Source organism: Cololabis saira, chromosome 24, assembly GCF_033807715.1.
Source record: "Cololabis saira isolate AMF1-May2022 chromosome 24, fColSai1.1, whole genome shotgun sequence".
Classification (NCBI taxonomy): Eukaryota; Metazoa; Chordata; class Actinopteri; order Beloniformes; family Belonidae; genus Cololabis; species Cololabis saira.
The window spans coordinates 12,657,083-12,729,171 of NC_084610.1; the positions used below are offsets into that span (position 1 = coordinate 12,657,083).

The window sequence follows — 72,089 nt, forward strand, 5'->3', positions numbered from 1 at the left end:
TTTCCTCCGTGCACGTGTGTTAAAAAGGCCCCGTTTAAACCCCAGTTACAGTGTTTTTAAATAAGAGCTGCGTCACTGAGCCGACACGACGCAGAAGCGGCTGACTCCGCTCTGCTCGGCGGCAGGAAGAAAGGGAGCTGCGTTTGAAGGGTTCGGCCTGTGTAAATGTCAACCGAGTTGCACAAAAGTTTCCTGTCCTTTTCCCTCTTTTTTGATGGACAGCTCTTCCAGTTCATGCTGAATGCAAATGTCATGCAAGTAATTTCAGACCAGAGGGAACCACACGGAACTTATCATTTATTTACTCAACTGTCTTCTTTATTTCTCATCCATTTCCTCCTGCCCCTCCGGTAAGTATCTCTACCTGTGCTGGAAAAGTTCAGCACCGGCTACATTTAGAGAAACAGGAATCTTTTGAGAGAACATCATTTTGAAAGGACAAGAGATAAGAGCAAAGGAAAAAAAATGATAGGCATCCCTGAGTCTCTCGGGTGATTTGTCCCTCCGTGGTCTGGTGCTTCGCGCTAACAATAGCTGAATGATAACAGACAAGGCGGCGTGATCAAAAGTATCAAGGCTGATCTTATTTAGAGGAGTCTGAGCAGATGGCACCTGTAGCAATTTAAAGCCCTTTTTTTAAAATCAGAAATGCTGCTTCATGCCCTATTTTTAGAAAACCTAAATAAAATGTTATTTAATTGAAAAGAGTAATGAAGTTTGGAAAGTAGGCTGACTCTAGATAAGGCCTGGCACTGAAAAACTCCTATGTTTTAGCTGATTTTAATTGAACTGTGTCGTGGCAAGTACCTTGGTAAGTGAAGGTTGCAAGGGTGGAAGTTATCCTGCACGTATCTGCTTCTGTTTTCTCAGTTTTTATCAGGACAGCATTCTGCTGGGTGGATAAAGACTGGCTAATCTTCTGCTTGTACTCAACCTGTGTTTACCAAAGCCACCTCTGCTGGGTTTCCTCTCCAAGGCAATCATCACCGCCGCAATCACAGTGACTGACGTGACAGGAAAAGGCTGCCATTGTACACCATTCAGACATAAGGCATGGTCACTGAATTTAAAGCATTTCTCTGTTGATCTCAAAGATAAAAGGAAAGACAACTAATACAAGCCATTTACTTTGGCTCCAAGTTGAATTTTGTTTGATGCCTCACTTTCTGCATTTCTGGGATTCATTTGGGAAGATGGGAGGGTCGTATTTAAAGCTAGTTTTTTCAAACCCTTTCATCTGGTAACTGTCGTGATGATTTAGTGAAATAGCCTCGTTCACAAAAGACTTTGAGGAATAGTCATTGCGTGAGTAAATAACCAATCTTCAAGAGCAATGTTTACAGTCTACAAAATCATGAAGTAGATCCAGCAATCTGTGGGAAGATTAAAGCGTATGTGTATGTTTAACCTTGAGACCTGCAATGTATGATCTTAGAGAATGAATGAAGAACTAACATTCATCAAACAACTGATATAACCACATGACCGAGGTATTACTGTACAAAACCTTTGTCAAACGCTACTGAGCAAAAAAAGAAGCCTGATGTTAACCATGTTCAGAAGGGGCATCGGTGTCTGTGGGCCCAGGGGCGTCTGGGAAGGATGTGCATTGTGGCCTGATGAAGGAGTATTTCAGATCAGAATGGGAGCCACGTACCCCAGATCAATGACAAGAACCACTAACGTCCAAAACCCAGGCTTTGCCATGGTGTCGGGTTCAATCGCTGCCTCTCAGCAAAGGCCAGTTCCACTTCTGTAACGGCTGCATCAATGCAGAAAGCAACATATGCCATCCTCAAGATGATAGTTATTTTTTTCAAGAAAGACAATGCAAAACCACGTTCTGCTAACGTTACAAAGGCATGGAGGAATAAGAGGTTACGGGTATCAAACTGCATTTCCCCAAAAGAGAATGGATGGAGTTTGGAATCCAAAAAGAAGATGACAACAATGGACTGCTGTGCAGCTTAAGACGTATTGTGTGTACAGGACTGTCTCAGAAAATTAGAATATTGTGATTTTCTGTAATGCAATTGCAAAAACTAAAATGTCATACATTCTGGATTCATTACAAATCAACTGAAATATTGCAAGCCTTTTATTATTTTAATATTGCTGATCATGGTTTACAGCTTAAGAAAGCTCAAATATCCTATCTCAAAAAATTTGAATATTCTGGGAATCTTAATCTTAAACTGTAAGCCATAATCAGCAATATTAAAATAATAAAAGGCTTGCAATATTTCAGTTGATTTGTAATGAATCCAGAATGTATGACATTTTTGTTTTTTTAAATTGCATTACAGAAAATAAAGAACTTTATCACAATATTCAAATTTTCCTGTATTGCTAATGACCATCACCATTTCTTCCTTTGCTCGAACTCGCATAACTTTACCTCTAAATCTTGGCTCTAAAAAGAGAAATAACTGCACAAGATTTCCCGTAGAAAGATGAACTCTGGCGCCAGCACTTGGAGCATTGACTTATTATTTCACAGTATGAATCATAAATGTTTGAAAAGATGGATCAACATGATACAGAATATATAATATTAACAGGCAGGATTAAAACACTATTTTTCGCCTCTCAAGCATAAAATGTACGTTTCAATCAAAGCAAAATAGTATAAAATACTCCATTTCGTTTCATAGACTTTCAAAACTTTCATTATGAAAAATTTAAGCTTCAACATCATGCAATGTTTATCGACCGTAATCGCGCACGCAGCTCCAGCCTGTAGTTTCTCACGATTGGCAGCTGGAGATGAACAGGTACTCTGACATTTGTGTTGGATGGACCTGTTTCTGATGAGTCTCCTCATGACAGGAGATACAGCGAGGAGTGAGAATATACCAACTCTGTGCCCTGGGAAGACTTTTTTTTCCTTTTTTATGAGGAAATATTTCTGATGCAGAGTGTGAGAGACAGACTGCAGCAGATGAACTATGCAGCACAGGAACTGTGGGTGGCCAAGACAAGAAGAAGGAGAAAAAAAAACAGACACAGATGCAGGGAGATCTTCCATTGTTTGAGAAGAGATTGTGACTGCAGATGAGCAGAAGTTGCCCTGTCGTCGGGATCTCGTCAGAGAGCAGGATTTTACTCTTGGCTCCCAGAGTGCTGGGTTTACTTCCATAACAATGACTCAAAATGACATCAGAAACGCTTACGCTAGAAGTTGGCAGGATGCAGCTCAGGATGGTCTGCAGGATCTCCTTGACTTCGGGTCTAAACACTGCCTAAAACCAGAGATTTTATCTAAAAAAAAAAAAGAACTGAGCTGGATAAACCCAGTGTGATGTTGGCCATAGACCCAGCTTAGCTCAGGTCATGGAAGTTAACCATTTTAGCTTGGCTGGCTTAGTTTATGCTCAACTATGATGGTAATTATATTTATTCATCCAAAATCTGTTCAAAAGTTCTCATTTTTTTAATTTACTATAAAAGCAACACCTGAAACGAGGACTAGCAGAGCTTCACTGGGACCCACCGTCCAATCACAGCCACCCGCCGGTGGCCTCCTGCTACACGTTGGCTAGTGGTGCGATTACTCAAATATGAAGTGCCCTGAAATGTTCTGGGGCTAAAGTTGCTCCACTGAAGGGACACAGCTGCTGCTTCAGGCTGCTTGGATGACCTAAAACCTGTCGCATAAGGCCCTTAGTGCACAGCAAGTCATATTACCTTGGAAATAAGGGATTGTGCTCCGTTACATCTTCAGCCACAGCTCAGAAATCAAGACAGTGTTAAACGATAAGTACTGTAGCTAGAGTGCTGAGTAGAGGGCTGCATTGGGACCCAAATCTCGCGGGAGCGGGCGGTTTGAACTTTGCTGCAGGCGGGAACACTGCGGGATCGGGATGTAGTCTAGCAACGAGATTGAAATCAATGAGGTGGAAAAGAACCTCAAAAGACAAAGCAAGGCAAGTCAGATATTTGGAGAAACTGCGTTTATTGTCTGTGCAGCATCTTGGAAGAGAGACGCAGGGATTGGGACCTCAGTCGGTCAGCAACATTCTCTTCCTCCACAGCAATAAGATGACCATTGATTAATTTGTTAAATTAATTTGTTTAATTTGTTAACTTTGTTAAGTTACGTTTATGTTATTTATTAGTGTTACTTGAGCCACTCACAGCCTACTCTCGTTGCCATTTGTTAATTAGGCTAGGTCCTAAAGAGGTGTGATGATGCCTTGCTGGTGTTATTGAATGTTTTCATTCTTATTTTTATTTTTTCCAAACAGAATGCCTGCGACAACTGGTTAATCATTTTAAAACAGCTGTTTTTCATGTTGTTTATCATATTAGATATTTTGCAAAGCAGTCTATTTGTATGTGCCGTGTGATGGTGCAAAGTTTTTGATAAAACTAAGTCTTATTTAAATGTATTGTGTTGTGTTACCTATATATAAAGCCCCCCCGCCCCCCAGTGGTCAGTTGAGGCACTGCAGTCTCCTTTACTTGCTGGATTCAGTCAGAACAGCAGGATGGCTGTAGGCCCCTTGCTGAGAACACACTTGTATAGAATATTTGTTTCCAATAACGCAGCATAAAACATGCCCTTGATAGTGGAGAAAACAGCTGTGAAGTTCATGGGTGATAATTGTGCATATAGTTACGCAGCCGTTATGCAAAATATTATGTAAAATCTCCTGTTTTAGCAGGGGAAAGTTCTTCAGAAGACTTCCACAAAAAAACACAAGAGTTGCCTCGGAAAGCCGAGAACTTTTAAATTATGCATAAGAAAAGCTATGACTTGGAAACTAACAAAAGCAGATACTTGCAAAATAACTGGATTTCCATTGCCAGATGAGAGATTGAACGCCCTCCAAATAAAATCCACTTTTTTTATTATTCAGACATATATTTGCAACCCACGTCAGACATGAGAATCGATGAAATATTGCCCTTAACCATTTCCAGGCTCTCTCCCAGCTCACGTTTCCCTGACTGCAGCATCATCGGACGGACACACATTGAATTGTTTTGACACGATGTCTGCTGTGTCCCCAATGATGTGTCGAGGTAACGTTGCACTCATTACTGAAGGAATACTGGGTGAAGGTTTTTAGGAAGTCAAGTCGGCGATGATTGTAATGAAAATGACACGGACATGGTCGGATGTCTTGGTGAGTTTCTCTTCCCTGCTCAGTTTGCCTCAAGCTTTTGATGGGTTGCAGAGCAAAAAAAAAAAGGGAAACCAGGATGTTTGCTTTGCAGCCCTGAGTACTTGGCTCAATATCTTAAGGCTTAAAAAACCGCACTAGGGAAATCTTCAGGGTTCTGTGCTTAAAAAACAAACATTAAAGGGAAAACTGACGATTGGACGGAAAACGGCTCTCAGACTCGGAATTAATTCAAGCCGAGCATCAGCGCAGACACAAGCGCTGTGGAGGAGCATTACAAGAAAATTACTGTACTTGTTACTTGGGCAAACAAAATTAGTTGGAGGAATAATTTAAAAAGCAGTGATGACACAGCTCATACTGTATTAACTGACAAAGAGAAACAAAAGGGCCTAAAATAAATACCGCTGTGGCATCACTGTTCACAGGATGCAGCAATTCCTTCCAGATGACTAAAAACACATGGAAAGGAGTTCTATGTTTAAGTTGCTGTGAGAAATGATGATGTTACAATCGTAAACATAGTTTTAACCACGAACTTGAAGCCTGAGTGATCGTTCTCTGACCTTCAGTTGGCTTAAACTTCAGTGGAATTTACTGTTGTGCGAAAGTGGATAAAACATTGTTCCCACTGATTTCCCATCTGCAACTCAGCAGTGGCAAGATCAGATGTTGCTACCAAGAAAAAGTACCTTATTGTGGGATCAAACAGATGGATAAAGAAGATATTAATAATCAAACATGGTGTGATATGTCTATACTCAGTCTGGTTCTCACTCCAGACCACACAAAAACAGAAGAGCCCTGCACCTTATCCTTAAGATTTTGTTGGCTTTTAAGTAGCTTTACTATTGACTAGCGAATAAAGACTGGCTCCAAAAAGCTTCAAGGCTTTTTCAGCTTTCATTTACAAGACAACCGAGTGCAGTTAAAGAGGATTCTATGAAACAGTAACGTACATCAAGGTTGCGTTGCCTGGACTTTCAAGGTAAATTCAGAATGAAAATTAGAAATGCGAAATACACCCCAGACCAAAGTCTGGAGCGTCGATTTGCTCCATTTTCAGCCTTCACTGGTCTAAACTATGCAAGATTAATTGCTCGTATTGCATGGATCCAATGTATGTTCTATGGAAAGCGAGGAGCCGTGATCGACACCTATGCAAAACATCTGGAGAAGGCCGTGTGTCCAGGCAAAGCGGCAAAAGGTTTATGCAAATAAAAGCATTCAACGAAAGAGTGTTATCCAATCAAAGTAGATATTGTGTTGTCTATATTATTGAATTTGATCAGAGAGTTTCTCCGGCCCATTGCTCTGGTGTCAGAACAGAGTATGCAAAAACTTTGTTGATGGTGGCCACGGGAGGTTCCTTCGTGATCTCCTGCCGATCTGGACGGCGAGCAGAGACTTAGAGGAAGGTGGCAGAGGTTGAAAGCAGAGTTGTTTTTCATTTGTTAGGGCTGTCTGGTTAAATATGCCTTTTTATTTATTTATGGATGACAACAAAACAGTGAAGTTGAAATAAAGCCAGATGTGGCCGTGACCTGCGGCGACAAAATAGAGGAAGTGAAGCGTCTGCACACAAAATGCTTTGTGTCATCGTGCATGTGACCTTGGGATGGTTCAGGCTAACTGATCCGTAACACAAAGTTTCACTGGGTTCCTGGCAAAACTTAAGAGCAAAAAGAAGGCATGTTAAGCTCTTGGCTTGACTTTCTACTGGCAAGACATTATTTCACCCAATCCCAGTTAATCCAAACGGGGAAAACCAAACAAGCCCAGTAACTGGTTGGAACATGTCCACGTCCCCTTTGCCACCACAAGCTTGATATTTTTGCTTTGCAATGATGCTAACTATCATTCCCTGACTGTTGTTCTGATCACATCTGTCTGCCCATCCTCTTTTCTAAAAGTCATTGCATTTTAAATGAATACCGTTGCATTAAAACAGCCAATCGAGTTGTACCTGTCGTCTCAACTCACTGACGCTTGACTAAAAAGCTATAGTGATGACAGGTGGCTTTTACAACCATAAACTCTTAAAACCCCATTTCTAATTATGCTTTATGTATAGTTTTATATAATAGGACCTGATGAGGCAAATAAAAACCACCCTGAGCTGTGGACAAGGTTGGAAATATGTTTATCAAGCAAACTTGATTCATTTTCTCTTTCAAGTCCGATGTAAACCAAATCTCAGGTTTCAAAACTTATTTAATTTTACAAAACCATACATTTTCATATATGAATAAGAAAAAAGAAAGAAAAAAATGGACTTTGTGGATGGATTTTAAATACAGAACTCTCACTCACTGTAATTAGAACTCTTAAAATAAAGGTATAAATTTATAAGCAATACATCAGCCAATTTCCTTTTTCAGCAATGACTCAATACTATATATCAGATTAAACGTCTACATTATAAACCATGTTTTTTCAAGGATGTAATTTTTCATTTTTATTCACGTCTGCCTCCTCAATTATCTGACCACTTCCTTTTAGAGGATCTATCTGAATTGGGTCATCAGTGGGGTCAAGCGGCTCTCTTGATTCTCCAGATGGGACTAAATTTACACTAATCCCGTGACTAACCCAGTTCGCCTTTGGGCAGAAGAGACGTGTTTGCCCCAAAGTGACGGAGACATTCCCGGCCCATCTGAAAGTGATCAGTCTGTAAAGCTGCGGAGAATTATAGTCAGGGCTTAGATGCAGATGAATCAGTGGCTTTCCCAAGGTTACTTGCAGCAATTTAATCAGTTAAACTCTTTGGCTTTTTAAGTCATCCCATAACAGCGGGAGTTGGAATGACGGTGATGGCTTTTGAGTGTCTGCTCCACAGGGAGGTTAGAGGTCAGGCTGAGCTACAGCTCAGTTGGAATTGGAAGCAGCAGAGTCATGTTCAAGGACACGAAGCAGCTTGAATTCCTGATATCTGCATGATGGAAAGTGGTTTCAGTGTGCACCGGATGCGTTATCTGTTTATAGCATCTCTACAACAGTGCATTCAGCCCTTGGGGCTTGGTGCTTCAGGCTAATTAATGCCTATCAATGCAATTATTATTTTTTTCTTCTAGTTTGGTAATAAATAGGAGGAGCTCTCTATAACTGTAACAGAGCTTTTCCAGCTGTGTGACAATTTTCCGACAATAAAGAGGGAAGTTGAGGAAGTACAAGAATGTCCCCTTAAAAATAAGATTTCTTTTCGATATGACTGCAAATGTTGGTGATTTAATAACGTTCCACTATGGGGTGTTATTTAAAAAGTCAACTTATGGGTTCGGTTAAAAGTATTCCCTGTGAGAGCAGTTGTGGGGAAGGGGTTATTTTAGCTGGGGGAGAAGAAAATAAAATAACTTAAAAAAAAAAAACACGGGTTGTAGCTTTTATTTTGAAAGGCCGGACAGGAAGTCGGTATGTATTTAAATGTCCTTGACATCGCTCTGATTCCCGGGTCCACCTACAGCATGCAAATGAGCGAGCAGCTCCGATACGCCTCAGATTGGTTACCAACACAGAGCGCGCGGAGCAGCGCCACAGCCTAAACCCCGAGCTCACATTCACTCCTCTCACTGGAGACTAAAAGACGACAATTAAAAAAAAATAAAATAAAATAAAAGCCTCGTTTTCATCACTCTTCTGTTTCATTCTGCTGCCTCCAACTTCAACTTGTTTCCAGAATAACTCAGGAGGAGGCTGAACTCACCATCATCCCGGGACTGTGAGCTCCCACCTTTTCCGTCGGAATAACTGCTTTCCTTTGCGTGGCAGCGGTGTGACACCCGAGAAAGAGCCCACTGGACCCAGCTGGACCCGTGGAGGACACGGAGGGTTCACACGGAGCCCGCTGCGAAGTTTCCCTGCGTGGTTTTAATGAGGCGGACCGTAGAGGCTCCGACCGCCGCTCTGCACGCGCTGCTGGCTGCAAGCCTTTACTGATGGACTGAGGACGATGTTTGGACTAAATTTGCTCTTTTTTCACCAGTTTCAGTAGGTAAGAGATACTTGTGCAAAAAACATGTATTTGCATGTGTCACAAAACGTTGTATTTAAAGGTGTTTCATCACTTTTAAATCAGCCTTATGGAGTCAAGACTGGTGCCGTTTTCAAACGCGGGCAGGTTCTAACTGGCTTAAGTATGTTGGAGTGTCATTTATTCTGGGTCTTTTCCCCTATAATATATATATATATATATATATATATATATATATATATATATATATATATATATATATAAAAAATGTGTGTGTGCATATATACACACACACACACATACAAACATATATGTAGCCTATGTGTGTGTATATATGTATGCACACACATACGCACACATACATATATGTGTGTGTGTGTGCGTGCATATATATATATATATATATATATATATATATATATATATATATATATATATATATAAATAAATGTGTAATTCAGGAAGCAAAAGACAACAGTATAATTATTTAAAGTACACATAAATGACATTTCGGCGTTATCCTCCACTAGCTTCGTTGCCTGGAGCACACCTGGCCACCTGGCACGCGTGGTTACTGTACCGTGCACGAGCCTACATGTTACTAAAACAGACCAAACCCCCCCCCCTCTCACACACACACACACACACACACACACACACACACACACACACACACACACACACACACACACACACACACACACACACACACACACACACACACACACACACACACCGAAATTGTCTTAAAGTGGCCTTTTATCCAGTAAAACCACGGTCACCGAGCTTCTGCTTTCGGTCCAAACCGTTATCTGGCGCATTGAATATTTTAATTATCATCATTGGTCACAGGTGTGTTTTAATGTGCGTTACGTCACGGCGTCTAATGGATGTCGGCCAATAGGAATGCGTTGGCTGCTGCTAAATATCATAAAGTGATATATGGCAGTGTTAATACGCCCGGCCATATTGTAAATCACAACTGATTTAATCAATGTTCAGAGCATTTGTGCCTAATTTAATCAGTTTGCACTTTGTCCTACGGGAGAGTTGTTTTTTTTTTCTTCTCTTGTTCAGTTACTGGTTGGGGTTATAGTTCTGTTTGACTGCAATTTAATGAGGAAAAAGCTGTCTAATTAGCTTTAGCTTGTGAAGTGCATAATTGTGTTTTTATTCGGGAGGTGGAGATGGAGCTTAGTTAGGTATCACAGGACTGCATATACAAATACAGGCTTGCTTGTGCATATTGATTAGGGGCCGATTTAACAGATTAAGCACAAATCAGGATGCTGCTCTTGTTTGGTAATCCATTGTTCAGGAGCGCGGGGATAATTATTTGCAGACTTGCATCAATGCCTTAATACCGATAATCAGCCATCTGCAGGAAACTGCTGGAGAAAAAAAAAACTAATGTTTGCTTGTAGATATTAGTTGTTGCAATGATGATCAGTCCCTTGCTGAACAAACGGCTGGCAGTGCATTGAAACACAATTATGTGTTTGACCAGGTGTTGTCCTAATGTGTAAAGAAGCCAAAGGAAATTGGCCTGACAGGTGCAGATTTGGAGCATCAGCTCCGGGCCAGAATAAGGGGTAAGGGAGTTGAAGTATCCTTTGCCTCTTGAGTGGGCGGATGTCATAATTATCATTTCTCCTGGATCACAGCAGAGGGCCGCGGGCGCTCTGCAGAGACGTGGGTGTAGCGGTGGTGTTGACTTTATAAGGCAAGCCACATCACTTTTAATACGGAGGGAAAAGGGGGACACGTCTCGCTGTAATTGGTGCCTGGGAGCTCGGAGAGACGGCTAGAGAGGGAATACACGCATAATCGAGACTGTGGAGGCACAGCGTGAGAACACGGTCGTCTAATCTGGCATCCCATGTCACAGAGAAGCGACACCAACCCCTCGCTGGATGCAACAAGTCTCACTGTGCAGCCCTTTCCATGTCCCTTTCATCAGGTCTGGACCCCCAGGTAAAAGCGGACAGACTCTATAGGTGAATGCTCACTTTGATGGGTTGGTGTATCAGTGGAGGGGAAAGCAATGCTGTTGGTATTCTGTGAAAACCATGTACAGAATAACTCTGTAAATTGAAGTAAATGACCAGGTCAGACTTGGCTTACCTGAAAAGCACCTCTTGTAAAATCCTTTCCATGTGGTTGTCAGACGAGATGTACTTCATTAGAAGTAACTCGCACCTGTTTGTCCCTGGGCTATTGTATCGATATTGTCCAGGAGTTTGTCTCTCAAAGACCTGGAAGAAAATAGCTTCTTTCACTAAAAGCCTCTGCTGCTCCAACCCTCTCTGTGAGGAGGAATACAGCAGGCAGGAGCTTCAGGCCAGAAGATCTCTTACTGGAGTCTGGTGAGTCAATAGAGTCCTCGCAGGGCTCCTCATTATGGTTTTTCACCTGGAGCACGGCTGCTTTTTTTCCACATGTAGGAACATTTAAAACCAAAACATTGATCATCTTCTTTGAAAGTTGTAACCAATCAATAACTGAAACTGACACAATACAAGGAAAAGATATTTAGGGCATGTTTTCTGTTTTTTTTTACTGAATGCTGGAAAATCTGCTGGTAGAAATAATAGTTTGTGGACTTCGATAAACCGTGCTCAGATAACGTAGGCAGCGAAGAAAATCGACTAAAAATATTGAACAAAAACTAAATGTAAAACAACAATGTGGTAGAAACTGTTCAATGAAAAGATTTTTTCAGCCTAATGTTTTATTTCTAAAAAAAACATGAAACTAAGTAAACTTTTGCATTGCATTGGCATTCATAAGCTTTAACTCAACCGTGATCTTCGTCGTCGTGACAACTGCCTTCATGGCAGCCATTTCCTCAAGCGCTGACCTTTTGATTAGACAATTTTCTGAACATGGATTCGGCACTTGGATGACGAGTAGTCTTTAATTGTCTCCAATTTTGTATTATTTTATCATTTGTTTTTTATCCCAACAATAAAACTGTTTGTTTTATTTGATCTTAACATACCTGGGCTCAGATATTCTCTACTTTCTGTTCATTTTTGCCTCCTCGTCTGTTTCCTACTGGGTTTTCTCTGCATTTGCAGATATGTTTACCTCGTTATTAATGCTAGATTATCTTTGTATGTCACAGAATAGACATTTAGTGACGCTGAATGAATCAGCAGCGTGCAGGACACACACACACGTAGTGTCCAGTTTTGAAAAGGGCCAATGCTGCTATAAGCTGTTTACCAACAGTTCATGATGTTTTTTGCCAGCTCTGCCTGCCAATAACAGAATTGTGGCCCAATTGGATTCATGTAGCTCAAAGGATTTGTTTTTTTTTTATTTTTTCATGTTAAAACATCCATTTAAATTTTATTTGAAGGAATATTGGATTACTTGAGTGAATCACCGTCTCGCTGTTGCAGTCTTGAGTTCTTACCATCTTCAAAAACTGCCCAAAGTAACTTTAGATTCCCCCTGCTGGTCGTCTCATTCAACATCTGCATAATATCATCATGATAAAGAGACTCAAGAAAGTTAAGAAGCAAGAGAAAGAGAGACCAGTGGACAGTGTTGTAAAAGCAATGTAACCTCCTTTCTTCTAAAGTCAAGAATTTGGTAAAAATGTTTGGTTGAACCTTATTATTTGAGTTGGTAACTAGTTTTGGCAACTGATACTTGTCATTCAGCTTTTCTTATGAGAGCAAAACTAGAATAAAGTCCCTCGTTTACACAGAAATGCAATATTAGTGGTATTTTATGCTAAATAGATGTAGGTAACATTGATAGTCTCATTTTAACACATCAAACTGATGAATTAGAATAGTTGTCCTTATCCCTGCTGATGTCTTTTTTTAATTTTAATTATTCTCATACCCCCCCGCCATCCACCTCCCGCCCAGTTTCCATATTAGACAAATTAGATTAGCAGGCTCGTGTAACATATGGCTGATATCTTAAGGGCCTGTTAGGGACAATAAACAGCTCACTGGCTTTGTTTGAAATGCAACACTCCCTTCTGTCGCACCGGTGTCACGTGTGATAAGCACACTTACTTCTCTTACGAGGCACGTGCCGCGTCGACTGTAAACGCCGCTAATCTTCAGTGGCTGTTAAATGATCCGGAGAATTTGAAGGTGCGTCAGTAATCCATGTCAACAACAAACAGGGACTTATGGATGATTTTGAAGTTGGTGCAAAAAGAAGAAAAAAGCCTTTTGAAAGCGCCCGTTTCCTGGCAGGTTTTAACGGGAGCCTCCAACTGGCTTCTTTAATTGCCCTCCGTGGTCTTCTTGCTTAATTGGCCTTGAAAGGCCTTGTTTGGCCGTACGAACGATGCAGGTCAGCTTATGCCTCCGTAGTTGTCACATCATCAGCTACTCAATTAACTCTGCCACAGTACTGAGCTTGGAAATGGAAAGTAAATAAAACAGTGTACGGGGAGAAACAAGATGAAGCCCATGTGCTCTAAAGCTGAAGACTGGGCGGCATCCTTGTAACTTACTAGTTAATTATAACTTTAGGGTCACCTTCAGCACCTTTTCTTCAAAAAAGAGCCGTAGCAATCTCCCATAACATCGTTTCCTATTCATCTGCTTGTATTCATGCATTGTTCACGTCCCCCAGTGAGCTGCTGCCCCCACCGGTCACACGCTGGATTTCCTTCGATTTGAATCAAAGTGCTCGGAGCGGCACACGGGCGGAGTTAAGGTCCTACTGGCTCTGCATCATAAAGCTACTTATACTGATCCCAGTTTGACACAGGAATGAATTATGGACGTGTCTGGTGAATAAATAGAGGTCAGAGTGCTGGGAGAATCTGAAAAGGAGGCATACATGATCCGACCGCTGATTTTCCTGCCGCGGTTAAAACTTGCCTGCACACGTTCCCCAAACAATAAGAGATGACTCCGTGCTAATCTTATCTATTCTTTTTTGTACCCCCACAAACATCCACAGGCTTACCGTATGACTAAATTGGGCAGCCACCCAAGAGAAAAAGAGAAAGAGTGTGGGGTTTCTGACAGATCAGTGAGATACTGAACAGATACAACAGCATATGGCAGGTGGAAAGTATTCTTAGTACGATTCCTGACTAATTGTCACTCAAACAACTACCACTCAGCTGTTTGTAATTATTACAACCACTGGCAGCTACATAATGATGATAGTTTATCCAGTTAGAGTCAGCAGGGTTATGTTGATGAACTTCAGGAAGATGCTCTTAATGAGCACAGCATGCACGCGGCACATAACCTCCATCACGCAGGCTTACACTGGCATCAACACCTTTTTGTCCTATTAATTTATTCGTTGTAAGTAAAGTTGCTTTCGTCAACAAAAATTATGACTAAATATCGTCGTCAACGAACCTTTATCACCTGAGGAAAACGAGACGAGACGCAACGAAAATGCTGGTCTTGTGACGATAACGATAATTAAATATATAATGTAATATCCTAGAGGAATAAAAATAAGACTAAAATGTTGATTACAAAATAAAAACTCTTCATTTTCGTTGACCGAAACGAGGCGAGACGAAATGTTGGGGATGGGGAGAAATGCTGCCACAAAATCACAGGAAAAAATGTTCTCAAAATTAAAACTCAAATGAGAGTTTTTTGTATCTGGAATGAAGGTATTCTTAAGGTAACAATAATATAATAATAAGATCACCTTGTTTGAATTGTTAAATGGGTTTGGCTAAATACAATCTTTGACTAAAACTAGACTAAAATGTCATCAGTTTTTGGCGCCTAAAACTAGACACAACTAAAAAGATTATGAAAGTGACTAAAACTAATAAAAACTAAAATGATAGCTTGACCCAAAGACTAGACTAAAACTAAGATTGAAACAGGCTGCCAAAAACAACACTAATTGTAAGTCTACTAATATAATAATTCAACCTTTCTAAAGAGTGAGAGATATTCATTTGAAAGGATAATGTGTACAAACACATGAGGTAAAACAAACAACATTGCATGTGCCTGCCTGTATGCATGACCTCAGATTGGGAGGTGCTGCCTCATATAATATATATCCAGTGAGTTTTAGTTAACAACAACAACTGTGCATGAGATATGTCACGTCCACAGCAGTCCACAAGCGTGCAACATGATGATGTCACTAAAATGGCATTCAAATCATTTAGTCAATAGAAATGGAGCATCTTTGTTGGTTTCACACAGCTGAATGAGGACAATTATGCACTCATGGTTACGATATATATCAAACTATCACACAACTGATAATTGCAACAAGACCAAGTGAGGTAAGACATTTTTCCTGATTTACATGAGCGGAAAAAAAGTCGGCTTTTGAAAACGCTTTAAATTAACAGCATTATGCACAAAGCCGACAAACACGCCCACCGCATGTCAAACAAAGTTAGCTTTGCATCCCGAGCTCCTTCAGCTGAACCCTGCCAAAATATCTGCAGAGCTGCTGTGAGACGTTTATACCGTTGAACACGTTGACTCCACGGTGAAATCAAAAAAGACTTGCTCAGCCATTGCATGAGCCGACTGTCAATCAATCATATTTTAAATAAATCTATTGCTTGATATAAACTCTCCTGTCGTGGTACAAAAGATTCACCCCTCTAAAAGTTGACATAGATGAAATCAAACAATTGAGACCAAAACATGATTTTTTAACCAGGCTGTAAATATGTTTATTTCTGCTGTGAAGTTGGACATCTTAATATAAGAGTCAGTGGAGGTTTATTAATTTTTGGAGCCAGCATCTATCGGTCAGTCGAAGAACTGCAACGAATTTGAGGAAGGAAGGGTTGGCAGCCACCCAATGGTGATCCATGTTTGGCTGCCTAGTGGAGCTCAGACAGATTTTCAGGCAGTCCTTGTTTTAGTTGTTGCAACATGTCAGGAAATATTAGCAAGCATGAGCTAGGCTAAAATGGCTGTTTGTCCTGTTCTTTTTTTTTTTAATACAGTCTGTGATCATGACACAGATGCCCGCCCCCTTTTTTTCTTTTTCTTCTTTGCATCGTACACGATGTCTCTGACCTCGTGGATGCAGCTGCCTCTGGTCTAAGCGTCCTTAATGAATACATCTCCAACTCTCCAGTCCTGCTGGTGACTCACTCCAGCACCGAAAAGTGTCACTGTTTCAAAGAGAAAAAGGGACAGCCGTGCAGGCGAGACACAAACGTACATCTGCTGGGTGCAGATGGGTCTCTTACAAAACATACCTAGATGCCACTTTACACTGGTGTAATCTGCCTGCTCATTTCTGGAGAACTAATTACTGCACATTAGTTAAACAGACCATTTGAAATGCAAGCCTGCTAAATCACACTTGCCAGGGGAGGTGAACCACCCCTCTCCCTCCGCCTTCTCCACGCAGCCCCTGTGCTGCTATTATTAGTTCTATCATGCATATGCTCTCTATCAGAAATTAAGGCCCACCAGCAGAGAGCGGTAAGTGAAGACGCTCGGCGACTGAAGCTGTGCCCGTGTTTGTCACATAGACACGAGCTTCCGTACACACAGGTAGTTAGCGTGTCTTTGCTTACGACCTGCCATGTGATCAGCTGCCAGAGCTACATGACGTGACAAGAAAAGCGCACGGCTGAAAACACTTTCAACAAGCCGCTGAAGCCGTTTCTTAAGATGCAATCCATGTAGCTGCCTGAAAAACATGTGGTAGGAGCCTCGCTGCGTTCATCAGCGAGTGCGTGTGCCTCCAACACCGCCAGAAGGATCTTGGTTTCCACATGGCAGGGCGGCAGGGCGACGGAGGAATAGTGCGCCCCCGGGCTCACACCGACTCCCCCAGGGGGAGAATATTGGCTTTATTTAATACTTAAAAGCGTCGCCTAACAATCATCGGATCTTCCAAAACATTTCTTTGTCTAACTTTGGAACATTACTTTTCAGGTTGGGCAACTTCAGGGAATTACTCCGTCAAGGATCATTTTGTCAACTTCCATTAATCACCATCACTGCAGGTCGCCCGGCAGCAAGCTAGGAATAAGGTTATAAAGACTCTGTGGCGACTGAGGAGCTTTTTAAAGCAGATTAAAAGCTACAATATTATCTACTATATATATATATATATATATATATATAAGATGTAGTCCTCATATGTCAAAAATGATGAGTTACTTTTATATATCTGGACAAATTTAGATGAAGAGTCGTATCTGTCAGATGCTGCTGTGGATAGCAAGTCTTTCTTACCCGAACATCAACTTGGCTTATGCTACACAGAAATGAATTAGACTCCTGCCTTATGGGCTTTTCGTGGCTCCGGCATACGTTACTCCCACTGACACTGACGAGCACAGAACATGACTTTTTGCTGGCTTCCTTTTCTAAAAATAACACACTAAACTTTTGACTGGTTGCTACACACGCCGTACAATACAGTCGGTGTGGCTTTGAACCGCACCGTGTGTACCGTCTCTGCTCTGGGTGCCAGTTCACTGCTAAACTGTGACAAATGTTCAGATGATAAAATGATGCAGTACTGCAGGGCTCTGAGCGTCGTGAAGCGTGCTGAATCGATGGGAAGCGGGGGTGTACGGGTTCCTCAGTACGGACACCGTACTTGGTGTGAGCCCCATGGTTTGCTATGTATCACAAATCCAACTGGCTCCAAGCGGTTTCAGAGCTAGACTGCCTCAAAAGTTCAAAAACGGAATAAATTAGACATTTGTTAAAGTTGTCAGGAGCAGATCTGATCATTAGCGAGAATTTGAAATTGCATGTATTGCTTACTCGAGCCGCATACATAAGTCGTGACAGCTAATCTAATGCATCAGGCCTCATTATGCCAGCTGCTAGCACCACTGATAGACAGCCAAGGCAGAAAATCAGATGAAATCAAAAGTAAAGGGGGGCTTGAGTTCACGGAGGCTGCGGCAGAAATGAGGTGGCCATCAGCAGAGAACTGCATCACCCAGATTCACAGAAGTCCACTGTCATGGAGTTAAGCCTGTTCTGCAGCCGTTGAATGTATGTATTCACGACTTGTTTGTGGGTCCCTGCTTGCTGTAATTATATAGAGGACATCTTATCGCTGTGACATGATATTATGCTCACGAAGAGGCACTGCACTCATGATGGGAGTCTCATGATATAATGGAGCACCTCTCTGCTCTGGAACAATACAGTTTCCAGCTGGCTCAAATGAAGTGTGAACTTGCTATTTATGGGTTTGTAAGTAGGCAAAGCCTTTAGCCGCGTTATCGCGGCTGCAGAACGGGCTCAGCGTGATAAATATTCCAACAACAGATTTCACTTGACTTCCCCACTGTGGTGTTGCCCTGCTCAGGTCTGTCTGTACTCGGTGTTAGACGATGAGTGCACCTCACATGCATGAGGGGAGCAATCATGGGGCTTAGGCAGATACCTAATTGAATTGTCCGAACAGGAAGAGATGCGCATTTGTATCCGTGCGAGGGAGAGCGGCAGCAGATGGGCACCGGAAGAATGTTTCATCTCCTGGGCCCCGTCACACCGAGTTCCATGCAACATTGATTGCCTGAAAAATGGATCAGTTCGAGAAGTCTATTTTGAAATATAGCAGACAGAGTGAGTAAGGCCATTGCCCTCCACAACTTCCCTCAGCTGCGTTATCATGCAGAAAATATCCGTTAAGTCCTTTACTTCATTTCATGTTGGTCCTGGAAGCCATCAGATCACATGACCACATGACCACCACAATTAAACTTAAATGCCATCCATCCATTATCTTATTGTTCTTCAGGATAACTGGGCACATGTACGCAATAAAAAGTGTTGTATAAACAATGCATATATAACAAGTTTGACAAATTCATAAGCAATTGGTGCGCACAACCACATCTCAATTTTCTACATATCTTTAATTAGAGTAATTATATACTCGCTTTGATACCTGGAAAACATTATAAATCCTACATGGAGGTTTGTTTCATCATTTCTACACATAGTTATGCAATCTGAGTCTTATCTGAACTATTTTCATGTACAGACGTGGAATCATTCTGGTGGAATTGTTAACATTAAATTCATATAAAGGCTTCCTTCCTTATATTTAAAACCACACAGCTGGCACCTTCTACTCGTCCATTTAGCCCATGCAGACACTGGTTATGTAAATGTCTCTCATGCGTTTGTTTCTGGGAGATGGTTCACGTGTAGGTGTCTCACTTGTTGTGCAGGCCCACTCGGAGAGCAGGAAGCCCCCCAAGGCCAAAACACGCAACTAATTACTCTGCTGTACTTGGTCTGATGCTGCGATCCCCTGCACAGCAATGTGAGGGAGGCATGCAGCGATTATTACGTTCACTTAGACCTTCTGCTGGAGCTGGTGCACTGGCGGCAAATATCCAATAATAGTTGTGTTGATTTATTAGTGTCAGTTTGTTTAGAGGAATGAAAATGTGTTACACCACAGTGTCTACCAACTGTGAAGACACGTTTAATCTGAAGCCCAGAGGGGTTATGTTCAGTACTTGTGGTGATTTTACCTGCATTAATAGTTGAATATTTTTATATATTAATGGAAAAGGAAGAGCAACTGAAAGCGTGAATTGTGTCCTGAGGTCAAATGGCAACTGAATGAAGCGAGCCTTCACTTTTTTCTTGGAACAAGCGCGCTTTTGTGATGGTTCCAGTGAAGCATCGATACAGCCTTCGCCAAGGTGCAGCAGCATCAATGACCGTCTTGTACAGAAAGTAATTACAATTTGTCAAGAAGGTTAGAACATCTTTCATTAAATGTGTTCTTCTCATCTTTTTTCACAAGAGTTGCTTAAAAGTTTTGAAAAAGAAAAAAAGATGGAGTTCAGTGAATCTGGCAGAGTTCGACGCGAATATTTGGATGTCCAGATATTTGTTCATTATGTTGACATCTGCTCTTGAATTTCGCCCCCCACCCAACTACAAGTTGCTCACCGCCATCTGTGAAAGTCGCCTGCGGTAATGTTTCCCTCATTTCGCCCTAATGTGTCCTGCTCGTCCAGGTTCTCCGTTTATCAGTTTATTTATGTCACACAAATAGTAGGGGGTGACCAAAGGACAGGGTCCCAGAAGAGCCTGGAAGGATTTTTCCTCCACATGTTGGCTGGACTGTAAGGTGACAAGTTCCCTCATCCAGGAAGAGCTTGAAGTATATGGAGCCAAATCAAGGCCAAAAGTTTTGCTAATTTGAAAATAAAATTTGAACCTGAAAATTCTTTTTTACAGTTTCAATTTTATTTTTTTTCAGTATCAGATCTTTTTTTCAGTTTCAAATCTTTTTATTTCAGTTTCAAATCTTTTTTTTTCAGTTTCACGTCTTTTTTTTTCAATTTCAAATTTTTTTTTCAGGTTCATACTTTTGGCCCCGATCTGGCGTGGGGGGCGTGGCATCGACTGAGAGGGGCGTGGCATCATGAGTGACAGCAGAACAGAGAAGGCGGGGGACCTTCCTCAGTCATGTTGCCTTCAGGAAAAATAAGTTGCAGAAGTTATCAGTAGAAGTATGATTCAACACTGTATATACACCATATTCACGTGATTGGCAGTGGAAAAAACTGATATTAGTGACACATTTCTGTTTAAAAAGCTGTTTTAGATCGTACTTGGTAGTATGTGGAAGTGGGAAATGTCAAACTTTAAAGTGTGGCTGTTGAACTGTACAGTCTGGCATAGTTTATTGCTTTTATACTGCGATTGGTGCCAAGTACGGTCTAAAACAGCTTTTTAAACAGAAATGTGTCACTAATATCAGTTTTTTCCACTGCCAATCATGTGAATATGGTGTATTGTTGAATCATACTTCTACTAACTTCTGCAACCTACGTTTCCTGAAGGCAACATGACTGAGGAACGTCCCCTGCCTTCTCTGTTCTGCTGTCACTCATGATGCCACGCCCCTCTCAGTTGATGCCACGCCCCCCACGCCAGATCGGGGCCAAAAGTCTGAACCTGAAAAAAAAATTTGAAACTGAAAAAAAAAGAAGTGAAACTTGAAAAAAAAGACGTGAAACTGAAAAAAAAAGATTTGAAACTGAAAAACAGATTTGAAACTGAAAAAAAGATTTGAAACTGAAATAAAAAGATTTGAAACTGAAAAAAAGATCTGATACTGAAAAAAATTAAATTGAAACTGTAAAAAAGAATTTTCAGGTTCAAATTTTATTTTCAAATTAGCAAAACTTTTGGCCTTGATTTGGCTCCATAGAAGTAAAGCTCCTGCTTCACCACAGTCAGAGGAGCCGCTGAAGCGGTTCGAATCCTTCTGGATGTCTCCTTGATGAGATGATTCAGGCATGACCAACATGCAGGAGAGATATGGTGGTATCCTCCCGGAGGAGCTAGAGGAGGTGGCTGGGGAGGTCTGGGACGTCAGCCCAAACCTGGATGAGCAGAAATTAATGAATGGATGGATGCATCACCGTTTATCATAATGAGTCACAAGCTATTGCTGATTTAAAGTTTTGGATTGATTTTAATTGGTTTCATATGGATTTTGAATTGGAATTAATGGGATTATAATGGGACTAGATTAGATTTGATTTAAGTGGACTACATTGAACTTGTTTACCTTGTAGGGCTGGGCGATATATCGAGATTTTAATATATATCGATATATTTTCAAACATGATATGGTACGAGACAATATCGTTTATATCGATTTAAAAAAAAAAATAAAAATGTTTACATTTTTTTTGGGGGGATTTTGATATAGCTTATTTTGTGACAAATTGACTTGAATTTTTTATTTGAGATTTGCACAAATGTTTTGTTATTTGCACAACTGGCAACCTCAGTGGAAAAGTCTGCCTGTTACTGTCTACATTGTATTAATTGCACAGTGTATTTTAATTTAATTGTTATGCAGGAAAGGGATATTTGTTTTATTTTATTCAAGAAGCATTTTTATTCTATATATGCAGGCAGTTTATTTTTATTTCATTTGTTTTATACATTTTGATATTGTGCAGACCTCTGTTAATAAATGTACCTGTGTGACATTTGGCACGAGGCTTTGATTTAAAACTGACTGTTCTTTTAAGGGTTTGCCTCAGAAAAAAAATGAAGCTAACAGAGATGCTATGCTATAATGCTTTGGGGGAAACCCCAATTAAGGCACAGAAAAAATATCGAGATATATATCGAGTATCGCCATTTAGCTAGAAAATATCGAGATATGACTATTGGTCCATATCGCCCAGCCCTATTACCTTGTATGTTTTGCCCTGAGTTACAGTGTTGTTGTGAATGACACCAAAAAAGTTTATTTAATTGGAGTTTAATTGGACTAAATTCAGTTCCACCACCTTAACGGCCTCTGAAGTGGTGTGGGAAACCCTGCATTTGTTACAGGGGTAGCTGTACATTTAACCTGCGTTCAGCCTCTAATCCATATTCCAAGACACGCTTGCTGCTGCGGGGCAGAGGCAACTACAAGCTCGTTTAAAACAAAACACGCCCACGTCTCATTGACTTTCACGAGGGAAGGAAGTATTTTCCTGAACTCCGTTCAAAAGAACATCACAGACGCATCACGAGCGAGAGGATTCATCTCTGTCAAACACAGGCTGCATCAGCTGAACCAATCTAGCTGGAATGAAGCCCTCCAGATGCTAATCAGATTCATTAATACGAAAGGCTGTCATCTTTCCTCCTCTGACCTCTTTGAAGAATTCTGTTAACAGTGAATATCAAGTTCAGCCTTAATCTGGAGAGGATGTTTGCACTCCCCCAGTCGTCCCTTGAGAGTGATCTAGCCTTTGATCCAGACTGATTTTAGTCAACTTAGAGTAATAGAGTGAGATGTGGTGCTGAGGCTGCTGATTAACATCACCTCTCAGTGTTCTCCTCGTCATTCAATACAAATTGCACTTATTGTGATGTTGCAATTATCCTTGTGATCTTGCTGAAACTGGCGCTTCCACTGGACAGTTGTGTCCTCCAGATGTCTGCTTCGCCGTTCACCGCTCGGAGAACAGTTTGGTTAATCAGATGTGTTTCTAAGCTTGGTCTAAACTCGTGTCCAGTCTCGTTGATTAACTATGATGAGAAGAGCATTGATCGCTCGTGCCGAGGTTGTATATCGCCACTATATAGAACGGCCGAAATAAATGTTGACTTGACATGGACTGGAATGATTTTTGCATTGCGTGATCCACAAAAACAAGGTCTGAAGTCAGATGAGTCAGCATGTGTAAGGGGGTAGAAACCTCAGCCATGAGTCATTTTTTTTTGTTTTATGTGGCATCTCATTGTGAGTCACTGGGAGATGCATTTATTTTCTCATTAGTAAAAAGAAATGCTCATTTCATATATATATATATATATATATATATATATATATATATATATATATATATATATATATATATATATATACATATATACATATATACAGTACACACTAGGGATGGGCGGTATGGACTAAAAAATGTATCACGATAATTTCTGGCATTTATCCCGATAATGATAAAAATGACGATAAAAAAAATACCAATTCAACTCCATCTTTTTAACTATAAATCTCTTTCTTTCTTTCTTTCTTTCTTTCTTTCTTTCTCTTTCTTTCTTTCTTTCTTTCTTTCTTTCTTTCTTTCTTTCTTTCTTTCTTTCTTTCTTTCTTTCTTTCTTTCTTTCTTTCTTTCTTTCTTTCTTTCTTTCTTTCTTTCTTTCTTTCAGGCTCATTTCCTTCCTTCCTTCCTTCCTTCCTTCCTTCCTCCCTCCCTCCCTCCCTCCCTCCCTCCCTTCTCCCCTTTCCTTCCTTCCTTCCTTCCTTCTTTTTTCCCTTCCTTCTCCCCTTTCCTTCCTTCCTTCCTTCTTTTTTCCCTTCCTTCCTTCTTTTTTCCCTTCCTTCTCCCCTTTCCTTCCTTCCTTCCTTCCTTCCTTCCTTCCTTCCTTCTTTTTTCCCTCCCTTCTCCCCTTTCCTTCCTTCCTTCCTTCCTTCCTTCCTTCTTTTTTCCCTTCCTTCTCCCCTTTCCTTCCTTCCTTCTTTTTTCCCTTCCTTCCTTCTTTTTCCCCTTCCTTCTCCCCTTTCCTTCCTTCCTTCCTTCTTTTTTCCCTTCCTTCTCCCCTTTCCTTCCTTCCTTTTTTACCTTCCTTCTCCCCTTTCCTTCCTTCCTTCCTTCCTTCCTTATTTTTTCCCTTCCTTCTCCCCTTTCCTTTCTTCCTTCCTTCCTTCCTTCCTTCCTTCTTTTTTCCCTTCTCCCCTTTCCTTCCTTCCTTCCTTCCTTCTTTTTTCCCTTCCTTCTCCCCTTTCCTTCCTTCCTTCCTTCCTTCCTTCCTTCCTTCCTTCCTTCCTTCCTTCCTTCCTTCCTTCCTTCCTTCCTTCCTTCCTTCCTTCCTTCCTTCCTTCCTTCCTTCCTTCCTTCCTTCCTTCCTTCCTTCCTTCCTTCCTTCCTTCCTTCCTTCACGTACGTTGTGCGTGGATTTAACGCAGAACCATAAATCAACTTTACACAAAAACGTCATCAACGGGAATTTATCGTTTTTACCGTGAGATGACAAATTCTTACCGTGGGGAATTTTTTTTTACGGTTTATCGTGAACGGTAAAATATCGCCCATTCCTAATACACACATACTCTGGATTCTGGACAAACGGGGACATGATACTACAGATACATCAATAGCAGTTTTCAAATGGAGATTTTTTTTTGTCTAAAAAACTACTGCAAGTTATCGAGTCATCTCTCATTAGGTTACTGGCTAGGCTCTCGATGCCCAGACATTTTTACAGAAGCAATGCAAGTAGCACAACTCGTGCAACCCACAGTTCATTCCAGCGGTGGATTATGTCACCCCGATCAAAGTCTATGGAGCCGGACGCAGAAGACGCACATGTCGCTGCCATGTAAATCCATCGTTACACTTTTGGTCTCGCACATGTACACTGTGCCTCTCGCTCCTTCACATGCATAAGGACTTGTTTAGTTCAATGCAACAAGGGTGAACCAGACTTGTTGGGTCGTGCACACGTGGGCTGCACTAGTTCTGTAAATGGGGGATATACTGTAATCCCTTTTCTGTCGGAAAGTAAACAAACGTGTCTAACCAATGAACTCGGCCGGCTCAAAAGTGAAACCAGAATGTTTTAAACATGCATCAGGGGTGAAATTCACCTCTCTGCCTGCATGTTTGAGGAACATAACCTAAAACAAGGACTGGCAGACTAGGGCTGTGTATCGATTCAAATGTCAAGAATCGATTTGATTCCGATTCTTAAGATTCAGAATCGATTATCAGGTTTTGATCCGATCCGATATTGATTTGGGTTAGTGTTATTAAAATGTTTTTGGAGCCGTTGCCTGAATTATATGACTGAGTTATGCAACATATTCATATTCAGTATTCTATTGAGATTCAACAGCAAGTATTGGCAGCTAATGATGACTGTAAGGACCAATCACCTCCCAGTATGCTGATATAAGTGCTTTCAGAAACATTGTGTGGGGCAGAATTATCAAACAGAGAAGCGTGCAGTGTCCCCAGCTTTTAGTGACCCCCCTTGGAGCATTTTCTCGACAGAAAAGTTAATTAATCCAAGAAAAAAAAAAAAAAAGTTTATGCACATTTTTAAGCCTTTCAGTTTTAAAAACCAGCGTTTATGCAGCAACTGCTCTTCGACACCATGTTCATTGTTTGATAGTTTCACACCACACCCATGTGTGAATTAAATGACGTGACTACTGGGATTAAAATTCACCAGGCAAAAATGTAATGAAGAAAAAAAACACAGACCTATGGCAAGCATAGATAATGGCAGGCCCTCATTGTGCGTTGCTGCAACGCTGCTGTGTGAATCCAGTATAATAGTGCACAGGCCTGAGACCGAGAGGTGCGTCAGAGTAAGCCAGGCATTAATGTGAGACCAGCTGGAGTGCACAACGGGAACACGATGCATGAAACATAACTCGTGAACTTGCTCCGGATAAATGCAGTGGGTGAGGAGTTTATGATTTGCCAATTTCTCACTTTTTGGAAAAGAGCCCCACACGGCTGAAGTGAAATATGACTCCAGGTGCCGTTCAGGGCCACCGGGGGATGTGAGCACTGAAAGTCACAGCCAACTGCAACATGAAATGCTCAAAAAGAAATTAAAGATAGAAAATAACCCTCCATACAAAAACAAGGGACACTCGGATTGAAGTGTGGACCAATATCCGTTTTAAGCTTCATAACATTAGCATCTTCAGCTGAGTTATTTTTCAAATGTTGAATTTGAAGTTCTTTGTCCTAGATGTTTTTGTTGTTGTTTTTTTTTACTTTACAGGTTGTATTTCCACACAGAAGCCACACTTGCTCTCAACTGTGTTTTTCAAGGTGCATTTAGTGTATCTAAAGAAAAGAAGTACTACACAGTATTATATGCATTGCAGAGAGGTGACAGAAAAACATAATGTTTAGAAAGAATCTAACAAATGTCTGTCATACTTTTGTAAAGGTTTATTGTAAAGGATATACGATGCCTAGAAAATATAGGATTGTTGCAGATATTCGATCATCCAACAGTTTCTTTTTCTTCATCCATATAATTCTCTAAAAAAAAAAGGGAATTTGACACCACCAAACCCCCAGGTTCATGCTCTGGAGCATATCAACATCGGATTGTGGTGACTATCATTTAGCTGTCAAACTGAAACAGTGATTGTGTAGGTTGATACTTTTGATGTGTCTTCAGAAACAAGAACACTAAGAGCTCCTCTCTCTCTCTCTCCCACCCCCCCGCACCCGTGCTTCCCTTCACAGATATCTCCGACCGCAATGCAGCGCTGTATCATTCTCATCGGCTTGTTTCTCACTGCAGCCCTATCTCAAGACATCCATCCCTCACAGGCATCATCCTCCATTAGCGAATCCTGTGAGTCCCTGTGCTCCTGCGAGGCAAAAGATGGCGTCCTTCATATGAACTGCGAGCAGAGGAACATCAGCAAAATCTCCCAAATCAAAATCCCGTCAGGTGTCCCCTTCCACCTGAACCTTTACAAAAATGACTTGGTTGAACTCGGCGCTGAGGAAATGGAGGGGCTTAAGAGCGCCCTTTCACTGCACATCGGTGGTAATAGCATACAAGAGCTGGAGCCAGGGGTCTTCAGCACTCTTGGTTCACTGAAAAAACTCCACATAAATAGCAATTTCCTTGTCACTCTGAAGGAAGACACTTTCCAAGGCCTGGTGAATTTAGAGTTCCTCCAAGCTGACACGAATTTCATCCGGGCCATCGAACCCGGGGCTTTCAACAAGCTGATCCGCCTCAAGGTCCTCATCCTCAACGACAATTCCATCGAGTTTTTACCCAGCAACATCTTCCGCTTCGTTCCCCTCACGCACCTGGACCTGCGCGGCAACAAGCTCCAGACGCTGCCCTTCGTGGGCTTTTTGGAGCACATCGGGCGGATCATGGAACTTCTCCTGGAGGACAACGACTGGCTCTGTGACTGCGACATCCTGCATCTGAAGATCTGGATGGAGAACATGAGGGCCCAGTCGGCCATCGGGGACGTGGTCTGCAGCAGCCCGCAGCACCTCAAGGGGATCATCCTGGCCAAGGTGAAGCGGGACGTCCTGTGCCCGTCCCACGCAGACATCAACCTGGAGGAGCCTCACAAGTCGCTGGACATGGTCGTGACTCCTTCGTCCAAAGTGGCTCAGATCCCCAAGCTGATCGATGCCAAAGACGACGCCAGGGTGCCCACTCCCTCCCACGTTCCCGGCAGCCCCTGCGTGGAGCAGTGCTCCTGCCACAATCACCCCGTGGCCGGCTTTCTCATGCACTGTCAAGACCGAGGAATCCAGAAGGTATCGGACATCGGAATAGTTCAGCAAAGCCCAACTAAACTGGTCATGACAGGAAACATGATCCAGAAACTTTTGAAATATGATTTTGTCACCTATGATAGTTTGGAACTGCTCAACTTGGCAAACAACCGCATTGATTTCATTGATAACGAGACTTTCCTCAGCTTGAGCAGTTTGAAGAAACTGTACTTGAATGGCAACAGAATAGAGAAGCTGTTCTCCACGATGTTTGTGGGGCTGCATAACCTTGAGTATCTGTATCTGGAGTACAACCTTATCAAAGAGATTGCTCCCGGCACATTTAATCCCCTGCCAAACCTGAAGCTGTTGTCATTAAATAATAACCTGCTCAGCTCCCTCCCAGCTCAGATATTTCGCAACGTGCCCCTGGCCAAATTAAACCTGAGAAAAAACCTGCTAATGCACCTGCCAGTGAGCAACGTGCTGGATCAACTGGACTCGTTAGAGCAGATTTATTTAGAGGACAACCCCTGGGACTGCAGCTGCGACCTCCTCAGCCTCAAACAGTGGCTGGAAAAACTCAGAAAAGACACCGTGGTGGGCTCCGTTCTGTGTCACACCCCGAAGAAAGTGATGCAGACGGATCTGAGGAGCCTCCATCACGAGATGCTTTGTCCGGGTCTGGGGACGTACCACCCGGGGCCCCCGGGTGAGGAGGACGGCGTCACCGCCACGCTGGGGCCCTACAGCGACGGCAAGAGTCTGTTCATCTCGCTCACCGACACCATCCCGCTCTCCGTGCTCATCTTAAGCCTCCTCATCTTCATCCTCATGATCATATTCTGCTCCGCTGGGCTGGTTGTGTTCGTGGTGCACCGGCGGCGGCGGAGGGCCAAGAAAAAAGCCGTGGAGGAGCAGCCGCGGGAGAACACCAGCAGCAGTTCCCCCATCCACCTACACTACAGTATGTACGGGCAGAAAACCACGCACCACACTCTGACGCAGAGAACCGGATCTGCAACTCTGTACGAGGACCGATCCCACAGCCCCGTGGTGCAGATCTGCCGCAACCCCACCTACTGCTCCCAGCACAAGGAGCGCGACGGCGAGCTGGACTACAGCCTGGAGGAGCCCAGCGGCAAGCACCACGCGTGCCGCAGCATCATGGAGAAGGAGAACACCTCCCCTCTGACGGGGAACCCCAGCTCCAAGTTCAGGGCCATGGCCGGAGAGTGCCCCGCCGAGTTCGTCACCCTCGGCAACCCCAACGCCTTGTACAGAAACCTCCTGGAGAAGGAGAAGGAGCTGCAGCAGCTGGGGATAACGGAGTACTTCAGGAAAAACATGCCTCAGCTCCCGCCCGCCGTGGACATGCAGGTCCCCGGGCACCAGGAGGAGCTCAAGCTAATGGAGACAATCATGTACGCAAGACCACGCAAGGTCATGCTTGAGCAAACTAAGAACGAGTACTTTGAGCTCAAAGCCAACCTGCACACTGAACCGGACTACTTGGAGGTTCTGGAGCACCAAACTCCGTTTAACTGAGCTCACGCAGAAAAGAGCTATCATGTTTGAACCAAGTGCCTTGTCCCGTTTGCCCTCCAGTACTTCCCACAGTGTGATATATATATACAAACATATATAAATATATCATGGGCACATCTGTTTAATTGTAGCACAGAATGTAACTGGTTTGTTCCTCTGTTCATCCGTCGACAGCCGTGCGATGTAGCTGGTGGAAGGTGTCACTTTTCTGAAGGAGCCGCTGCAGTCTGTCGCGCGGCCCAGGGCTTAAGCCCACTGTGAAATCCACTCAATCAGCTTTTTACATGTGATTACATTTCCACGGTGCTACAAGCAGCCAAGTGAATTGATCCATATAGCATCACCCCCCCTCCCCCTCCCCCTCCCCCTTCCTCATGGGATAAAGCAGATGTTTGGAAAGAAAGTGAGTGAATTTCAATCACCACTTGACCCAGAATTCTGCTTAATCAGTCTATCCCCGATTCTGGCCATGACCCGATTACAGCCCCCCCTGCCCCCCCCGTCACCCCCCAGGCAGCTTTTAATGCCGGAACCAGACTGCTCTTAGTGCCGTAGAGTCAGCAAATTGCCAAGTGTGCGTTGGAGAGCGGCGATAGGAGCGCGGCCGAAGCCGCCGACCTCCTGTCAGATGATCCATCCGGCACGCTGCCGAGCCGCAGCCAAAGGAGGGTTTATTTATTTTTATATACGAGGTGGCGATAGTCACGGGGAGAGATAGTCACAGTCAGAAAGCCGAGCACTTGGAGTACAGTATATACGCAACTGTAATCTTGTAAAAAAAGAAAAAAAGCATTGCACTAATCAGATGCCATAAGATGGTGCATGACAATCAACAGTCCTGCTGAAACTGAAACTCTTTATTTGTATTCCTGCCAGAGGAAACGAGCCACTAACATCATTTAGTGAGCTGTATGTATGTGTGCGAGAGTGTGTGTGTGTGTGTGAGACTCCATTTGATGCCATTATTTTACGTTGAACACACTGCAGCGTTCAGGAGCGTCGGCTCTCCGGAACGAGATATTTTAGCACATGAATGACGACTGACGAGGATCCAAAAGTGGAGCTCGAGACTGACGACGGACACTCTCTCCGCTTGTGTTGGTCAAGCAGCGGGTGGTTGGCAGCTCACACTGGGAATGTGGACATTTATACACAACACAAACTTGTTCATCCTCCTGGAGACTCGGTACAGTCTGAATCGGTTCATGTCAGCACAGACTCTGTAGCTTTTCTACTTCAACAGATTTATTTATTCTGTATATCTGTATATACTTCTGTTCTATCTTTGGGTTTTGTGTGCCTTCAGTGCTGTACAGAATATAAAACAGGTTGTAACTGAAACAGGAAATAAAGAATTGCAATACTATGTGAATTTGGGAGCTAATTTCCAGGACAAGAGCGTAGCAGGACACGCTGCGTCTCAGCGGTGAACCGTCTCTCCATAATTAACTCACCAGGCACCTGGGCCGAACGAGACACTCTCTCTCGCAATTTATCGCTCGTCCGCAGTGCATATGTACATTTGCATGGACGTACGTGTTTAAACAGCATTTTTCCTGCTGCGTGAATAATTCAGGCCCCCCACCTGCGGCGCAAACTTAGCCCTTAATCACACAACAGGAGCGGCGGGGTTGATCTCCCGCTACGCTTGTTCTGCATGACTCCTCAATTCTGCTTCCTCTGTGGAGGAAATCGGCGGACCTCTCCGGTTTTTCTGTTTTCTAATTGATGCATCCGAAGTTCCCTCGGCAGGAACACCCGCAAACACAAACACAGAAACCCCAACGGGGGCACAGAAAAATGCTCTTATACATTTCAAAGCATACACACTTAAACTGTTCAAACAACTGCACATGCAGCTCGATCTGGAGAGACTCGCGAGCAAAAGGGCTCATCCGATGGTGAGATGTTCGCAACACGCGACTTCAAACGAGTGGCTTCCCTCGTGAACTAAAGCTGAACATCAAGCAGCACCAACAAATAAAACCCCTAAAACATGTTGGTAGAAAGGCCAGAAGCAGGTCGCTGCACTTCCCGACATTTTAATTTTCTCCATCTTAACATTTACAAGGATTTACAGACTTAATATTTTGATGTTTACTGGGTTGTGGTCGCTTGAGCGGCAGCCCGAATTTTTTGACATAATCGGGGCGACTTTGGCAACGTACAGCTCAGGGAGGACAGAACATGTCATACTCATCCAGAGTAGTGTTGTTTTTGTAGGCCTGTTTCAATTTTAGTTTAAGTCTAGTCTTTGGGTCAAGCTACCATTTTAGTTTTTATTAGTTTTAGTCACGTTCATTCTCCTTTTAGTCGTGTCAAGTTTCAGTCGACTAAAAGTTTGAGCATTTTAGTCTTATTTTAGTCAGAATTGTCCAGGAACATTTTAGTCTAGTTTTAGTCAAAGATTGTATATAGCCAAAAACATTTTACAATTCAAACAAGGTTATCTTATTATTATATTATTGTTACCTTATAGACTCAAGAATACATTCATTCCAGATACAGAAGACTCTAATTTGAGTTCACAACATATTTATTTTTCCGCATTTCTCCCCGTCTTTTGCTTTTTCGACGACACAATTGGTTGTCTTTTCCACGTCTATGTAGGAAAGTGTATCCAAAGATGGTCTCTTCTTCTTCTCCCAGCCCCTAATGAACGTGAACCTAGAGCTTTGCGTTAACGGCATCAGCCTCTAACTCTGCAGCTGCATCTTCTGGATCTGATTCCCCGCTGCAGTGACTGGGATTGAGGACTAACGTCACCCAGCAGAACTAAACCAGAGGAAACTACTGAAAACATGGACATTAAGGATCTTTGTTAGAACATTTTGTCTCGACTAGCTTTGGTCAACGAAAATGAAGACAGATTTTAGCAGTTTTTATTTTGTAATCTACATTTTAGTCTCGTTTTTATTCGTCTACGATATTGCATTATATATTTAAAGGAGCATTAGGCAGGATTGAGGCAGGATTTATGAAAAAAATGCGTATACGTTTTAAGTTTTCTAGTAATAATGTCAGATGAAGCGTTCCAAACCAAAAAGAATGAGCCCTCTAGTGTATCTCTCCGTTGCCTTGAACAGGCTGTGTGCTACAAAATGCGCTGCGATTCTGGGCCCGAATTTCCCGCGCTGTCCTGCGGATGTGACGTCAAATGACGCTGCATGCGCGTTCTCCCGTGCCGGCTTCACTGTTGGCTGCAGTAACCCCGATGGTCGTCGTGGCGCTAATGAGTCTCATGTCTTATTCTTGCCTCATGCTCCTTTAATTATCGCTATCGTCGATATATGACCAGCATTTTCGTTGCGTCTTCGTTTTCCTCAGGTGATAAAGGTTCGTTGACGACGATATTTAGTCATAATTTCCAATGACGAAAGCAACTTTAATCCAGAGTCCACAAAGTTACTTAAAAAAAGGACACGTGACTTTTTTTCCCAACAATCTGACAGATCTCGAGGTAAAAACGACCAAAGAGAGAAAAGCTCCATTAATGCGCCCAGTTTCAAGGGATGGAGTCAACCACTCTCCTCATGTCCGCCCTTCCTCATCCACAGGGTGAAATGTGGCTCCAACTTTGCCCTTCTAACTTTTTTGAGTTACAGCAAATACAGACAAAATGTGTAACTCGGCCTGAATCCTCACCGGCTGCCCAGATAAACTCAACTGTCTCCTATCCATCGTGGAGGAGCGGCAGCTTTACTCCGTACCTCCCACCCAGTCTCTAACGGGAGGACCGAGCCACCCAGCACCCTGCTTGCATCAGTGATCTAATGTCTTACAATAAAAACTCTGCAATAATGAGGATGCACCTTCACACCTTTTATTAGCCTTCCTGGCCGGGGATTTACACTATTTACGCCGCCAATTTGCCATTCTTTATGTTGGTGATGCATCTTTCATCAAGCGGGAGTAGGCTTTCACCAAGCTGGGGATTTATGTGGAGACCCATGCAAATGTTTTCCAAAAGGTCTTGTATCCAGCCCTTTATGTGATATGATCTACCCTTTTATTTCTTTTTTTTTTCCCCCGTTTGCAGTAAATAAAAAAGGCAGAGAAGCCGTCAACAGGTTGCACTGTATCAGAGTTTCTGAGACGTTCTCACTTCAGACATCCAAGTATGGGCTCTCTCTCCCCCCGTTGGGCAACTATCCACCTCATAAAACAACTTTCTTGTGGACCCGCCAGCAAAACCATCAATGCCTCATATCATCGACCACGATTGGTGATATGAGGAGGTCTTTGCTGCACTTTGCTGCATAAATTTGCACAACAATGATGAAAGCGGCGGCACATTAGTGCCTCTTGTTGAGTTGGAGTCGACCTAGCTCCAACAACCGCCGCTGCTCATGTTTAGATGCAGAGTCCCGCAAAGTAACGCTCATGTCCACTCACTGCAGCGAGGGTAATCACATGTGGGGCGATCATGCGGCGGCGTGAGCAGAGCTGCCTGTCGGTGCAGCAAACGGCGGCTTTGAAATGTGGTCTGAAGCGGCGGCGAGAGCTCGACGTGAAGTGCACACTTTAACACGTCGAGCTAAGCAAGCCCGAACATGAACAGCCGGCTGTAAAAAAGACTCCCCACGTCTGTTCAGCATCACACCCGGAGAAGATATGATCTCAGACTGCAATCACCTGAACCTGCCGCAAAAACTCATCTCTACATCCATATTGTGACAAATGGCAGTAGAAGCACGAATAATGCCTTTTTTGACCCAGAATAAGCTTGTGCATTATAGCAATATTAGTATTTGTGTCCCCCCCATTACTGCAGGCACTACAGCGTCCATTGTCTCATTTGCACCACAGATGATATATTGGCTTTATTAACTAAATGTTTTCTAAGAGGAGCGGGGAACATCCAGAACATTTCTCAGAGTTATTACACACAAAACGCTCTTTGTGTTGTTACATCGCCCCTGCAGCCGCAGGTCATAAATATTCATATCGGTGAGCGCAACAACAGAGCATCTCCACATAGCAACGATATCGATCGCATTTGCCATCCAACAAATTCGCCAGGATCTTTAAAAAAAAAAAGCAGCAGTCAATTAATGCTCCACACGTGATGTTATTTGAGCCGTCCTGCTGTCTTTCCTTTCAACTCCTTCGAAAAATACGTGGCAGAAGGTGAGAGCAAAAACACTGCTGGATGTGATTGTTCGGGGGCAGAAAAGGTGTTTAAAACAAGGAAGAAAAAAGGAAATGATGTTTAAAAGCAAAACTATGCACTGTTCTTCCAGGTTAGAATAAATATTCAGAGAATAACTTACACTTTAGTGAGGACTATTACATCTTGTGGGGAGCATGCACTTTCTATTTAAAGGTTTTATGTGTCGGGAAGTCATAAAATCCTCACCAGGTCCTCAGTTTAGGAAAACCTGACCTCAGGTGAGGCAAAAAACATGACTGACAGTAAACTATGTCATCGTTAATGGACTCATATACCGAAGGAGGACACTCTTCATTCTTCCAAAGGAAATAATAGTGTGATCAGGAGGCCTAAACAATTCTATAAGAGCAGACCTTTTGGCTGTTTGTTGCACTAGGGATGACCCGATCCGATCACTGATCGGAAATCGGGCCCGATCATGTTGTTTCAGACTTGATCGAAATCGGACGTTGCATCCTGATCAGGGATCGGATATGTATTTTATTCTCATTATTTGGATCAGCGCAACAAACAGACGATGGAAAAATGCCAAATCAATAAAGTTGTTTGTTTGTGGTGATGTGCTTAAAGTTGCACTATTATTACTTGATTGTTCAAGTTACCTTAAAGAGAACTTCACTGTTTAAGTGCTAAATGATAAAATAAGGTGAATGAAATAAAAAATACAGTACAACCTGGATCTGTTTATTTTGCATGTGTTACATTTTTTTAATGTGTTAAGAAAGTATAGGACCGGGAGACCGGTATAGGCAGATACTCAAAATCAAATGACTCCAAATCGGATCGGGGCCAAAACAACTGATTGAGACTTCCCTAGTGTTCACACAATGCCATCAGCATTTGTTTGTCTTTTTTTCCAAAGAAACTGCCAGTCTGGGAAGGTTCATTAGATCAGTTCCAAGCAATTTGGTGTCCATCATTCTCTAGTGAGACATATTTGCACAGAAAACATCCAAATCAGTTACTTATTGGGAACGACAAGTGGGCACCCCAGGAATGGGCACCGGGGCAAATTCATCCCCAGACCATGTTGATGCTCAGAGAAATTGCCAAAAGCAAACAAAAAATGACAAAGAAACCACAATAGCTACATCTTATGGCCCTTTTCCACTAGTACCTACTCAGCGCGCTTCTACTCACCACACCCCGTCTTGTGCTTTTCCACTACGGGCTGAGACGGGTGGAGCCGTGCCAAGCAGATACTTTTTCTGTATCTGTACTGCCGAGGTTCTAACCGGGAAACGTTACTATATCTGACGTCAGACGTTTCAATCAGGAAGCGGGAGTCAGCGACTCACTGCAATTTTATTATACAGCGCAAACGTCTGTTTGGTGATCCAACTCTGAGGTGCAGATGTTCATAAACCTGGTGGCTGACGAGAGAATTAAAAAGGGATGTAGACGGGCGATAAGGAACGATCAGATCCACAGGCGCTCTGTTTTACTCTCAGCCGCTCGCGGCTCCAGCTGATTTCTCATCAGCGCCGACATGAACAAAGCGTTTGCGCAATCGAGTACGTCACAGCAGCTTCACCCCAACCTGCCCACTTCTCACCTGGCTGTGGAAAAACAAACGAGGACAAAGCAGGTGGAGGCGTGACGAGCCGTCCCGAGGCGAGTCGGGCTGAGTAGGTACTAGTGGAAAAGCGCCATTAGACTCTACAGGCCTCAGGATGTAAAAAAAAAAAAACAACCCCCAAAAAAACAACCAGACAATTGAACAGGTATAACTTGTTTGAAACGACGCTTTTCTTTGGAAGCACATCTAAGGTTTGCATTGTTGCATGTGAACAGTTCAGATGACGTTTAGAAAAATAAACACTAAAAGAAGCCGGGCCGTCATGCAGAAAGAAACATCCAGCAAAACACTCAAAATACCATCTGGCTTCCTAAAAGGTCACCTGAACTGTGAAGCACGGTGGTGGAGGACAATGATTGGGGTTCCTTTTGCAGCCATTGACCATGAACTTCTCCGGAGGAGTCCTGCAACAGGAAGCCTGGGGAAAGAATATCAATAACTGGAGCAGTACTTGAGCATTTATAGCTAAATAGGGGAGTGTTAAACACAAAGGCCATGTCCTCGCCTGCTGCGGCTTCTGAGAGGAGGCTGCACGCCATTTGGTCTCAACCCGACTATATCAACTAGAGGGAAAAACGTCTGTATAAACAGTACTTTTTATACACTTTTTGGTGCGTTTTTAGGGACACCATCCAGTCAGTCATAAATGGCACAACATTTTTGTGTCTGTATTGCATACCTGTCAAGTTTTGGATTTTAAAAATACGGAAAGTTTCCGCTGCTGTCCCACCAGCCCAACCGAGGTCCAGTATTCCTTACATTTTAGGTCAGATTTACGAGAAATCCAAAATAACTACCTGTCAAACATTTAGAAACTACAATTATGTGCTCATAGCCTGATAGGCCGACCTTTGTTGACACTGAAATTTTAAATTTTAACGAAAAAAAGACTGAAGTGATGCGTTTTGGTGGCGCCGCTGGAACAGCCTTCCAGATCTGGGGCCTCATGTACTAAGAGTGCGTGGATTTCAACTTGAATCCGTGCGTGGAATTAACAAGAACGCAACAATTCATATGTACAAAACTGTGCGTGCGCCCAAATCCACGCAGGTTTCTCTGTACATCCCAATCAGCGTGGATTTGAGCGCACATGCGGGAGCACAACACTCCGCCCCGTCTCCTCCCTCAAATATATGTTTGAATATGACAATGAAGATAATTATCCATTAAAAACTGCTCATCCTAACAAGAAATGTGCAAAAAGTAAAACAAATAAAAAAAGAAAACATCGGCTCTGAGCTGGGTCTCGGACTCCAGTCCTCGAGGGCCGGTGTCCCTGCAGGTTTTAGATGTTTCTCTGCTTCATTGCACCATGATACAAGTGACTGTGTCATCAACAGAACTATCCAGAATTTGATGACAAGTTGGTGACGATGATTAATTAGAATCAGGTGTGTTAAAGCAGTGAAACATCTAAAACATGCAGGACACCGGCCCTTCTGGGATTCAGTTTGACACCTACAGCCTATTATGGTGTTCTTTGCGTTGCGTTCGGTGAAGAGTTTTGGTTTTATTATGATCGTACGGGTTTGTGAATGTTTATGGGCAGCGTTAGTGAATCATTACACTCTGCTTTTCTTGTTTGTATTTTAAGAACCGACACCAGAATTTTTGGTGGATGAAAAACGGCTCCTCGTTCTGCTTTATTGTCATGCATATTATATACTAACGGATTAAGACCAATGTACACGTTTATTGAGTCTTACACATGGATGTCCGCGATCACCTCTCTCATAAGTATAACAATGTGAACAAAATACATTTATATTTAAAACATGAAGCATTACGATCTGATTCCTCTGCTGCAGAAATAAAGACAATTTGTGCCGGCGGGATTATCGAGGTGCAAACGTGAGAAATAAAGAGCAAAATTGCTGTAACTCGGAGTGTTGCATCCGCAGGAGGAGAGACAGGTGTCGTGCCAAAAAGTGATTGCCTGCCAGAATCTGATTTCTCCCCTGAAAATGGGTCTTTTTACCTGCCAAAAATTGATTGAAGGCCAAATACAATTAATGAAAGGTTGTTTCTACCTAAATATGACTTGATCTCATTCTTGAGCTTCATAATCTGAAAATCTGACGGTTTAGCGCTCTCGCTCAACGGGCTGCGGTGCGCGCTCCCGCGGCCACAAATCAGAAGAAATCAGATTCTGGCAGGCAATCACTTTTTGGCACAACACCGGTTTTTGCTTCAAAATTAATTTTAATGTATTTCTGTCCAGACACAGTTATGGGATGTTTAGGGTCTGGCTTTTATCTCCAGTAGTCCTCCCATACGGTCGTCATCATGACGACAGACAGATGTCCGACCTGCAGCTCCAGCTGAAGCATCATGTTGGTCTGAACGGAGCAGCTGGTCCAGTTCAGGGCAGAGATCCAGGAGGATCCTCTTGGTACCTGAACCAGCTGATGGTCCAGTCTTAGTCCTGGACCAGCAGGTCCAGACTAAACCAGCTGATGGTTCAGTTTTAGTGCTGGACCAGCAGATCAGTTTGGTCCCTGAAGACTCGCTCCTGATCCTGCCATCAGCAGGTTCCTCTCGGAGCCAAAGCTCCATCAGGATTTGCAGGTTCCATCGTTGAACTCCTTTAGTTGTTTGTTCAGATCATGTGGTTGATTGTGAGATTGTTGCAGCTCCACTCTTGTGTAATTTATCTGGTGATGTCGGGACTGTCATGTCCTTCACGTGGTCGTGAATTTATTGTTGACGTTAAGTTTCCTCATATTCTGCACTTCACTGCATCACCAGTGAGTGTCGCCAACGGACTAAACCTCAGAAAAGTGCGTACTACAGCCTTGATGTGTGAGTGACGGACCGCAGCTTTCTACGTTCACGTCATTCTTTGTACATCCAACCGTGAGCGTTGAAAGTGGCGTACGCACGTTTTTTGTGCGCCGCAATCTTCGTACATAAGGCCCCTGGTCTCCTTGGCCCAGCATGTAAAACCAACCATCACAAACCTAGGGGTAAAAGTGGATGCAGCTCTCAAGCTTGACAGCCAGATCAGGGCGGTTGTCAAATCAAGTTTTTATCTTTTGCTGCAGCTGGCTAAAATAAAGCCAATTCTTTCAAAACAACAGCTCGAAATAGTTATCCATGCCTTTGACACCACTCGGCTGGACTATTGCAACGCCCTTTATGTGGGGGTTAGTTCTTCTTCCATCTCCCGTCTCCAGATGGTTCAGAATGCTGCAGCCTTTTAACTGGCACACGCAAATATGAGCACATTTCCCCCATTTTAGCCTCCCTCCACTGGCTGCCCATACAGTCTAGCATTCATTTTAAAATCATTTTATTTGTGTCAGGCTGGTGTGGTGAGGACCCAGATGCAGGAGAGAGAAGGAGGCAGGAGTTCTCAAAAAACAATGATTTATTCCACAAGAGGCAAAAACCCAAAAACAAAGCGCTGCTTGGCAGGATCAAAAAATCTAACAGGTACAGGGATCAAAAAACATACATGGAGCACATGGAGGGAAGCAGAGTACTGACCGACAGGGAACAAGGGAATGACAAGACCAGATATACTCAGGGGATAACGAGACACGACGAGACACAGGTGCAGACAATCAGGGCAGATGGGACACAGGCGGGGCAGAACAGAAACTCAAAGACTGGGGGGGAAGTGTCAAACCCTGACAATTTGCTTTTAAATCCTTGAATGGTCTTGCCCCGCCGTCCCTCTCTGAGCTTCTACTCCCTTATTCACCTAGTCGCTCTCTCAGATCAGCTGATCAGCTGCTCCTGAGAGCCTAAAACTAAGAGGAAGCTCAGAGGGGACGGCGCCTTCGCTGTTGCAACAACCTGCCTCAGCAAATCAGACATCATCCTCTCTGTCTGTTTCAAACCCACCTTTTCTCCTTGGCTTTTAACACCTAGCAACACAGTTGAGTTTATTTTATCCTTTTATTCTTTATTTTATTCTTTTATCTTCTATTCTATCCTATTTTATTCACTTAACTTATCATGATTGTTTTATTTATGTGTCTTTTGTTTTACGGTGTTTTGTCTTTGTTTTCTATTCACCTGTCCAGCACTTTGGACCATGTTGGTGTTTTTAAAGTGCTTTATAAATAAAGTTGACTTGACTTGGACATTCTTATGTATTTTATTCCTATAATGGAGCCTAAATGAAAACACAAATGGGAATTAAAGCACACTTGTTTATTTTAAATATTTTCAGTTAATATACACATTGACTGTCTTCAAGTGAAACATTTACATTTTCTTTTAATTTGTCATTTTCACTCATGTGGCTCTCTGGTATTGACTGCCGGACATCGTTCTTCCCCCGTTAGAGACACTAAAAACGCAGTTACAGATCTTTCAGAGCGGGTAACTGAACCCCATCCTACTCCTCTTTAGGAAAGTAACTTGGTTTCCCATTTTTAGAGATATTTACACGAAGTCTTCGCTTTTTTGGCAGAAATGTCTTCACTCTTGTTACATCCATCCTTCTCTGATTTGTTGTGCCAAGTTTGCTCCCGTTGTCGCCACTAACCTCGCGAGAACGGCCACCCAGGCTACAGCAGGGGGCAGTTCTCACGAGGCTAGTGACAATTCAATTTGCTATTATAAAACGGGAAATTTACAGGAAAATACTAATACGGGAGGACGGCGGGAAAGAGGGGTAAAATACGGTAGTTTCCCGGCCAAAACGAGAGACTTGACACATATGCTGTATGGATGTAGGTGGATTACGCCGAGCGCCAACATTAATGGCTGCAAACATACTCCATTCTCATTCAAAACTGCTCAATTCCCATCGTTTTTGTCCCTCACGAAGGTTTACAATCATGATACTTAAACTGAGGGTTGTTCTAACTCCAGAATATTCCTTTAAGAGAGCCGTGTAGAAACAAATGGCTGCAAAGCTCAATAAACTAATAAAAAAAGAGGGTGGATAATAACGTGAGGGATCTATTACTTGAACTTATTGCTGGTTTTTCTGCAAAGTTCATACCTGCTAGGGGTGATCTTTTTACAGCTTTGAGTGCATGGCCGTTTATTCAGCACTGGTTAAGCACCAGATTAGATCCCTCATTGTCCCAAAGCAAACATCTTTTTTCAAGTAGTCAAGTGACATTAATCCATATCCAGTGTGTGCACGCCGTGTCGTGTCCGTGCTGATAGCAAACATGAATGAAGCGCCATTACAAGGAGCGACTTTGTCTCCCGTCACGTTCCCTCTCTCTCCCTGCCTGCACCGTAGTCTGCTGCTCGGCTCTGCCCTCGGGCCGATCTTATGACGCTGCCAAGCCGAGCAGCTTGCTGCGATGCCACGGACGCTGAACCCGTATCTCGCTGCTCACTCGCCGCACCGTTCCAACTGCAGAGCCGGGCGACCCACTTTTTCAATCCGGATATCAGAAGTATTAAGTCGCGGGGTGTATTGTGCCGAATCTTTTGTCGGGGAGCCGCCACTCAGGTGTAGGGGATCAAAACTGCACAAGGAGAAAAATCCTTGAAACCAAACTCTTATTCCATCCAGGGATAATACACTTTTTGAAATTTCCTCTGACTTATATTTTGTTGGTTTCCTGTGGACAATGTGGTGTTTTCAGTGATTCCCCCGAGTCAGGCTCTAAGAACCACATTTTTACTTTGCAGAAGCATCAATATGTTTTTTGTTTTTCCCTCACCTATAACCTCAACACACCACTACGGAGTGTTTCCTTTTAAAAACTAGAATTGCTTTTTCTAACAGTGAAACATCTCTTCATATTCAGACTTGATGCCCTCAAATCTGATCTCTAGCATTCAGGGAAATGTGGTTTCAATATAGACAAATAAAATAGCGAGAGAAAATGAGTGGCCCCAAAAAAAAAGAAGCAAATTACAGCCTTTCATCACCAAATAGCTCCTGGTGTGTGCTGCATGTCCCAGATTGATGATAGAAATCAGTAATGGGGAATTTGTCCTCTTAATAGATTGTGTCCAGCATTTTATCACGTATCGCCTATATAGCGCAGTGAAAATGGATGTGGAGTGAGATCATAACCAACTGAGGGATTAAATGGTGGATGAGGTTGTGACAGAATAGAAACAGTGTTTTATGAACCCCATTGATTGGTCGCTTCTGTTGAAAGGAGCTTCTCCGTCTTAAATCATGTGCAAAACAGTCGCTCTCTTAAATTACAGTACATTCAAAAGAAGAGTCGTTATCCATTATTGATTAAGTGAATGAAATACTTATAGATCATTAAGAAGGGAAGGTAGATAAACTGAAGGACACTCCATTATCCAGGTTCTTAAAAGTGATGGATTGGGTTTTACCACTGTTGGCTGCCACAGTTTGGTTAAAAGTCTTAAATCAGCTGAAATCACGTCAAAGTAGCCACTGTGGGCTTCAGATTCGTGTATTGAAGGCTCTCGGGAAGACCTGACATCACTCTTATGGGTTTCTACCGCAGGCGTACAGTAGTGCGGCCAATTAAAAAGGAGAAGAAGAAGAAGAAAAGAGGCTGTGTAGCTCACACGCACCAGGTTCTGACGCACGGCAGACTTTCAGAGAAACGTTGGTTTAAAGAGACAGGAGCCCAAACGGCTCGTTTCAGACAGAAACTCACTTTATTCAGTCGGTAATTCCAAAAAAAGGCAGAAAATTACTTTTTTTTTTTACATGAAAAGTTATAAATATCATATTTAGATTAATTAAAACCAAGCTTTTTGATTTGCAATATTTCACAACCTCCATACATTTTGCTTGAAACAAAACAATTTACTTAAATATGTCAAAAGGAACATACAATTGCCCAGGACTGGATTGCCCAGGTAAATTGCGATAAAAAAAAAAAAAAAAAAAAAATATATAGGCCTATATATATATATATATATATATATATATATATATATATAAATATATATATAAAAAAAAAAAAAATTATATATATATATATATATATATATATATATATATATATATATATATATATATATATATGTATGTATATAAAAATATATATTAAAAAAATATATATATACATATAAAGGAAAATACAATTGTAAATGCTTTTACACCAAAATGTGTCTTATTTCCCTCAAACCCCAAGCGGCACCTAAAAGGTTCTCGACTGAAAACTTTGCGAGTCGATTCTTCACATTTTCATGCAGAAGGATCCATGGACTTAACTCTTCTGGTTCCACCTCGTACACTTGCTCATTCTGCTTTGCTGGCAAAGCTCCCCGAGCAGAAAATTAACTGATCACGGTTCAGAGGGAAGGCAGCAACTGACACAGATGTAACACATGTGCGGATCCACATGAGACCCGAGCTTTTGTCCGTGGAACAGCAGCAGCCATGCAGCTCCGTGAGATGAAAGAAAGAGAAATGTATGAAAAAAAATACGCCATGATCAGTGAACTTCATCGCCTAAGCGGTGGATCCCCCTCTATATAGATTCAATCAAACGGTGTAGGCGACGAAAAGGAAAAGAAAAGTCCATCCATGCACATGTAATCAGTATGCAACGTGTTTGTTTGCCCCATAAAATATATTGTTTTGATCCTGTTTGCCGTGGAAGCACAGTGCGGGTTTGTGGAGCGTGGCGGGATGTCGGGTGTGACCTGAAATCTGCAAAAGGAAGACAGAAGGAGGGGAGATCAACACCCTCCAGAACAGTCACACTTGTGTTCTACATCCAAGAGATTTCCTCATGTGATCACACTGCAGAAATATGAGATGGTAGCCCAAAGTGTTTCTAATAATATTACAAGCTAATGACCCATTTCAAGAAAAGGGCCTCGGCCGGCCCACTTGGCACGTCGCGGAGGATCAGTGATGGGCTTTCACGGCTTGAGAAGACGTGCAGACGCAGCAGCACAAGCCATCGGTTCTTTCCGCCACTGAATGATGGTGCAATTAAATGTTTCAGAGGGTGCCAACATCAGTGCCGCCACTGCAGTGGCTCCCAGCTACGGTATCATTCATTCAAAAAGAGCTGTAACACAGCGCACAGACACACCAGACACAAGCCGGGCTCTTTTTTTATCTCCTTTTTTGTTTTTCCTCCGCTTGACTCATCTCAACTTTGTCCGGTTCTTTTTTCGGCTGTTTATGAGTCATGTCACGACTCAATAAGTGATGCAAACTTTAAACCTTTGCCTCCTGAAATGATCTGTGTTTGCTTCTCGTTGGGCTGTGCCGGCTATAAGGCGGCTAATAAACGTGCAGCAGTAATGAGGAGGAAAAAAAAGACCAATTATGGAGCAAATGAACACCTCTCTCGCAATGTAATGTATTCTAGTGTGCTGCGAAACATCGATGCGAGGGATACACAGTGATAAAAGAGTTATATGAATGCCAATAACCAATAACTAACTGCTTCGGAAAACGCTTCATATTTTTACATTCAATATTGCTCCAATTTTAATGTTTAATAGCTGCGTATAAGATGCAGCTTGTGCACCCGGGAGATTAAAAGAGATCTGAGAAGCGGTGATGAAGAACTAAAACGAAACCGTCCTGGCTCTTCAAAGGATCATTTGTTTTGCTTGTGCGTAAGCGCCACAATACTTCACAAACCATAAAAAACAAAGCTTTTTGATTCATGACTTGCATATGAAGCGAGTGAAGCAAACGCACCAATTTGTCGAATCACACTATTAACAACAAAAAGCGCATCCCCCCTCAAGAACAAGGTCTAACACAGTTATGACTGGTTTATGTGCAAGTGACAGAATTTATGGTAAAGGACTTTATGAACAGCAAAGGTAGACATATATCCAACCGTTATCGCGTGTTTGTACTCTCTAAAAACACTTTTTTATGTATAATAAATGCTTTGATTTAGGACGACCGATAAAGAATTATTACAGGAGGCCACATGTTTCATGACTTTAGCAATTTCACCACCTCAAAGATTTTTGGATACCGGTTAAATGTGAGCGTTTCTGTTTTGTGCCTCACTGCTCATACAAGACGAGCTTGAAGGTGAGATATAGGACAAGTTGTGTTAAAACCTACGGCAGAAGGGAAAAAAAAGGAAAAAGGAAAAAAAAAAGGAAAAAAAAAAAGGAAAAAAAAGGGAAAAAAAAGGAAAAAAAAGAAGGAAAAAAGGAAAAAAGGGAAAAAAAGGAAAAAAAGAGAAAAAAAAAAAAAAAAAAAAAACCTACTGCAGATGGCGAAATAAGGGCAACACAGTGCTTTATTGGATCTATTCATCAGATATAATGTATTTATTTATAAAAGGACATAATCTTGATCGCTACATCAACAGTCCAATAGATATGAAGCATCCCTGATCAATACTGGTCCAAAAACCTTTATACAAGAGTATTCAATGGGGGCCAACGCAGTTACTCCGTCAGATTGTATCTTCTTCTTTTCGTTTTCATATGAAAAAGGTGACATAATTCCAGGTTGGCAACTTTCGGGGGGCGATTGTTTGCATGGTTTTGCAAAAAAGAAGTAAAAAAAAAAGTCACCATTGGAAATAAAGTGTGAAAGCCAGCCGTCTGTGAAGCTAAGGCTCAGACACAGTTTACCGCGAAGACTTCATTCATTTCAAGACTTTGGACTCCAACTTCACCGATCTGTGTTTTCAGGTCGGCTTTAAGTTGAGAGATTTCCCAGTTTCCTTTGCTCTTATGGAGGAAAAAAAGGGTCTAAGCATTCTGAGTCGAGGAGGTCTTTTTAGATGTTTACTTTTGTTACAATAAGTAAAACAATGCCCAACACGGAAGACTGTGAATTGAGAAGGTATTGATTTTGCATTTCGCTTGTCTCCACATGTTGCCTGGAACTTGTTTGTTCTGGCATAAATTTATGTGCATACTTTCTGCATAATCATAACTCCTGAGAACGTCTGGGCGCGTCATACCTTCCTATAATATTCCATCTTTGAACCGAGCATGTAACTTTCTATTTAAGACATACATAGAGCAGAGAAAGTGTGAATAATGCAGAATATATCTGTTCCGAGCAGACAAACCTCAGTCTGGTGTGTCTGCAAACCGGCCTTTCTACTGGTGTTGCTGTTTACACCAACAATGACTGGTTTTGGAGGGAAAAAAGAAGCTACTATAGCAGCAGAGGTTTAAAAAAAAAAAAAGAAAGAAAAAAGGGGTGCAGTAACAGAAAAAAGGCAGAAAAATTCAAAAGAAGCTTCTGTGAATTATCTAAGGCTACAGATAAAAAAGAACTCTGACTCACGTCCCAAGAAACTACTTTTTAAAAGTCTAGACTTTTGTGTCCAAACAAAAAGTCCAGACAGCAGCACAGATCAGATACCAGCGGAGTAAACAGGACAAGAAAAGAGCACTTGGACTTGGATATTTTCACATTAGCTTCAGTCTTATTCATGTGTGGAAATAAATACGATAGAAATCAAATACATGCATATCCATCTGTTGTCTAAGCGGACGGATCGCAGCTTCCCTGCCACTCCCGGGCCAGACGTCCTTGGAAAGGTGGAGAGATATAAGCGCATATGGACACAACCTCCTCTTTCTCCTCCAGTTTCAAACATGCCTAATCCTTTTCTGACCTCCAAGGATGCTTCGGAAAGCAACCACTGGGATAATCCGCTCCCTGGCGTCTTTCACAACTGCAAGGATAACGAGGCGGCCTCCGAGCTTCCATTGTGACGGTAAACTTGAGCCACAGCAGCCGACCGCACAGTGTGGAGCAGGGAGAAGATGCAGGCTCCACGTACGACAGCTACATCCATTTCATCTGCATTTGGTGATAAATGTCAGCACCATTTTCCTGATCCCTAGCCAAGCGCATCCACCCTGCCAGGTTACCTCCTCCGCAGATAACCAGCGTACATGCAGATATGAGACATGCGTCACATCTCAGAGATAATGGAAACAACTCAGAAAAAGAAATTGGATACAGATAAGTGAGAATTGCCAATCGATATCTTAAGTATAAATGCAGGCCGGCAGTCACCTTCACAGTAAAGAGACTATTGTGGTGCTGGATCAATAAGAACTGGTTCCAGAACGGCACAATAAAGCACCTTTGGATGCAACACACAGGGTTAAGGACTTTGATTTTCCAAATCATGGTAACTGCCATTATTTTGAAACTTTGCATGCAGTTGCTCCTCAACATTACTGGAGATTTCCTATTCTTGAAGCATTCTTTTGGGTTGTAATTCCCTGCATGGACAAATGAGCCTTGGGGTCAGCTTTGGGAGGACTGCAGTGTGTTTTTTTTTATTAAAACCGTCTTAAGCAGTCTTAAATACTCAGACTTATCTCCGCCTGGTTATGTCCGGGTCGATCACAATCCCCCCGGGTGATGCTCGGGGTGGAAACTTCATTTCAGGGTTGGAATGGGCAACAAGATTTGAGAACAAACACCGAAGGGCAAATAATTAGCAGTCAGGTTATCGTCAAGCGCTTTCTTCCAGTGCTGTTGTTGAGAGTGCCGGCCTCTCGTCGGCCCTTCTGCTTCCCTCGCTGAATTGGAAGTGCCTCATACAACGGACCCGGGGCTTTTTTTGTTCTCGGCACGAGATGACACACTATTCACTACAATAGCAAGACAGAACTGAGAGAATATAAAAGGAACAAAAATATGAAATAAAATAATGTGCAAGAGTCTGACGTTCCCCGTCCCTTCGATTCCAGTTCTATTCCCCGAGTTACCTTCTCCTCGCAACACCACCATGACAATATGAAACATTTTTACAAAAGATTACCTTTTCTTTCAAAGCCTTGAACAGATTCCTGTGACAACTAAAGTTGCTTTCGTCAATAAAAATGACTAAATATCGTCGTCAACGAACCTTTATCACCTGAGGAAAACGAGACGCAACGAAAATGCTGGTCATGTGAGGATAACGATAATATGTTATGCAATATCGTAGACCAGGGGTCGGCAACCCAAAATGTTGAAAGAGCCATATTGGACCAAAAACACAAAAAACAAATATGTCTGGAGCCGCAAAAAATGAAAAGTCTTGTATAAGCCTTACAATGAAGGCAAATGGTGAAAGGCTAAATGTTGAGAAAAAAGTTGAAATGTCGAGAAAAAAGTCGAAATGTCGAGAAAAAAGTCGAAATGTCGAGAAAAAAGTCAAAATGTCGAGAAAAAAGTCAAAATTTAGAGAAAAAGGTCGAAATGTCGAGATTAATGTTGAAGTACAATCTCGAGAAAAAAGTCAAAATGTTGAGAAAAAAGTCGAAAATGTCGAGAAAAAAGTTGAAATGTTGAGAAAAAAGTCGAAATGTCGAGAAAAAAGTCAAAATTTAGAGAAAAAGGTCGAAATGTCAAGATTAATGTTGAAGTATAATCGAAAAAAGTTGAAATGTCGAGAAAAAAGTCGAAATGTTGAGAAAAAAGTCAAAATTTTGAGAAAAAAGTCGAAATGTCGAGATTAAAAGGGATATGAAAAAGGAAGAAAAAATGAGAAAAAAAGGAAAAGAAGAAAAGTAAAAAAGAAGAAAAAAGAAAAAAGAAGAAAAAGGAAAAAAGAGAAAGAAAGAGAAGAAAAAGAGGAAAAAAAAAAGAAAAAAAGGGAAAAAAAAGGTCAAACATTTTTGAAAAAGCTCCAGGAGCCACTAGGGCGGCGCTAAAGAGCTGCATGCGGCTCTAGAGCCGCGGGTTGCCGACCCCTGTCGTAGACGAATAAAAACGAGACTAAAATGTAGATTACAAAACGATTACAAGACGATCTTTGGATACACTTTCGCTACATAGATAGAAAAATGAATGTGTCATTGAAAAAGAAATAGAAAGAAAAATAAATATGTTGTAAACTCACATTAGAGCATCTTCTGTATCTGGAATTAATGTATTCTTGAGTCTATAAGGTAACAATAATATAATAATAAGATAACCTTGTTTGAATGGTAAAATGAAACTAAAACAAGACTATAATGATAGCTTGACCCGAAGACTAGACTCAAACAAAAACAACACTAGTCACAACTCTGGTGACTTTCTTAATTGGCATTTTGGTGCCATGAAAAATGTCTGGACGTCTTCATTTTTTAATAAAAAACATCCTATCTGCAACGTCTGGCTGCCTAAAGAAAGAAAAGTCAACACACATGAATACGAACGTGAAGGACTTGCTAGATAACGGCAAAGGAGACCAACACATCCCAGCCAACATCTGCCTGAAGGGCCCGAGTGAGATGTAAATGAGCTTCCACATGGGGCCCCATGTGTGGACCATGTTGGCACCATTTGAACTGCTCATAGTGTCCATACTTGGTTTATTCATAAGCAAAGCCAAGGGGGGGGATTCATGAGGGCCCAGTGTGGAACCAGCAAACAATCCCACCCACAGAGTCTCCATCACTCCACATCTGACATCAAATGAATAAATGTAGTGCTTTTGAGATGTGGCAGGTTTTGAAGGATTTTCAAGCGTTGAAACCAACCAGAACTGTTCGATTGGCTGTCAATCATACAACAGTATCCCTACAATGTATGGAGTCATTCACCTAAATAACTAGAAAGGTCTGTCTTTTTGCATGATTTTAACATTTTGCTTGATTCTCGTAGGACAATTTGGCCATTACAGGTAGCAGATAGGCATTGTGGGTAATGCAAGCCAAAGCAAATGGACAAACAGTGTTATCTGTGCAGACATACTAGTCGGACTAGGCCAGATGTGGCACACATGTAGCCATGTTGTAATCACGCTGCCATGTAATCAGGAGCAGATTAGGGCTGTTTTGCATAAAGATGAGAATGTGAGGAAAAAAATTAAACCGTTTGCTCGTTGGGGAAAGATTAAAACAGGATTAAAGGCATGGATATGGAGGTAAAAGTGTTTACGCAGCACTACACTTACCTCGGTGTAAACATTAGAAATTTTGTTTCGAGTTAAGAATAATAGCCTTCCTGCTTGTTTTCAGCATTTCTTTAAATTAAGAGAAACAAATTATAATTTAAGAAGGCTGTGGGTCTTTGAAAGATGTCGTGTGAGGACTAATGTTAAATATAGATGTGTTTCATTTTTGGGAGTCAAATTATGGAATCAACTTAGTGATGAAGTGAAACTGTGTAAATCTCTGTTGAATTTTAAAAAAATATTGAAAAGTAAAATAATTAAGGATTACAATGCTAAATGATTGGAGTATGTAGCAGTGTGAGTGCCACGGGGGCCCGACCGACAGGATGGAGAGGACACGGAGCTTTGTGCAGACCCTTTTATTTAATAATCACCCAGATCACAGCCACACACGTGCAGAACCACCTTCTCCCACAGCATCAGCCACCAGCAGCTCCTCCGACCAGCAGCTCCAGTCTGAACCCTTGCTGCTGTCCAGCCCCGCCTTATCAAGGCTGGCAGAGTGGAGAGGCTGACGGGCCACACCTGTGTCCCGTCAGCCTGAGTGGCTGCAGCTCCTCCACTCTGCCACACACCCCCAACGCCAAACTCGCGCCGGGGTCCGTCCGGCCGAGCCTACTCCCCCCCCGCCCCCCTCGGAGCAGGAGAGGAACCGCCGTCTGCGCCCCCCGGGCCTTCCTGGGTCGGGAGGCCGCCCTCGGCGTCGGGCCAACCAGCAGGACTGGCCGGGTGGCCGTCCTCGGCGACGGGCCGACCGCCGAGAAAGCCGCTTTCGGGACCGGGCCCCTGGTGGCCTCGGGCCAGACGGCATCCGCGGCCGTGGCCGGGGTGCGTCCAGGAGCACCCCCTCCTCCGTCACGCCCCCCTGCTGGTCCGTCCCCGGGACCGCCTCCTCCACGGTGCAGCCCTTCTCTGGAGCTGGGGTGTCCAGGACCGCCTCCTCCGTCACGGCGCCCTGCTGGTCCGCCTCCACCTCTGCAGCCGACTCCGCCTCCGACTCTGCCTCCGCCTCAGGAGCCATCGCCTGGCGGCCTGCAGCGACTGCCTCACGGCCGGTCGGCTGCAGCCCCGCCAGCGCTGCCGCGGCGAACCTCAGGCGTGGTGCCGGGGTGGGTCGCTCCGTTGGCCCTGCCGTCTCGGGAGCCGTCGCTTGGCGGCCCGCAGCTTCTGCCTCCCGGCCTCTCAGCTGCGGCGCCGCCAGCTCCTCCCGCGCTGCTGCGGCGAACCTCCGGCGTGGCGCAGGGATGGGTCGGTCCGCGGGCATCAGCGCCGCCAACACAGCAAGCTGATGCCTGCCCTGGTCCCGGCGCAGGGCGGCCAGGTCCGCAATGGCCTGGGCGAGTGCGTCCAGGGCCCGCTCCATGCCTCTCCTCCCATCGGGCCCCACGTTGGGCGCCAGTGTAGCAGTGTGAGTGCCACGGGGGCCCGACCGACAGGATGGAGAGGACACGGAGCTTTGTGCAGACCCTTTTATTTAATAATCACCCAGATCACAGCCACACACGTGCAGAACCACCTTCTCCCACAGCATCAGCCACCAGCAGCTCCTCCGACCAGCAGCTCCAGTCTGAACCCTTGCTGCTGTCCAGCCCCGCCTTATCAAGGCTGGCAGAGTGGAGAGGCTGACGGGCCACACCTGTGTCCCGTCAGCCTGAGTGGCTGCAGCTCCTCCACTCTGCCACAGAGTATAATTTGGTTAAGCAGAACAATTTAAAGGGAAATTTCTCTTTTTGTTTCTTTTCATATTGCAGATAATCTGGGTTTTCTGTTGTAAAGTACAGGGTAGGCAAATATAAGCTTTGGCTTCAGCCTATTCCTTTTTCGGTTACAGAGTTTATTATTATTTTTTGTGTGAAACTGATGAGTGTAAACTTGTATGAAAGTGTTTTGTCATTTACACACACAGTTTGAATTGCAAATAATGTAATGTAACCGAAATAAACAATTCCTTCATTCATTCATTCATTCGGTCAACAACTGAGGGGTTTCTGAGACGCTAGAAAAATATAGAATCAGAAATACACGTCATACAGATACAATACGGATAGTAATATAAAAATTGATTATATTTGCACATGGTACCTTGTCCCACAGAAAACTGATGCTAGAGGTTTCCCATTTGCAGAAAGGACCGACGACGCATATTTGGAAATTATTCTTACGTCAGGAGGAGCAACAGAAGTGGTTGCTACGGGCAACTGATGGTTAGAAAGAATAACATTGGATTACCATCCAAGAGTACTTTCTGAAATCTTGGTATTTGCAAATGAATCCAACATCCCGAATGTTGGATTTATAAGAGAATAATGAGGCCAGTATAAATCATAGTTTGATCTTTGAAAGATCTCAATAAGCTTCAGATCAGAAAAGATTTTAAACTAAACATGGATACAGAAACAGAAAAACAAATATGAAAAGAATAACAAAAAATAAATAACAAGACCCATTTAGGAGATTAACAAAGATGCTGATGATGAAAGTCACCATTATCTGGTAAATCTTCCCTTTTAAAAGCGTGCCTGCTTCTTTAACATCTGCGGACATTTCCAGAGCGTCTGAAGGGACGGTTTCCGGTCATGAGGTCAAGATTTCCATCCCAATAACCCACTCGGCTTGTGAATCAGAGATGACTCTCAGGTCACGGCCCCCCCAACCGTCTGGAGTTCCCACCACCACACTCCCCCGTCTGCTGGGGGGCTTAGGACCGTCCCCAGCTCAAACCAAGTCCCTAAAGTCTCTTATGTGGATTTTTGAGGCTTCTTATTTGGAATCGTAGCAAGTCGTTAATCTTGTGGATTTAAGAGAAGCGGATTGCGGTGAATTACTGCACTTAACAAGAAAAACACTCATTTTCTATAAAACTCAAACAGAATATATTCAGGGTTAATACTTTAAGTTGGAGGGGGAAAAAAACGTGATAAATTGGTATTTTAGTGCGATAATACCTAGTAATAGATCTTCCACTGCACTGCAGACTTTTGCTCCCATAATGTTTCCCTTTTTCACATCGCCAATGTTTAAGACCACAGTAGAATACTTGAGCATCCTTGGCTCGCGGCTTTATATGTTCCTGCTGTTGTATTGTTGACGTTAGAAGTCAAAGCAATTAAGTCATCCTTTACCCATCGGCCTCTGCAAGAGCTGAGCGAAGAGGCAAATTTAAACACGCACATTTGTCGACACTGCACTTTTTTATTCTCCCTTTGACAAAGATCTGGGACATATTAAATATTTATTCCAACTGTGGTTTTAGAATCCATGCTGCAGTTGGCTTAAAAAGAAAAACACAAAAAAACTTAATTAGCAGCAGTTTGAAACAGAACTACATATTAGATATCTTCACAAGCTGCTGCTTTAGTCATACTTTGCTTAAGAAGTGCACACTTTGTATCTTTTTTCCTTTTTTTCTCCCATTTTCAGTCCAAAGGAAGATTTAAGGAAGTAATATAAGGAGGTTTTTTGGAAGAAAAAAGAAAAGAAATCAGAAAAAGTTGGGATGATATGGTAAAAGAAAGAAAAATGAAAGAAAGCAGCGACAACGTAAAACAGCACAAAAAAATTAATAATATCATTAAATGATTCAAGGAATCAACATGCACAAACGGCAGTGAAGTGTTTTCTGAAGTACCTTTGTCAATCTGTAACAAACAAACCAAATTTCCTCCCATTTTCCACACAAATGAGTCGTGGGCCAACGTTCAGACCGTGATGCATTAAGAAATGTCAATCATCAATAGCTGATATGGAATGACCACCTTAAATTTTCCATGTGGCATAGGAATCCAATTCAAAAGAGGCCTTGTGGACTCTGGATTAAAGTTGCTTTTGTCAACAAAAATTATGACTAAATATCGAACCTTTATCACCTGAGGAAAACGAGACGAGCTGGTCATGTCACACCTGCATGCTTGCTCTGTAGTTTTTGGGGTTAGTTAGTCGCGGTAGCTTAGCTTAGACTGTGATCAGATCTCGAGATTTGGATCGATTGCTGCTCGTGTTTTGGTCGGCTCCGTGTCGGTTTCGTGTTTCGTTTGTGGTTTTTTGTTGCAGATTTCCAGTGCTTGACGTGGCATCACATGTGTTCTTGCTTCCTGGTTTAGCAGTGGATGTCATCCCCCTCACCTATGTGTGTATGTATATATATATATATATATATATATATATATATATATATATATATACAGTATATATGTATGTGTATGCGTATGTATGCGTATATATATGTATATATATTAAATATAGTAATAATGCACCTATGCCTTAGGTTTTTACCGGCATGGTATCAAGCATTAATATGTGTGCAGACAGATTAAAAATGTATAATGCCAAAACGAGACGAGATGTTAAAACAAAGACCCTTAAAAGTGACCTATTATGGCATTTAATGTATATTCTAAACAGGCCTTGAATGTCTTAAAAACAATCTAAAGCTTGTCTTTTCTACATAAATCAGAAATTCAGCCTGTGGGCCATGTCTCTAGTTTAACCGCTTCTCACCTCATTTTCTATGAGTGATCCTGAGAGGCGGGGAGGCTATGATAATGAGGCTCTGTGCTGATTGGCTCCCTGAATGACGTGTAGGAGGAGACAAAGCCTCCCCGGGCAGAGCAGCCGGCTGCGTACACAAAGCGTGTCGTGTCCCATGCGAGGGAGCTTCAGTGACAAAATAAATTCCATTGCTTTATTTTTTTGTATTGGACTGTCCTAACTGGCCGTGAGTTTAACAGTTTCAGTGTGGACAGAGAGCGTCCGATGTCACGCAGCTCGACGCGATAGTCGGACGCTCTCATTCAGTTACACGGTGTAAACGGATCTTAAGCCTGAATTATGGTTCTGCGTTAAATCGACGCGTACCCTACGCCGTAGGCTCTGCATTGGTGAAACGCGGAACCATAAATCAGCCTTTAGTCACCTCGTCTTCACACAGGAAGATTTAATTGAATTCTAAACAGTTACACCAGTTATTTACTCCAATTCCTCATTTCATTTCTTATGTTACAAGACAAATTAATCATGTTAATGGTAAAGAAATCACAACACTGAATTTTCACAAATGACAACTTTATTGTTAAAAAAAACATACGTTTTATATAAATAACATTATATAAATAATGTTATATAATGCGCGCATACGTCGTTACGTAACGACAGGCGCTGATTCTGAACGGCCCGTAGAAATCACGTGACACTGGTAGGATCCGCGGGGTGAACAGACCCTGCAGAATTCCATGGGATTTCATCTTTCCTGTGTTGGCAGGGTGAGGGGAGACCACTTTATATATGTTAAAACAAGAAAAAACGTGTTTTTCATAATTGGTCCCCTTTAATGTCCATGTGTTCAGCAGTTTCCTCTGGTTTAGTTCTGCTGGGTGACGTTAGTCCTCAATCCCAGTCGCTGCAGCGGGGAATCAGATCCAGAAGATGCAGCTGCAGAGTTAGAGGCTGATGCCGTTAACGCAAAGCTCTAGGTTCATGTCAATTAAAAACAAAGTTACATAGAGAAAAACTTGGATCTGCTCTGGGAGAAGAAGAAGAACCATCTTTGGATACACTTTCCTACATAGACGTGGAAAAGAAAACCGAATGCATCGTCGAAAAAGAAAAAGATGGGGTCTATCAGGTAACAATAATATAATCATAAAAAAACCTTGTTTGAATTGTAAAATGGGTCTGGCTAAATACAATCTTTGACTAAAACTAGACTAAAATGGACAATTCTGACTAAAATAAGACTAAAATGCTCAGACTTTTAGTCGACTGAAACTTGACACGACTAAAAGGAGAATGAACGTGACTAAAACTAATAAAAACTAAAATGATAGCTGGACCCAAAGACTAGACTCAAACTAAAATTGAAACAGGATGACAAAAACTACACTACCTTGAACTCTGCTGACTGGCGTATACCCACATTTTTGTAGTTGATTATTAGGATAAGGAATATCAACATTACAATCTGGACTTTTTTCCTTTTTTTAATGCGTTGCTATGCTATAAAACGGTGCACGTGGACAAATTAAGTGGTCGTAGCTGGAGCTGAGGAGGCGGAGCGGTTGTCGGACGACTGGGAAGTCAATGGTCTGTGTCTCCTACACCTGTTGTACCAGAAACGTCGGTGAATGAGGGAGTACTGGTGGGACGGAGCGGGTCGCACACTCTTCCAGCAGCACGTGGGAGGTCATGGGGTTTTGTTTGTTGTTCAACTGAAACTCAGATCCATGTGCTTTCAGCAGACCTGCATACCACACACACACACACACACACACACACACACACACACACACACGTCTCGGCTTGCTCTGGAGCGACTGTTGGGGACTTGACGCTACACGATCCAGTGCACACGGCTGCATACAAGTGAGACAAGGCGTGTACGTCTGGGGGTTTTTGTGTGTGCACCCCCCCCAAAATCAGAGTTTCCATACTTGTGGAATCAAAAACGTGCTGTTCAGCACCACTCATCGCAAATCTCACATGCTAATTTGTTCCTGATGGCACGGTCGCACATGCCCTCAAACAGGCATAGCTCCTTTTTTTACAAAAACGGGGTGAACAGGACACTATCCAGCCTGACTCTACTGGATACAGACAGCCCTTCCCTGCAGGAGCTCCAGCCGCCTGTCAGCTTGGAGTAAAAAGAGGCTGCGAGCTGCTGGAGTTTGGCCTTTTCTTTCCTTCTGCTCTTCCTCACCCCCCCCCCCCCCCTCCACTTACCCTCACCTCTCTCCCAGCCTTCTACACAATCCTTCTCCGTCCTCACACATCCTCTCCGTCTATCCTCGCCAATCCATCTGAACAGAATGCCCAACACTCTCCACGTTACGAGCACATCCAGCCTGTTTTTGCTCTATTGCACCGTGCAGCTATTTTTAGCCGCCTCGCTGCACCTCAGGAAAATGAGCCAGGGCTTCCTTCAACTTAAGGGGAATGTGATTATGCCGCATGCGTCACCCGCGGAAAGTTGGGCAAAGATGAGCAAATCTCCAGCGATCAAACGTCTTTGATACGGAGGGCTCATTTAGCAGAGCTAAAGTCCCCAAATCCTCCGGAAAATAACTCGTATGTTTACAGCACGAGTGTGTTCTGCAGGTTTCTCTTGGTGCAAGATTGCTTCTTTTTTATTTATTCATTTTGCATTAAAGCAGAGGAAATAAATAGAAGTCCTTCAAGCATTCTATCCACATCCTTGCTGTTAATCAGCGTTTGATTTTTTAATACAGGAAACATTCATTTTAAGTGCATCATTTTCCCCCGGTCTCGTCTTTCGTACCAAGGTTGTTTTATTAATGCAGGTTCCAAAGGATGCCAGCAACAGATAATGACCTTTTCGTCACAGTCTCTTTATTAAATGACTCGGAAACTCCTTGGTGTTTTGTATTCTTAAATGCATTTGCAAAAAAAAAAGATGAGCCTCGCATTAGAAAACACGTCCACGCGCTTTCATTTGCATAGCGTGGCCTCGAGTCGATAAAGACCGCATGGGAGCGCACAAATAAATAAGATGAAACCAAAAAAAGGCATCACAAGACAATCGACATTCGTTCAATAAGAGAGCAAAGATGAAGAATACCATCGGGGCACTTCAACAGAGACGGGCCAGAAAGCTTTTTTCTTAAAAAGAAAAAAAAAAGATGATGGAAAAGGTGTCAGCTGTATGCGGTGGGTTAATTTTTCACAGGTGTGCCTCAAATGACAATGGCAGCTGCAGCCATGTTGGAGCAAAGAAATGCCCCCAAAGGGAGTCTTGGTGCTCTGCGTAACTTGTTGAAAAAAAAGAGAAGGAAATGGCTCAAACGCGGGCGCAGTATTTCATCTTGGGAGCGGTGATGAAAGTTGTCACGGAAAGGTGATGCATGACGGATAGCGTGATGGATAAACACCTTGTTGAGGCCAACTGTCGTTTCGACTTCCTGCTTCTCAGGGTTGCAGAAATCCGAGCTACAATTCAGACAGCTCAAGTCGCCGTGCAAAAATAATTAAGCAGAACTTTGGCGACACTGCAGTGTGTGATAGCGGAGTTACTCTGGATGGCATTACCTTCACATCTAGTACAAGTGTCAAGAGCTTTGCAATTATTTCTGACTGTCATTTGCTCTCTAATTCATACATAAGACATAAATAGGGTCCAAATCAGGAACATCCTGTGCCAGAGCGATGCAGAAAAACCTGTGCATTCAATAGCTATTACAGTATTGGACCACTGCCATCACACAATGTCTTTCAAAAGCCTGCAGCTCATCCAAAAACGCTGCAGCAAGAGTTCTGATAAGAATTAGCAGAACAGATCATTTTTTCGTCCAATTTTAGCTTCTCGCTAGTGCTTTCTGTAGGGGTTGTGCAGATGAGCTGCGAGGACGGCTTCTTGTGGCTAAATGGTCTTTTTGCTGACTGGGGAGAAAAAAGCAAGACTGAAGAAAGATTTTTCTGCAACTTGCAAGAGGATGATTAATTTGGTGATTATTTTTTTCTACCCCACATAGTCCCACTACGGAGAAACTATTGCAAAGGCGATCTCTCAATCGGGGTAATACTTCCCGCATTGCCGTACTCCCAGTGTAGAAATACTCCACACCAGAGGATTTCCCTCCCTTGCTGTGAATACTGCCGAACCACAGCAGGTCAGTCTCCATCTCGCTAAAAAGGTGTTACTCACCAGGATACCAACAGTAAATAAAACAGGTATAGACATTTGGTGAACCCGTTCTTTCCGTAAAGGGGACCTATTATGAAAAACACGTTTTTTCTTGCTTTAACATTTATAAAGTGGTCTCCCCTCAGCCTGCCAACACAGAGAAGTAAGAAAGCAACTAAATTCTGCAGGGTCTGTTCAACCCGCCAGGAGGATCCTTCCAGTGTCATGTGACTTTTACGAGCCGTTCAGATTTGTGCATTTTCGTTACATCACCAAAATGCAAATGCTAATGCAAATGCTAAAACCACGCCCACAACTCTCTCCGCCGGCTGGAGCTTCCGCCATTGTTAAGAAGCGGTGGCTGTTTCAACAACTAGGGACAGTTAAAATGAGGTTTTGCATCGACACTTACCCTCATAGCTAGCTCCGGTGTTACTCCGTGTTACGGAGCTCTATTAGTAAAACATTTTTTTCTGTTTATGGTTTCAGATCTTCCAAGCACCTGAAGTTGTTCAACGACACCTTCAGAAGACGCACGGTCCTTCCTTGAGCCAGCAATAGTGCATAAATGTTATTTATATACAACTTATGTTATTTTATTTTTTTAACAATAAAGTTGCCATTTGTGAACATTCAGTGTTGTGATTTCTTTACAGTTAACATGATTCATTTTTCTTGTAACATGAGAAATGAAATGATGAGGAATCAGAGTAAATAACTGTGGTGTACCTGTTTAGAATTCAATTAAATCTTCCTGTGTGAAGACGATGTGACCCGGTTCCGCGTTACACCAACGCAGAGCCTACGGCGTAGGGTACGCGTCCATTTAACGCAGAACCATAATTCAGGCTTAAGATCCCAGCATCCGACTATTGCGTCGAGCTGCGTGACATCGGACGCTCTCTGTCCATACTGAAACCGTTAAACTCGCGGCCAGTTAGGACAGTCCAATAGAAAATAGAGCAATGGAATTAATTTTGTCACTGAAGTTCGATCACATGCTTTAATAGTGTACGGAGCCGCTGCTCTTCTGCCCGGAGGTTTTGTTCCCTCCCCTGCTACACGTCATTCAGGCAGCCAATCAGCACAGAGCCTCATTATCATAGCCTCCCCGCCCCACAGAATCACTCATAGAGAAGGAGGTTAGAAGCGGTTAAAATAAAGACATGGCCCAGAGGCTGAATTTCTGATTAATGTAGAATAAACAAGCTTTTGATTGATTGTTTTTTTTGATTGAAGACATTCAAGGCCTGTTTAAAATATACATTAAATGCCATAATAGGTCCCTTTAACAAGCGTTATGCTGACACTTGCATGAGTTGTTGATTTTATTCCATTTCAAGCTCCATCTGCCTTCTAAGCCGTGTGACAGGGGTTATTATAAGCTCCATAACATACATGATATGGACAAAAGAAAGCAGATGCTCAACCATTACACCAGTAGTGACAGTACTGACATGCAGGTGTATATACTTAAATATGGAGCCTTTTGCAGATATGCTTTCCAGAGGTTTTGGGAGTGTTACTGTGGACAAAAATATAAGTCGCTCTGCAGACCATTTATGTCAGGAGAATACTTTATGTCTGGAGTTCGCCTCCGTTTACCAACATCTCAAAAAGTACAGCCGCCCGGATGAGCCATCCAGTGTGATGTGGATCTACGAGCTGTTCAGATTCTGCTCCCATCCTTACGTAATGACGGGAGCGATTTACATCGGTTGGCCTCCGATGCGTGAAACCACGCCCACAACTAACTCTGCCGGCCAGAGCGTGCCTAATTATCATAGCCCCGCCCACTCAGAATCCCGCATAGATAATGAGGTTAGAGAATGGGAAGATAAAGACATGTCTCAGAGGCTGAATTTCTAATTTATTTAGCAAAAACAATCAAAAGCTTGTTTTTAAGATATTCAAGGCCTGTTTAAAATAGGTATTAGATGCCATAATAGGTCCCCTTTAAATCATGCATGTGTTGCTTTGTGCACTGAGACAAAAACTGCATAGCTGAAGCATTAAGGCTGCCCTTCATTGGAGATAATGGGCCACATCATTAAACATCCCCCCACCATTATCCCTCCACCCCCAACCTCCCCATCTACAATGCAGACAGCCGGGTGACATTCTAGCATCCTTCAAATCCAGACTCACATCTAATTGGCAGTGAATTGTGAACTGTTACTCCATGCTACACGTGTCGGTGTGCTTCACACCACTCCATCATGGCAACATACTGGATGTGAGGCCTGCAAGCAGCTGCTCAGCCATAGAAACCCTTTCCACAAAACCTCTGCTGCGCTATATCTGCTGAGCAGAGCTGCTGTGCTTCAGCTTCCTAATTTCACTACACACAGCAGGAGTGGCCAAATACTTCTGTCCTACTGTACCTTCTCATGATATGTTATGACATTTTGTTATAAATACTATGCAGATAAGACGTTGGCGGCCTTAAAGTTTAGGTAATAAAGCCTACTTATTAACATATTGGTTGATATAAAGTCGTCCCTTATCTTGTGTAAGGGATGATGTATAGGTACCAGAACCAGAGGAGATATGTTTTAGTGTTAGTAACATTTAACTACACTGTCATCTTCCAGAGGACTGGATTTTAGGACTGCTGCACAGCAACGATTGCACTGAAGAAGTTCCAGGGATAATGAGTTAGCTGAAATTACCAGTCCATAATTAAACAGAGTTACATTTGGGAGATTTGTATTTGATCCCCAGACTTCCATGTGTGGAAGCAGAGGCGCTGCAACGGGGAAGGCAACCCAAACCCAACAACAAAATAATGGAACTACTTTAGACGCTGCAACGACAACGCATCAGAAATGCCCCACAGGGGCCCCTTTTCAGGTTGTCACTGGCTAGTTTATAGTAGGGGGGGCCACGGCAGACGGCTGATATCACTCCATATCAGCAACACAACTTGAAACCCCCATAGACACTGCAATGACTGTCAGGAATCTCCCGGATGTGGCAATAGTGATTCACAATTTGAAAAAATTAAGGAACATATTCATCTGGGCACACGAAAAGAAAAAAAACAAGAGGATGAAAAGAGAAAAGGTGACGTGGTCAGTGGGAATGTGTAAGCTTACATTATAAAAAAGTGGTGCTGCCACTTTATCTCAAACTCCTAGTCATCCACCAAGCAAGTTTACTGCACATTAAAGTCAATTTAAAGTGAATTCATCCATTTTCAAAGTGCTTTACATAATAACATCAACATTTAACATAGAAAAACTCACACAGTCATGGTTAAAAACACACATCTGGTCATTTTGACACACGTCCTCACTTTAACCCCACAAAAAAAACCAAAAAAAAAAACCCACAAAAATCATAAATAACCCATCGTAAATAAATAAAGACCTAAATAAAAACCTAATAATAAGTTAGTGTGTGTGTAAATTTTGCATTGAGATAGTTATGTTATTTATTTTATATGTTCAACTTTTGATAAAAGACTTGGTTACTGATCTGTGGTCCTGGACTTCATTCATCATGATTCTAGGGGGGCCCGTGGCTCTGCTGCCCAGGGCCCCCAGGGGTCTAGAAACACCCCTGTGTGGAGGTGAACCCACACTTTGCATCCCTACATTGCTGCTGGTGCTTGTTTGCATTTAGAGACACAGGAGCTACATAAGGAAGAAGTCATGTTTGAGTGAATGGGTGAAAAATAAACATGATTGAGAAAAAAAAGAGAGGAAAAAAAAGACATTTTACACCTAGATGGGCCTGAAATCCATTACCCAAGGATGTGTGGGTAATGGATTTGAGGAAGGGGGGATTAACATTAAATGGATGCAACACAGGCCAAAAAAGTAAAAAAAATTGCTTAGTAACTACTTCTTCTTTTCTAGACTATGAGCTGCAAGGACTTTGCAGTTCAGCAAAACGGCATACAAGGGATTTACATCAATTTTAAGTTTATTACACATAACATGAACTACAGGTGAGAACCAGCCACTGTGACTTCTGAGTAGCTTCGTGCTAAATCTTGGATAAAATATGGAATGAAATTTTAGGCCTCATTCCCCTTTGTGTCAAGATAATGAGCTACGGCAAGGTTGTGCATTATTTTAATAACACGACTGGCATTTTCAGATTATTTGGGCTCGACAAGAAGCGTGGGGTTTCCTGTACGAGGCCGGCCTGAGCTGACCCCCTGACTTGGCTTTAACGAGAACTTTTGCTTATGCATGAAAATGTCAGCTGTCATTTACAGACAAATGAATGAAGTATTGGTGATAGCAGGCTTTCTCGCCGTGAACGAAACGCACAGTTAGGCAGTGGGATGAGGAGGGATGGATGCCAGCTGCAATGTAATATACAATTAAGGGAGTCAATGCTCGGTGCCAAAATAGGAAATGAAAGATTTAATATGATTGCCCGGTGTGTGATGCATGGCTTCCTGAGGAGAAGCTGTAATATTTTGTTTTGTTTTATAGCTCTGCCAGAGTTTTTAAGTCTTTTCAATAGAAATGCAATTTTAATTAAGGGGAAAAAAAAAGAAAAAATTAATTAAAAATACTCTGAACTGGCTTTATAAAGACTGATTTATCCATCTGCTGAAAGGTTACACGTGTCTATGAAAAGCATTTTAGTGCCTCTTAAAAATATGCAATAATTGGTTTCGTTTTAAGGAATTAGATCGTGGCGTATCGTTTAACCCAAACTTAGACGGAAAGTGTGCGAGTGAACAGGCTGAAAAATGTGAAAAGTAACTAAACTGACAAGCCATAAGATGGAGTGAGTGATTTTTCCCCACCCCCTTTTGTCAGTAAATTACATGTCTTCCCGCATCAAAATCACTTTTAGTCCCCGTGAATGCAAAGTTGAAATGAGGAACAGGACAGAATCATACTATTCAGGCAAGATTAGGAATGATTTTAGGCCAATCAGTAACCAGCAAGCTGAATTCAAGGGAAATAAAAGAAGCTTTCAGCGTGATGGAGCACATTCAGAGATGATTTCTGCTTCAACCCATCAGTGTATGCCCGCCGTAGCTGGGAAGCCTGCGTCATAACCTCCACCGTAGGCAGATTTACGATTCTCCAGAAAAGTTGGCTTCATGCAGCAAATGTAATTGATATGCTAGCTATCACTGTGTTTCTCTCCAGACATTTACCACTATGACCTCTTCAGTTTCAAGGATAAGCAGAAGAAGAAGCAGAAGCAGCAGAAGCAGCAGAAGAAGAAGCAGATGCATCCGTCTTTCTAGAAATGGAAAGATGGTACTGAAAGTACAACTGTTGGTCAATATTTATCAGTTCCAAGTCACATAAGATATGCTTCATTTCCACTCTTGCCCTGTCTTACATGTACAGTAATCCATCGCTATAACGCGGTTCACCTTTCACGTCTCGCTTTTGTTCTGTCTCCGCGCTTCTTCACTTCCTGTGTCAATAACGTTGGTTGCTTAGCAACAATGCTGAGAACGGTCAATGAGCTTCAGCAGCAGCTCAAGAACGGGAGCCTTTGATGAATCGTTCATTACAGTTCTCAGATATAATCCATGGTGGCATGTCGGTTTATAAGAAGAAAAAAGAGCGACAACAACTACCTATAACTAGGATTTTCTCTCAAAAAAAACACCTGCTCCGCGGGTATTAGAAGAAAAAGACGCTACAGAGCGAGTTAAGATGCAGCGACATCAGAAGAGCAGTGGAATACACACGAGTCACAATTTTACTACTGTACTTATTGTATTTTTTTCATAATCATTTTTCATTTCCCCCATTCAAATCCAATTTCTCGGGTCACGGTGGGGCGGTGCTGATCTCCGCAATTTGAAGCCTTGTATAAAATTGTAAAAAAATAAATAAAGGTTGCTACTTCACCGATTTCACCTATCACAGGTTCTTTTTGGAACGTAACCCCCACGAAAAACGAGGGATTACTGTATCAACAAAAACAAATGAAAACATTTTCATGAAGATTTTGTAAACTATTGGAGAGTAGGATTTGCAGCAAAGGGGGGGGGCGGTTTCATCATACTGTAGATGTTTCTGTGCTGATGTTTTCACATGCAGCATGGGCCAGTACTCCAGGAAACTTACAGCCTAAAGTTCCACATCTGGGTTGCAGAGCTGCATATTCACCTAAACGTATCCAGGCCCATCTGTAATATCATGCAAACATCTGTTACTGCAACTTCTCTTGACCCACTTTTGCTGGTCTTTTCAAAAATCTGCTTCCATCTTCCAAAATCCATGTAGACATCCATGTAACACGCTCCTGCAGCCGTGTCTCCAAAACCACTGTGATCTTACCATCAGTGACATAAGTTTGTCCATTTGACCATTTTTCACCATTTTCATTTTCATTTCATTCGTTTTTTTTTAACTCTACATTTTAATTACCATGATGTTATGTGTGTGTGGGGTTTGTTTGAGGGTTCGGGGGATTTGGGTCCTGTTTTAACTTTTAAATTGTACAATTTTTAAACATGTAAAGCACTTTGTGCTACATATAATGTATGAAAAGAGCTTTATAAAAGTTTGATTGATTGATTACATTATAATTCTTCTTTTAAATGTCATTTCTAAAAAAAAAAAGAAATTACATTTTGGCTCAAACATGAGGTACTGATGTCATCTCCCAAAAATGTGTGTGATGAAAGGAATTAGGCATATTAATGATTTATTAGCTCTGCCCATTGTTCACATTTCTGTGGAGTTCTTCTCTTTGTCAATTAGAGCTTCTATGAATAACTCTGAATGTACCAGCGAATAAAAAATGAGACGTCAAGGGATGCACAAACAAATGTTTGTTTCAGAAAGTATAACCAGCAGAAAAAGAAAACCAACACACAGGAATTACAATTATTTATTTTTTTATTAAATATTGTTGGTTTCCATTACATCATGGTGTAATTTTTCCCCAAATATAGTTTTTTTTTTATGACTTAGTAAATTTTTTTCATATTCTGTGACTGTGATTTGTCCAGTTTTGTTAGCAAAAATAATCCTAAAAAAAAAAGTATTGGAATACTGGCTGAATTTACAGTTTTTTATGTGCTCTGCATCACTTAAACGTGCACAAACACCATTAAGAGGTCGTTATTTCTTTCCCCACGTGCCGAGTCTTCATTGGTTGTTTCTAAATCTGTGTACAATACACAAAAAACCTTTTATTTTTCTCCTTTTAAGAAAAAAAAAAGTCAAATTTCTTTGAATAAAAATGCTCTCCATCCTTCAGAAGAGCTTGAACAGGACAACATGAAAGTGACACAGTTGACATGTTTTGAGGGTTTATTCCCTGCCGAGGCCTCCATTCTCTCCCTCCTGTAGGTGTCAGGTGTCTGACAGTAAGCAGAACATAACATAATGCCCTACTGATAGGAAAAAAGGCTCCAACTGTGGCACAATGAAATAACGATTAGGCAAACTCTGACAAAACGCAAATTACAGCCCCCAAGTTTACTATGATGGATTACCGAGCAGGAGCCGTCGGCAGCTTTCAAGGTGTTTCGAGCACAAAACTGAGTGATAATCTGAAGCGGTAAAAACAAAGAGAACGGTCCCTGAAGCCTTTAAGGTTCGTGATTGATTCCCCCCCCACCATAATTCCATGCCTTGAAGGGGACTTTGAATCGCAATGCAGGATTTTGTCAGAGAACAGCCAAAAGTTAGGGAATAAACACATTTCAGCCACAAGTTTTAGCAGGGCTGGTAAAACATCAAATAAACCGCAAACTTTATCCAACCCAAAGGAGAACAAATGAAGCAGATAATACAGTAATTAGACTGCATGGAAGTGGAAAACCGCTCCTTATAGGAGGCTGTTTGCCAACAAATACGTATTGAAGCTATTTTCCAGCAGAAGTGCTGAGGAAGTAGTCCTGTTCTCTGGAATTATCTGGATGGGCTGTAAAGAACCCAGCAAGGGTGTTTTCTGAGTACATAATTTCCCCCTTTTGCTTCCTCGTTCTATCCGCTGATAAATTTTAAAGTGGTCAGAGCGAGTCCTGAAGGAAGTGCTTTACTTGAACAAGATCTCCCCATGATTGCCTCTTAACACAGAAAAGCAACCTTCAGGGAACATACAGAAACTATTTTCATTCCAGCGATATGCCTTAAATATATTCAGCTCAACAGTTGTCACGCTGAATATAAAAAAGGAGCTCAAACTAAACTTTTTTTGCTGCGTTTATGCTGAACTATGGTTGTCCATAACATACATTAATAAGATACTATCTAAAAGTACTAGAAATGACATGAGTCCATGATTATTTACCATGTCAGACATTGATTTGCATGCGGTGTTAAAAAGGTGAGATGTTATGATCTCTGAAACAAGTTGATACAAATTTTCTGAGGTCTTAATTAAATGTTGGACATGTTTCAACTATCCAGGGGCAACATTCAGCTTTTCTTGAGTGAAAGAAGCATTTAAGAGCTGCAGGGTGTGGTTTTCTTTGAGTTGATGGTTTGCTGTCATCATTACTTCAAGTACCGTATTTTCCTATAAGTCGCGTTTTTTTCCCTAGTTTGGCCGGGGGTGCGGCTTATAGTCTGGAGCGAATTACGTGTGAAATTATTAACACATTATTACCGGTATATCATTTCACGTTATTTTCACACTAAACTGCAAGAGGGCGAACTGCATCTTCTACCTCCGGAGTTAGCGGAGTTGTTAAAAAGTGACACCAAAGATGAAGATTTCATTGGATTTTAGTTATTTGCAGTGACACGGATGGTTTGGTAAACTTCTTAGCATGTTATTTATGCTATAGTTATCTGAATAACTCTTAATATGTTGTGTTAACATACCAGGCACGTTCTCAGTTGTGTCATGTAACATAAGCATACCGTACAATTATTCAGCCTGTTGTTGCCTCTATTCTACTTTTATTTTAAAATGCCTTTCAAGATGACATGTCTGTTCTTGGTGTTGGATTTTGTAAAATAAATTTCCCCCAAAAATGCGACTTATATATGTTTTTTCCTTCTTTACTATGCATTTTATGGCTGGTGCGAGTTGTACTCTGGAGCGACTTATAGTCCGGGAAATACGGTACTTAATTCTTTGCATTTTTGCCGAACTTCACTTTTTATCTGTAAGTCAGACCTAACTGAGCTTGATTAAGCTTATTTCAAAAGAAAATACCATATTTTCTGGACTATAAGCCGCACCTGCATATAAGCCGCATCTGCTCTATTTAAAAAAAAAAGATATGCAAGCCGCAGATATTTATGTTGTTAGATTAGATATTTACTACATGTACAGAAGGATATTGAATTGTAAATGATGTACATGTTTGTACCTAAATAGATCCTTTCCTAACAGTGTCTTTTAACACGGCAGCAACTTTGCTGATTAAAACGGGATAGAACCAAGAGAAAATAACTCGTATTTATTCATCTATTTATCTGTTTGAAATCTGCTTCTACTTCTATCTGCTAAAGAAGAAGTAGCGTATTCTTCTTTGCATTTATTTTGTCTTAGTTTTGATTCTAATTCCGGTTAGAGCGCCCCGAGCGGTGGAAGAAAAATCCACAGAATAGCTGCACCTTTGTATAAGCTGCATGTTTCTAAACCTATGAAAAAAGTAGCGGCTTATAGTCCAGAAAATACGGTATATATAATTTGTCTGTTAACAGACGGCTGACACCTGCATCGGCCAGGGAAGCAGGCGTTGTTCACCTGCGGTCGTGGACAGTCCTAGATCGAGCTCGTCAATGTTTCGGCTGCCAGTTCCAGACGAGACGCGTTCACCCTGACATTATTCAAGACCGACCTGGAAGGGTCTGGGTGCTGATTCCGATCCAATTGCTGCTGCTGTCGGCTCTTTGCCTGAACCACTTTGCTGCTCCGAGGTTAGCTAGCAACAGATGGCAGCGGCAGCAACGGCGGTCCTCATGTTGTCTCCATCAGTCCCCGTTTCACCGTATGACATCCGACAAGGGGATTAATGTCAGGATTAATGAAGGGAAACATTAGTTAGCATAGGTGAGCTTGTCCGGTTTGTTAGTTCAGCCCATTTGCCCATTTTTGGATTAACCAGGGGGAGCCGGCCCAAAGGAAGATCAAATGTAGCATCATATACAATTGAGTGGACGAAGCTGGGAAGGCCGGATGATTCTACTACAGGGGTCTGTGACTTCACGCGATGCAAGTCTGAACTGGTTACTGAAAGGTGCGTTTTCACACCAAATATGCTGAATTAAAATCCCTGGGATGCACCACGTGAGAGCTCTAGAGCTGGGAACTTCTGACAGCCTTTTAATTGCTCTAAAACACAAACATTTATATTATTAATCATGCATACCCTTTTAAAAGAGGCTTCCTCTTTTCTTTGCCATGCATGTTTAACCTCCTTAGACCTGGTGCATTGTTTTAAATGTTGCTTTTTGCTCCTGAAATGTTATATTATGACATGTGATGTCCACATATGTCTGCCAGCTCTTAGATGGGCTCTCAGTGAGGACCGACTATGCTGTTGCTTTTGTTAAATCTCCTAGGTTACTGGTTCTTAAGCCTTCTACAAGTATTTTACATCCTTTATGGAGTGCTTACAGTCCACATATGAAGTGGAATACGTAGTGAAGCCTGTGACTGACAGGCCCCGGCGCCGGGTGCATGTAGTTGCCATGGTTTCTGGTCAAATCTGCCACTTGCAGATCAGCTAAAAAGAGAATCGGAGGTTTCACAATTGGAGCCAAAACGCCAGCTGTGATAATTCGGAGGTTGTGGTTCAGATCAATAGTTCCTGTGCGGAAATGGCTTGACACTATTATAATATATATATATATATATATATATATATATATATATATATATATATATATATATATACACATACATACACACACATCCATCCGTCTAGACATACACACACAGTTTGGGACTAACTGGTTCCAATTAATATTTAAATATAGTAACTTTGACTGTTTTTCATTTTCTAAAACGTTCTTTTGTTCTTTATAGTTTAAATTATTAAATAAACCCTCTGCATCTATATTAATTGTTATAAAAGCTTAATGTTTCTGGGATCTTCTCTTATCAGTGATTTGCTTTTAAGATGCCGTTTTCATCTCTTTGTTTTCGCATCATTTATGTGCACTATTGCCTCGCTGCTTTCATTTCCGTTACTGCCTGATTGGATCTGAATAGTTTAGGGTTATGAAAAGCTCTTCATTTTTCTCCGGTTGTTTATTTTTGAATGATATTTTTCTGCTGCCCTGTTCCCCCATTTGCCGTGTGAGTGTTGGCACCTTCACATAGAACATGACCCATATGAGCCCAAGTATTCAGATGCAACAAATCTGAACATTCAAATTTGGCCAAAAGCACAAAATGAGATAGAAAGTAAGCATTGGCCGAATGGAAACTCGGCTGCATGCTTGTGGTATTGATCATCAATTGCAGATAACGGTTATTGGTGGTTTTCCATCTGTCATAATGGCTCACGGCCACCTGCCAGCTGGCTCGTCGGGTTTGGAGACGTGGTTTGGCCTCAAACAAGAGAATCAGGTGTGTTCATTAACAAACAGCTGGAAGAATATGGGGCAAAACAAAAGTCTAATTAGTCTGTAACAACAATGTGTTCGTAAGGTTATATGGTTTAGAAAAAGATTGGAAAAGAGGTGCCTGAATAATATTCAAAGCTCCGCACTCACATTTCTGTGCCCTGTGTGGTGGTCACGAGCGCCCTGATGAATTTATCCGACAAGAGCATGGAACAAGGTCAGAATTAAGTTAATTAGGACTGAACCCAGCATATATTAACAGCCCAGAAAAACAAGTTCAGGGGCAGAAAGGGGTGGTGGATGAACAGACTCGATCGAAGAATCTCAGCTAAAAAGTCTGCCAAACATTACAAGTACTACTGGGGCTGATTTTATTCCCAGAGCTGCTCTTCCAACAATCCTACGTAAAGTACCAGAGGTCCTGATAAATCTCTGGGTTACCTTATTGCCTTTTCCCCAGGTGTGTTAATATTAGGGCTGGGCGATATGACCTCAAATCAATGTCACGATAAATTGGGCAGTTTTACCTCGATAAGAGCTCAACCCAAAGTATCGTGCCGTGACTCGTTTGTAAGATGGGCCGTTGGAGTTACTGTGCACTGAAGTTAATTTCTCAGCATAAGAAATGACATGTGTGAAGTTTTTGAAATGCGCTAGTCTCTCACTAGACAGCCCTGTTATTTCAGCCGCTTCTTCGTTTGAACCATCAGCCATTTTCTTGGGTTTCTTGGGTTTCCCTTCTCGTTCAGATTGGATGGGTGGAGTTTATTTATTGTTTTATCAAAACACCAAATTTACCGAAATGGGAAAATTGAAATTGGTCATCGCAGTGAATGAGTGAATGAAATTGTATGGTTTATCGCCCAGGCCTAGTTAAAAGTTAGGCTTGTTTAAAGATCATCAGAGATGCATCAACCTGATCAAAAATGTTCAACATGTTGGATGGTAATGGATGCGAAGAGAACCCCGACAAGAAAGTGTCGCACAAATCTTCACTTTAAAGATCATGATACCAGGCAGGACATCAAAAACTTAATAATTTATCAATATTATATTATACAAAGATGGTTATTATTATTAGTATTATTATTAGTATTATTATTAGTATTATTATTATTATTATGTATAGTATATTATATTATTATTAGTATAGGTATCGGATAGGTGAATGGATGAATGAATGGGATGCCTGGGTCTGGGGCCCTCCGTTGTCGGGCCTGCGCGGGTGTCGCCTTGTTGGGGGGTTCCCTCTCTCCGGGCCCGTCTCCGGTCCCCCCCGCTGCCTCTACGGCGGGGCGCCCCTCTGGTCTTGGAGGGCCACTTTCGTGGGGGACGGGTGCGCCTGCCCGCGTCGGCGGCCGGGGCGGCTCTGTCTCTCCGGGCAGGCTGGCCCCCTGCCGGGTGGGGGTCGTTGGCCTGAAGGGTGAGGGCCTCCTGGCCGCGTGTCCGGCCCGGACCGGGTGGCCGGGGATTGCCTGGGTCGCGGTCCGCCGCCGCGGGGTCCCTGGCTGCTTCTTTCCGCGCCGTGGGGGCCCCGCCCGCGGGCCCCCTCGGCCGCCGCCGGGTGGGGGGGGGGCCTCGCAGGCGGTGGGTTGCCTCCCTCCTACTTCTCCCCTCTGTGGGGTTGCCGGTGGCCTGGGTTCCGGGCTCTTCCTTGTCGGCCTCTGGTCTCGCGGGTGGCGGGGTTGCTCCCCCCCCTCCCCCACTATAGATACACTTCAGGTGGAGCTTTGTTTGGTTTATCACACACACACACACACACACACACACACACACACACACACACACACACACACACACACACACACACACACACACACACACACACACACATATAGTCATTTAGTCACATGCATACACACACACACACACACACACACACACACACACACACACACACACACACACACACACACATGCATGATCATATACATACACACACACACACATAGACATACACACTGGCTTGTTCACCTGCATGCTGGCTCTCTAGTTTTTGGGTTTAGGTAGCGGTAGCGATAGCTTAGCTCAGACTGCGATCAGATCTCAAGATTTAGGTCGATTGCTGTTCGTGTTTTGGATGGCTCCGTGCCGGTTTCGTGCTTTGTTTGTGGTTTTTTTTGT

The 72,089-nt window shown here is 42.5% G+C and overlaps 1 protein-coding gene across 2 annotated transcripts; it reads left to right on the top strand.

The window, feature by feature from the left end:
• Positions 1-8,641: 8,641 nt before the first annotated feature.
• Positions 8,642-30,716, top strand: slitrk6 (SLIT and NTRK-like family, member 6). Of its 2 annotated transcripts, none has more exons than XM_061715685.1 (2): positions 8,642-9,120; positions 26,795-30,716. In XM_061715685.1, the coding sequence occupies exon 2, from the start codon at positions 26,810-26,812 to the stop codon at positions 29,348-29,350; it is 2,541 nt and encodes an 846-aa protein (XP_061571669.1). In that variant the 5' UTR covers positions 8,642-9,120; positions 26,795-26,809; the 3' UTR covers positions 29,351-30,716. The 2 variants fall into 2 exon arrangements, with proteins under 2 accessions (XP_061571669.1, XP_061571670.1); XM_061715686.1 differs by having other exon boundaries at positions 8,642-9,116.
• Positions 30,717-72,089: the final 41,373 nt, after the last annotated feature.

What these genes read in the sequence shown, in the direction of transcription:
- slitrk6 (XM_061715685.1), top strand. Translation starts at nt 26,810, where the DNA reads ATGCAGCGCTGTATCATTCTCATCGGCTTGTTTCTCACTGCAGCCCTA.